The sequence below is a fragment of the Tuber melanosporum genome (assembly GCF_000151645.1).
Source record: "Tuber melanosporum whole genome shotgun sequence assembly, scaffold_10, strain Mel28".
In the NCBI taxonomy this organism is placed as follows: Eukaryota; Fungi; Ascomycota; class Pezizomycetes; order Pezizales; family Tuberaceae; genus Tuber; species Tuber melanosporum.
The window spans coordinates 1,000,973-1,073,061 of record NW_003299150.1 but is presented as its reverse complement, the minus strand read 5'-3'; the positions used below and the strand labels follow the sequence as shown (position 1 = coordinate 1,073,061).

General features: G+C 46.4%; 1 protein-coding gene; it reads left to right on the top strand.

Moving 5' to 3' along the window:
- Positions 1–39,318: 39,318 nt before the first annotated feature.
- GSTUM_00004136001 (uncharacterized protein) lies at positions 39,319–40,338 on the top strand. XM_002842473.2 has 2 exons: positions 39,319–39,825; positions 39,881–40,338. The coding sequence occupies exons 1-2, from the start codon at positions 39,443–39,445 to the stop codon at positions 40,245–40,247; spliced, it is 750 nt and encodes a 249-aa protein (XP_002842519.1). The 5' UTR covers positions 39,319–39,442; the 3' UTR covers positions 40,248–40,338.
- The last annotated feature ends 31,751 nt before the right edge of the window (positions 40,339–72,089 follow it).

The following is a 72,089-nucleotide window of genomic DNA, read 5'->3' as shown; positions in this document are numbered from 1 at the left end:
GATAACGTGATTAGCACCTTACGAACACGTTACATCTTTTTAACCTCAGCAAGTGGTTAAGAACCTGTCCCCGGATTTAGGCCTGATCAACCTATCGATATCCACCTCAGAATGCTAGCGGAGAGAAGCGGCAGAATCACAGTACATTCGGCTTCATCTCAAATCCAAGATAGAGTCTTTGACGACCAGGAGTGGGAAGCAAATCCCACAACAAGACCTTACAAGAAAGAAACAACTCCGGCGCTCTGCTAAAGAGCCGGGCGATCCTGTAAACACTGAAGATACACAACCTCCAGGAGAATTCCCTTCTACTCCAGCAAAGAAGCCTTCCTTTGAACCTCCAAACGACTCTGAATCCAGTAGTGAAGCAGATATGGCTAGCACAGGAGGAGGGCCTTCTGGAGGAGGAAAATCTCGGGCAAGGCCTGAAGAAGAGGAGGTACCCGCAGTATTTGAACCTCCTAAGTTTAAACTCCACCTCCCAGCGAGGTTCACAGGAGAAGGAAAAGACCTCAAACCTGAAGCCTTTGAGCGATGGGCAACAGAACTCTCACACTTCCTACTCTTACCAGGAAAAGATGTGGAAGACCCTACAACTGGACTTATCATTGGATCATTCTGCGAAGGAAAGGCAACCGATGCATACCACCAATGCTATAAGGATTTCGGCGGGAATGTACGATTAAGAGGATCTACAGTTCTCGACTACCTGAAAGGAGGATTCCAATCCTCTATAACCGACGACCTCCTATACAACAAATTCAACCAGCTCCAGCAAGTTAATGTAACGCATGTCAAGCGAATTACCGATGTGGCTACGGACCTAATGATGTATAAGGACCGAATGGTGAGAGGAAGTATCTCCAAATACATCCTGAAGCGACGATTCTACGACACTATGCACCCTACCCTCCGGCGAGAAGTAGAACCACGCGAGGAAGACAGCGATGATATTGCAGTAATAATTGCAAGAGCAGAACGAAAGGACGCCATTCTCCATGAGACCAAGGCCTACAAAACACAGACATCCTCTAGTAGGAACAGCCAGCCACAACACAAAGCCTCCAGCAACTCTGAAGACGATACCATACCGGTTTTCAAGAAAAAAGCAAAATCCTCTAAACAATCGAGACGGCAAAAGGAAGAATGCTATGAATGTGGAAAAACAGGACACATGGCAAAGAACTGTCCTACGAAGAAAGGAAAAGGAAAGGCAATCAAGCGAGAGGCGTCAGCCAACAATGTTGAAAGCGATAATGCCTAATCCAATGAATATGAAGAAATCCATATCGGATATATCGATGTAGAATGCAACAGTGTTCGGCCACCGGCTACATTCAAAGCACATACCGCTCTGGAAGGTACTATCCTGATCAATGACACAAGGGCTCCAGTCCTCTTCGACACTGACGCAATCGGAAGAGATATGATCAGTAACACGTTTGTCTCTGTCCATGGACTCCCCACTCGAGACCTTAACCAACCCATACCAGTCAATATGGCAGTAAAAGGATCACGATCCACAAGCCATAAAACCTGCAGTGCGATCATACGACTTGGCTCTGCAGTCCTACCCCCCCAGGAAATGCTGGTTGGAAATTTAGCCAAATACGATGCCCTAATAGGCATGCCATTCCTGAATCGCCATAAAGCTATAATCAAGTGTGGGGAGTCAACCATCGTTTTCCCAGATCAGAAGGTCAGAGTCTCATGTAAGCCAACAAGCGGAGAGTACCGAGCCGCAGTCTGTGAAGCAACTACACTACGACTATTGGATCAGTACTCTGATGTTTTCCCTGATCAAATACCCGAAGAACTACCACCTATGAGAGAGGTGAACCACCACATCCGCCTCCGAGACCCCTCCAATCTCAAGAACCAACTCTCCTACTCTATTCCTGATGCATACAAAAGCCCACTTTGCTATTGGATCAACCAACAACAAAGAAGAGGAGTCATCTACCGAGCAGAAGCCCCAGGTGCCGCTCCTATATTTGTTCAACCCAAAGCAGATGGCAAAAGAATTCGCCCCTTGGTTGATCTCAAGCTACGGAACGAAAACACGGTTATGGACAGCTCCGCTATCCCAAATCAAACCCAGATCCTAAATGCAGTTGGACGGGCTAGATTCCGAAGTAAGATTGACCTAAGCGATGCCTACCTCCAAACAAGGTTAGATCCAGAAAGCGAACGCTACAACAGTTTCAAAACACCCTTCGGAAGTTTCATTAGCCGAGCCATATTACAAGTTGATATGAATGCGCCCGCCACCTTTATGCGAATTATGGAAAACCTCCTAAGCGAATACCTCCACCATGTTGTTTGGGTCTACATTGATGATATTCTCATCTTCTCGAACACCGAAATAGAACACGCCTACCATATAGGTTTGGTTTGTACCAAACTTAGGGAAGCTAAATTCTACGCGAGCAGAAACAAATCAATTCTGTTTGCCGATAAACTCGATATCCTAGGACATGTTATAGATAATCAAGGAATACATTCAGCCCCAGGAAAAATAGCCTGTTTAACGGAATGGTCAACACCTCGGAATCAAAAGGAACTCATGCGATTCCTAGGACTAGTCAACTATATTGCCCAGTTCCTCCCACACCACGCCACTGTGACAGCACCGCTCACAGACCTTACCGGCAATGCAGAATTTGTCTGGACCAACACCCATGACCAAGCATTTACCAACATCAAGGAATTGATTAAAAACGCCAACGTTATTCAACCTATCAACTATAGTAAACCAGAACCGATATGGCTGATTACTGATGCATCGGATGTTGGAGTTGGAGCATGGGTTGGACAAGGGGCCTCCCATGAAACGGCAAGGCCGGCAGCATTACATAGCAGGAAGTTCACTAACTGACAGATAAACTATGGAACAACAGACAAGGAAGCCCTTGCTGTGATTGATGCTCTTGCCGCTTTCAACCACATCCTGGTGGGCAATACCTTCACTATTGTCACCGACCACCAACCCCTCACTAATCTTAAGACAGAAAGAATACCTGGAAGAAGAAGAACAAGATGGATAGGCGAGATCAGCAAATACGATGCAAAAATCATCTATACCCCTGGAAGAACGAACTATTTAACTGATGCTCTCTCCCGCCTATATGAGAATCAAGACATCGCAGACCCCCCTCTCGTTCATGACCACACAAGATAAAGCGAGGACAGCCCTGACGACACCTCCTATGAACAAGAATCATCAATGGCTACCGCCAGCTCTTCTGCTCCCTCCAATCCTTTCTCTTACACCATGTACGGTGCTGCCGGAACAGAACGAGGAAAGAGCATTGATGAAGAATGGAAAGACAATTGCACGCTCCGCAGCACACCTCCTCACGAACTTGAACAAAGCAGACTCCACTGGTCCCACTGTTACCACAACACCTGCCCTTTTCACCAGACTGAAATCAAGTTCGGCAACAGATACCAGCGACCGTACTATATGCCAGCTGACGATTCCAAAGACACCAGCTTCGACACGATAGAAGGAGCAGAAGAGATGATCAATGAAGTTGAAGCGACCCAACCTCCTCATGCCCTTAATCCTGTTCCAACACGATACCAAGGTCTTGAAGAACTCGAACTAGCAGCCACCTACGTGGATGCAATATCCTATTTTCACCCCCCCACAGTCAGCCCCGCCATCCTCTCCTCCTATAATCGATTCACGACCACTATATGGTGGACCCTTACCAGTATACAACAATGAAACCATTGTCTCGGTCATACCCCCTACTATCCCCGAGTATCGGCGTCAACTCTACAAAACCTTTGAGGAAGAGGAAGCCCCTATCAAACCAACAAGAGGATCCCTAATCGAGGATAAACGAGATGTTAGATCGACCACAGAAGAATTAACCTCCTCTTTCCGAAGCCAAATGATAGCAGGATATCGCCATGACCCGATTTACTTCAAAGCCATGGATAACTCCAGGCATGGAGACATCGCCCCCTACAACATATCCAACGGAATGGTCTTTACCAGCACCCGTTACGGTGAACATTGCCTATACATACCAAAAGGCCATATGTTCAATGGAATGACTATTAGAGAATATGTCATATCCAAGATACACAACAAAGGACACCACAGTGCGGACCGCAACATTCAATATGCCTCAGAATATGTTCACTGGCCTGAATTGCGAAAGGACTTCCGCGATTTTGTCAAACAATGTGAACTCTGCCAGGCAAATAATGAGCGAATACACCTACCTGAAGGGAAAGCACAGACCCTCCAACTACCATGTGAAATATTGGAATCATATGCCATTGATTTCGCAGGACCATTCAACAAATCCGCTGGATTTAACACCATCTTGGTAACTGTCGATCGATTCTCTGGATACACCTAGTTAATACCAATGAAGATCACCGACTCCTCCAAAGACACCTGGAATAACCTCTAACAAGACTTGTTTACCCCCCACGGGTACCCTTTATCTATTGTCAGGGATGCTGATCCCCGCTTTACCGCTAGATTCTGGAAGCAAACCTTAACCTCTCTCGGAATAAACCACATTATGGCTGCCCCTAGACACCACACGACTAATGGCCAAGCAGAAAGAAAAATCCGCGAGGTTAAGACCGGAATTAGGAATATGATCAAGGAACGACAAACCAACTGGGAACCAGCCCTTGTTGAGCTCGCTGCATACATCAACGCCGGGTTTTCAGATACCCTGAGAATGTCAACATATAAGGCAGTCTTTGGCCGCCAATACCCACTCCTACCTACAACACTATTTAAGAACTTCACAGTCCCCGCTTCCGATGACCATTTAAACCGCCACCAAGCCATTCGGAACGATGCCTTCCAAGCTGTTATGGCTGCCCGATTCCGTAGTACCACTACTGCCCAGAAACGACGACGCAAACATGTCCCCATCTCACCAGGAAACATGCTCATGGTACACGGTAACATGTTCATTACCAATGTCGGAAGCAGTAAGAAACTGCAACCACGATGGCGCGGACCCTTCCAAGTCATATCCTTTGACGAGCATACAGAGAACTACTCTGTCCAGATGGATGGATGCATGTACCGCCGCAATACTGCAGTCTTCCATGCCTCTACTGTCAAATGATTCCACCCAAATGACGACTCCAAATTCCCTGGAAGAACCCACTCTCGACCCGCACCTATCATCATTGAAAAGAAAGATGAATGGGAAGTTGAAGAAATCCGAGACCAGCGTCTTTGGCATGGAAATGATCAGTTCCTAGTCAAATGGAAATGATATCCGACGAGCGAGAACAGGTGGGAACCACTAGAATGACTAGAGCACGCTATGGATATGGTGAACGAATGGTTGAAAGACAATATGCCAAACGAATCCCTCCCCCCAACGATCAACTATATCACCATGTGCTGGACACGCTACAATGCCAGAAACTGAGCGATGGCACACAGAACTCGAAGCTAGAGATGGATTTTGGGCACCATACTTTGAGTCAGAGTTCGAAAGCAGCGATGAGGAGAATCAAGCTATGGAGCAGGCTCTTGACATTGATCTAGTCACCAATTACCATCCAAATACCATAACGATGTCAAACTATATGGAGCTCAATGTGAGGCTGCGTCAACAGATTGTTGGACTGTTGTTGAACCGCGATGCTATCCAACTTGAAGACTATTTCGAAATCCTCTGGATAGATTACTGTCCTGATTGCGATCACGCTTGGGTGGATGTACAACGCGAATCTGGTATTCGTGACTACTGTGATTTACATTTCTTTGAGTCTAAGTGTTTCCTTAGGGTTTCTTCTTGCCCCTGGTTTGATACTTATAATGAAGAATTTCTTGCGGAAACTGAAGCCATGAGTTTCTCGGAATCCGCTTTTGATGATTATTAGGTTTTGTTTGTTTAAACAGTTGTTTTGTTTTAGGGAATATAACCGGTACAGGTACTTGGTTATTGGTTTTGTTTTATGTTTTGGTTTAAGTATCGCTTTGATACTTGGTTTGTTTTAAGTATCGTTTGATACTTGGTTTTGTTTTATGTTTTGTTTTAAGTATCGCTTTGATACTTGGTTTGTTTTAAGTATCGTTTGATACTTGGTTTTCTTTTATGTTTTGTTTTAAGTATCGCTTTGATACTTGGTTTGTTTTAATTATCGCTTTGATACTTGGTTTTGTTTTATGTTTTGTTTTAAGTATTGCTTTGATACTTAAAGAGTTTTACCAAAGAGTATCAATTGATACCTTTGTTTAGTTTCGTTCATGCTAGACATGAACAGATTTGTGTATTTAAAGACAGCCTGTTTCTACGATAGAAAAGGCAGACTTCGACAGACAGTATTTCAATATACTTGGTTGAACGGTTACTTCTTTGTTCCGCAGTACACCCTCGAAGCCTCCTTTAGTTCTCAGCTCTCGCCTCCTCTCTGGAAGAGCAGGCCACCTGCCAACTATCGTATCTTTACCGATAACGTGATTAGCACCTCGGGAACACGTTAGACAATCCAGTGAATATGAAGAAATCCATATCGGATATATCGATGTGGAATGCAATAGTGTTCGACCTCCGGCTACATTCAAAGCACACATGGCTCTGGAAGGTACTATCCTGATCAATGGCAAAAGGGCTCGAGTCCTATTCGACACTCGCGCAATCGGAAGAGATATGATCAGTAATGCCTTTGTCTCTGTCCATGGACTCCCCACTCGAGACCTTAACCAACCCATACCAGTCAATATGGCAGTCAAAGGATCACGATCCACAAGCCATAAAACCTGTAGTGCGACCATTCAACTTGGTTCTGCAGTCCTACCCCCCCAGTAAATGCTGGTTGGAAACTTAGCCCAATACAATGCCCTAATAGGCATGCCATTCCTGAACCGCCACAAAGCTATAATCAGGTGTGGGGAATCAACCATCGATTTCCCAGATCAGAAGGTCAGAGTCTCATGCAAGCCAACAAGCGAAGAATGCCGAGCCGCAGTCTGTGAAGCAACTACCCAAAAACTATTGGATGAATACTCTGATATTTTCCCTGATCAAATACCTGAAGAACTACCACCTATGAGAGAGGTGAATCACCACATCCGCATCCAAGACCCCTCCAATCTCAAGAACCAACCCACCTACTCTATTCCTGACGCATACAAAAGTCCACTTTGTGATTGGATCAACCAACAACAAAGAAGAGGAGTCATCTATCGGGCAGAAGCCCCAGGTACCGCTCCTATGTTTGTTCAACCCAAAGCAGATGGCAAAAGAATCCGCTCCTTGGTTGATCTCAAGCTACGGAATGAAAACACGGTTATGGCGAGCTCCGCTATCCCTAACCAAACCCAGATCCTTAATGCAGTTGGACGGGCTAGATTCCGAAGTAAGATTGACCTAAGCGATGCCTACTTCCAAACAAGGTTAGATCAAGAAAGCGAACGTTACAACAGTTTCAAAACACCCTTCGGAAGTTGTATTAGCCGAGTTATGTTACAAGGTGATATGAATGCGCCCGCCACCTTCATGCGAATTATGGAAAACCACCTGAGCGAATACCTCCACCATTTTGTTTGGGTTTATATTGATGATATTCTCATTTTCTCGAACACCGAAATAGAACATGCCTACCATATAGGATTGGTTTGTACCAAACTAAGGGAAGCTAAATTCTACGCTAGCAGAAATAAATCAATTCTGTTTGCTGATAAACTTGATATCCTAGGACATGTTATAGATGATGAAGGAATACACGCAGCCCCTGGAAAAATAGCCTGTTTAATGGAATGGTCAACACCCCAGAATCAAAAGGAACTCATGCGATTCCTAGGACTAGTCAACTATATTTCCCCGTTCCTTCCACACCACACGACTGTGACAGCACCGCTCACAGACCTTACAGGCAATGCAGAATTTGTCTGGACCAACACCCATGACCAAGCCTTTACCAACATCAAGGAATTAATTAAAAACGCCAATGTTATTCAACCTATCGACTATCGTAAACCAGAACCGATATGGCTAATTACTGATGCATCAGAGGTTGGAGTGGGAGCATGGGTTGGGCAAGGGGCCTCCCATGAAATGGCAAGAGCGGTGGCATTACACAGCAAGAAGTTCACTAACTCACAAATGAACTATGGAACAACAGACAAGGAAGCCATTGCTGTGGTTGATGCTCTCACCGCTTTCAACCACAGCCTGATGGGCAATACCTTCACTATTGTTACCGACCACCAACCCCTCACCAATCTTAAAACAGAAAAGATACCCGGAAGGAGAAGAACAAGATGGATAGGTGAAATCAGCAAATACGATGCAAAAATCATCTATACCCCTGGAAGAACGAACTATTTAGCTGATGCTCTCTCCCGGCTATATGAGAATCAAGACATCGCAGACCCCCCTCTCGTTCACGACCATACAAGACAAAGCGAGCACTGCCCTGACGACACCTCCTATGAACAACTATCGATGGCTACCGCCAGCTCGGCCGCTCCCTCCAATCCTTTCTCTTACACCATGTACAGTGCTGCCGGAACAGTACGAGGAAAGGACATTGATGAAGAATGGAAAGACAATTGCACGCTCCGCAGCACACCTCCTCACGAACTTGAACAAAGCAGACTCAACTGGTCCCACTGTTATCACAACACCTGCCCTTTTCACCAGACTGAAATCAAGTTCGGCCACAGATACCAGCGACCATACTATATGCCTGCTGACGATTCCAAAGACACCAGCTTCGACACCATAGAAGGAGCAGAAGAGATGATCAATGAAGATGAATCGACCCAACCTCCTCATACCCATAATCCTGTTCCAACACGATAGCAAGGTCTTGAAGAACTCGAACAGGCAGCCGCCTACGTGGATGCAATATCCTATTTACACCCCCCACAGTCAGCCCAGCCATCCTCTCCTCCCATAATCGATTCACGACTACTATATGGTGGACCCTTACGAGTATACCACAATGAAACCATTGTCTCGGTCATACCCCCTACTATTCCCGAGCATCAGCGTCAACTCAACGAAACCTTTAAGGAAGAGGAAGCCCCTATCAAACCAACAAGAGGATCCCTAATCGAGGATGAACGAGATGTTAGATCGACCACAGAAGAATTAACCTCCTCATTCCGAAGCCAAATGATAGCGGGATATCGCCATGACCCGATTTACTTCAAAGCCATGGATAACTCCAGGCATGGAGACATCGCCCCCTACAACATATCCAACGGAATGGTCTTTACCAGCACCCGTTACGGTGAACATTGCCTATACATACCAAAAGGCCATATGTTCAATGGAATGACTATTAGAGAATATGTCATATCCAAGATACACAACAAAGGACACCACAGTGCGGACCGCAACATTCAATATGCCTCAGAATATGTTCACTGGCCTGAATTGCGAAAGGACTTCCGCGATTTTGTCAAACAATGTGAACTCTGCCAGGCAAATAATGAGCGAATACACCTACCTGAAGGGAAAGCACAGACCCTCCAACTACCATGTGAAATATTGGAATCATATGCCATTGATTTCGCAGGACCATTCAACAAATCCGCTGGATTTAACACCATCTTGGTAGCTGTGGACCGATTTTCTGGATACACATGGCTCATACCAATGAAGGTTACCGATTCCTCCAAAGACACCTGGAATAACCTCCAACGATACCTGTTTACCCCCCATGGGTACCCCTTATCCATTGTCAGTGATGCTGATCCCCGCTTTACCGCCAGATTCTGGAAGCAAACCTTAACCTCCCTCGGAATAAACCACATTATGTCTGCCCCTGGACACCATGAGACTCATGGCCAGGCAGAACGAAAAATCCGTGAAGTTAAGACTGGAATTACGAACATGATCACTGAACGACAAACCAACTGGGAACCAGTCCTTGTTGAGCTCGCTGCATATATCAATGCCGGATTTTCAGATACCTTGGAAATGTCACCATACAAGGCAGTCTTTGGCCGTCAATACCCCCTCCTACCTACAACACTATTTAAGAACTCCTCAGTCCCTGCCTCTGATGACCATCTAAACCGCCATCAAGCAATTCGGAACGATGCCTTCCAAGCTGTGAAGGCTGCCCAATTCCGAAGCACCTCTACTGTCCAGAAATGACGACGCAAACATATCCCCATCTCACCAGGAGACATGCTCATGGTACACGGTAACATGTTCATTACCAATGTTGGACGCAGCAAGAAACTGCAACCTCGATGGCGTGGACCTTTCAAAGTCATATCCTTTGACGAGCATACAGAGAACTACACTGTCCAGATGGATGGACGCATGTACCCCTGCAATACTGCTGTCTTTCACGCCTCTGCTGTCAAACGGTTCCACCCAAATGATAACTCCAAGTTCCCTGGAAGAGCCCACTCTCGACCCGCACCTATCATCATTGAAAAGAAAGATGAATGGGAAGTTGAAGAAATCCGAGACCACCATCTTTGGCATGGAAATGATCAGTTCCTAGTCAAGTGGAAAGGATATCCGACGAGCGAAAACAGTTCGGAACCACTAGAGGCACTAGAGCACGCTATGGATATGGTGAACGAATGTTGGAAAGACAACATGCCAAACGAATCCCTCGCCCCAACAATCAATTATATCACCATGTGCTGGACACCTATCAATGCCAGAAACTGAGCGATGGCACGCAGAACTCGAAGCTAGAGATGGATTTTGGGCACCACACTTTAAGTCGGAGTTTGATAGCAGCGATGAGGAGAATCAAGCTATGGAGCAGGCCCTCGACAACTTTATCTAGTCACCAATCACTATCCGAATACCATAACGATGTCAAACTATGTGGAGCTCAATGTGAGGCTGCGACAACAGATTGTTGGACTGTTGTTGAACCGCCATGCTATCCAACTTGAAGACTATTTCGAAATCCTCTGGATAGATTACTGTCCTGATTGCGATCACGCTTGGGTTGATGTATAGCGCGAATCTGGTATTCGTGACTACTGTGATTTAGATTTCTTCGCGTCTAAGTGTTTCCTTAGAGTTTCCTGTTGTCCCTGGTGTGATACTTACCATGAAGAGTTTTTAGCGGAAACTGAAGCCATGAGTTTCTCAGAATCCGGTTTTGATGATTATTAAGTTTTTGTTTGTTTAAACAGTTGTTTTGTTTTGGGGAATGTAACCGGTATGGGTACTCGGTTATTGGTTTGGTTTTATGTTTTGTTTTAAGTATCGCTTTGATACTTGGTTTGTTTTAAGTATCGCTTGATACTTGGTTTTGTTTTATATTTTGTTTCAAGTATCGCTTTGATACTTGGTTTGTTTTAAGTATCGCTTTGGTACTTAAGAAGTTTTACCAAAGTGTATCACTTGATACCTTTAATTAGTTTAGTTCATGCTAGACATGAACAGATTTGTGTATTTAAAGACCGCCTGTTTCTACGATAGAAAAGGCAGACTTCGACTGACGGTATTTCAATATACTTGGTTGAACCGTTACTTCTTTGTTCCCCAGTACACCCTCGAAGCCTCCTTTAGTTCTCAGCTCTCGCCTCCTCTCTGGAAGAGCAGGCCACCTGCCAACTATCGTATCTGTTACCATTAACGTGATTAGCACCTTGCGAACACATTACATTTTTTTAACCTCAGCAAGTGGTTAAGAACCTGTCCCGGGATTTAGGCCAGATCAACCTATCGATATCCACCATGAGAACGCAAGCGGAGAGAAGCGGCAGAATCACAGCACATTCGGCTTCATCTCAAACCCAAGATAGAGTCTTTGACGACCAGGAGTGGCAAGCAAATCCCACGGCAAGACCATACAAGAAAGAAACAACACCCGCGCTCTGCTACAGAGCCGGGCAATCCTGCAAACACGGAAGATACACAACCTCCAGGAGAATTCCCTTCTACTCCAGCAAAGCAGCCTTCCTTTGAACCTCCAAACGACCCCGAATCTAGTAGCGAATCGGATATGGCTAGCACAGGAGGAGGGCCTTCTGGAGGAGGGAAATCTCGGGCAAGGCCTGAAGAAGAGGAGGTACCCGCAGCATTTGAACCCCCTAAGTTTAAACTCCAACTCCCAGCAAAGTTCACAGGAGAAGGAAAAGACCTCAAACCTGAAGCCTTTGAATGATAGGCAACAGAACTTTCACACTTCCTACTCTTACAAGGAAAAGATGTGGAAGATCCTACAATCGGACTTATTATTGGATCATTCTGTGAGGGAAAGGCAACCGACGCATACCACCAATGTTATAAGGATTTCAGCGGGAATGTAAGATTAAGAGAATCTCCAGTTCTCGATTACCTGAAAGGACAATTCCAATCCTCGATTACCAACGACCTCCTATACAACAAATTCAACCAGCTCCAGCAAGTTAATGGAACGCATGTCAAGCGAATCACTGATGTGGCTACGGACCTAATAATGTATAAGGACCGAATGGAGAGAGGAAGTATTTCCAAATACATCCTGAAGCGACGATTCTATGACACCATGCACCCAACCCTCCGACGAGAAGTAGAACCACTCGAGGAAGATGGCGATGATATTGCAGTAATAATTGCAAGAGAAGAAAGAAAGGACGCCATTCTCCATGAAACCAAGGCCTACAAAACACAAACATCCTCTAGTAGGAACAGCCAGCCACGAGACAAAGCCTCCAGCAACTCTGAAGACGATACCTCACGGGTTTTCAAGAAGAAAACAAAATCCTCCAAAGAATCGAGACGGCAAAAGGGAGAATGTTTTGAATGTGGAAAAACAGGACACATGGCAAAGAACTGTCCTACGAAGAAAGGAAAAGGCAAAGTAATTAAGCAAGAGGCGACGGCCAACAATGTTGAAAGCAATAACGCCCAATCCAGTGAATATGAAGAAATCCATATCGGATATATCGACGTGGAATGCAACAGTGTTCGACCTCCGGCTACATTCAAAGCACACACCGCTCTAGAACGTACTATCCTGATCAATGGCAAAAGGGCTCAAGGCCTATTCGACACTGGTGCAATCGGAAGAGATATGATCAGTAATGCCTTTGTCTCTGTCAATGGACTCCCAACCCGAGACCTTAACCAACCCATACCGGTCAATATGGCAGTGAAAGGATCACGATCCACAAGGCATAAAACCTGTAGTGGGACCATTTAACTTGGTTCTGCTGTAACGTGTTCGCAAGGTGCTAATCACGTTATCGATAATAGATACGATAGTTGGCAGGTGGCCTGCTCTTCCAGAGAGGAGGCGAGAGCTGAGAACTAAAGGAGGCTTCGAGGGCGTACTGGGGAACAAAGAAGTAACCGTTCAACCAAGTATATTGAAATACTGTCTGTCGAAGTCTGCCTTTTCTATCGTAGAAACAGGCGGTCTTTAAATACACAAATCTGTTCATGTCTAGCATGAACGAAACTAATCAAGGGTATCAATTGATACTCTTTAGTAAAACTCTTTAAGTATCAAAGCGATACTTAAAACAAAACATAAAACAAAACCAAGTATCAAATGATACTTAAAACAAAACATAAAACAAAACCAAGTATCAAACGATACTTAAAACAAACCAAGTATCAAAGCGATACTTAAAACAAACCAAGTATCAAAGCGATACTTAAAACAAAACATAAAACAAAACCAATAACCAAGTACCTGTACTGGTTACATTCCCCAAAACAAAACAACTGTTTAAACAAACAAAACCTAATAATCATCAAAGGCGGATTCCGAGAAACTCATGGCTTCAGTTTCCGCCAAAAACTCTTCATCATAGGTATCGCACCAGGGACAAGAGGAAACTCTAAGGAAACACTTAGACTCAAAGAAATCTAAATCACAGTAGTCACGAATACCAGATTCGTGCTGTACATCGACCCAAGCATGATCACAATCCGGACAGTAGTCAATCCAGAGGATTTCGAAGTAGTCCTCAAGTTGGATAACATCGCGGTTCAACAACAGTCCAACAACCTGTTGTCGCTGCCTCACATTGAGCTCCACATAGTTTGACATCATTATGGTATTCGGATGGTGATTGGTGACTAGATAAAGTTGTCAAGAGCCTGCTCCATAGCTTGGTTCTCCTCATCGCTACTTTCGAACTCTGACTTAAAGTGTGGTGCCCAAAATCCATCTCTAGTTTCGAGTTCTGTGTGCCATCGCTCAGTTTCTGGCATTGTAGGTGTCCAGCACATGGTGATGTAATTGATTGTTGGGGGGAGGGATTCGTTTGGCATGTTGTCTTTCCACCATCCGTTCACCATATCCATAGCGTGCTCAAGTTCTTCCAGTGGTTCCCAACTGTTTTCGCTTGTCGGATATCCTTTCCATTTGACTAGGAATTGATCATTTCCATGCCAAAGGCGGTGGTCTCTGATTTCTTCAACTTCCCATTCATCCTTCTTCTCGATGATGATAGGTGCAGGCCGAGAGTGGGTCCTTCCAGGAAACTTGGAGTCATCATGGGGATGGAATCGTTTGACAGCAGAGGCATGGAAGATTGCAGTATTGCGGCGGTACATGCGTCCATCCATCTGGACAGTGTTATTCTCTGCATGCTCGTCAAAGGATATGACTTTGAAGGGTCCTCGCCATCGGGGTTGTAGTTTCTTGCTGCGTCCGACCTTGGTAATAAACATGTTACCGTGTACCATGAGCATGTCTCCTGATGAGATGGGAAGAATGTTTGCGACGTCGTTTCTGGGCAGTAGTGGTACTTCGGAATCGGGCAGCCTTAACAGCTTGAAAGGCATCGTTCCGAATTGCTTGGTGGCGGTTTAGATGGTCATCGGAGGCAGGGACTGAGGAGTTCTTGAATAGTGTTGTAGGTAGGAGAGGGTATTGGCGGCCAAAGACTGCCTTATATGGTGACATTCCCAAGGTATCTGAAAATCCGGCATTGATATATGCGGCTAGTTCAACTAGGGCTGGTTCCCAGTTGGTTTGTTGTTCATTGATCATGTTCCTAATCCCGGTCTTGACCTCGCGGATTTTTCGTTCTGCTTGGCCATTAGTCTCATGGTGTCCTGGGGCAGCCATAATGTGGTTTATTCCAAGAGAGGTTAAGGTTTGCTTCCAGAATCTGGCAGTAAAGTGGGGATCAGCATCACTGACAATAGATAAGGGGAACCCGTGGGGGGTAAATAAGTGTCGTTGTAGGTTATTCCAGGTGTCTTTGGAGGAGTCGGTAACCTTCATTGGTATTAACCAGGTGTATCCAGAGAATCGATCCACAGCTACCAATATGGTGTCATATCCGGCGGACTTGTTGAATGGTCCTACGAAATCGATGGCATAGGATTCAAATATTTCACATGGTAGTTGGAGGGTCTGAGCTTTCCCTTCAGGAAGTTGTGTTCGCTCCTTATTTGCCTGGCAGAGTTCGCATTGCCTGACAAAATTGCGGAAGTCCTTTCGCATTTCAGGCCAGTAGACATATTCTGAGGCATATTGGAGGTTGCGATCTGCACTATGGTGTCCTTTGTTGTGAATCTCGGATATGACATATTCTCTAATTGTCATTCCGTTGAACATATCGCCTTTTGGTACGTATAGGCAATGTTCTCCATAACAGGTGCTGGTAAAGACCATTCCATTGGATATGTTGCAGGGGGCGAGGTCTCCATGCCTGGAGGCATCCATGGCTTTGAAGTAAATCGGGTCATGGCGGTATCCCGCTATCATTTGGCTTCGGAAAGAGGAGGTTAATTCTTCTGTGGTTGATCTAACATCTCGTTCATCCTCAATTAGGGATCCTCTTGTTGGTTCGATAGGGGCTTCCTGTTCCTCAAAGGTTTCGTAGAGTTGACGCCGATGCTCGGGAATAGTAGGGGGTATGACAGAGACAATGGTTTCATTGTTATATACTCGTAAGGGTCCACCATATAGTGGTCGTGAATCGATTATGGGAGGAGAGGATGGCGGGGCTGACTGTGGGGGGTGTAAATAGGATATTGCATCCACGTAGGCTGCTGCTTGTTCGAGTTCTTCAAGACCTTGGTATCGTGTTGGAACAGGATTAAGGGTATAAGGAGGTTGGGTTGATTCATCTTCCTTGATCACTTCTTCTCCTTCTTCCACGGTGTCGAAGCTGGTGTTTTTGGAATCATCAGCAGGCATATAGTACGGTCGTTGGTATCTGTTGCCGAACTTGATCTCAGTCTGGTGAAAAGGGCAGGTGTCGTGATAGCAATGGGACCAGTGGAGTCTACTTTGTTCAAGTTCGTGAGGAGGTGTGCTGCGGAGCGTGCAATTGTCTTTCCATTCTTCATCAACGTCCTTTCCTCGTTCTGTTCCAGCAGCACTGTACATGGTGTAAGAGAAAGGATTGGAGGGAGTAGTAGAGCTGGCCGCAACCATCGATGTTTCTTGTTCATAGGAGGTGTCGTCAGGGCTGTCCTCGCTTTGTCTTGTGTGGTCGTGAACAAGGGGAGGGTTTGCGAGGTCTTGATTCTCATATAGGCGGGAAAGAGCATCAGCTAAATAGTTCGTTCTTCCAGGGGTGTAGATAATTTTTGCATCGTATTTGCTGATTTCGCCTATCCATCTTGTTCTTCTTCTTCCTGGTATCCTTTCTGTTTTAAGATTAGTGAGAGGTTGGTGGTCGGTAACAATGGTGAAGGTATTGCCCATCAGGATGTGGTTGAAAGCGGCGAGAGCATCAATCACAGCAAGGGCTTCCTTGTCTGTTGTTCCATAGTTCATCTGTGAGTTGGTGAACTTCCTGCTGTGTAATGCCGCCGGCCTTGCCGTTTCATGGGAGGCCCCTTGCCCAACCCATGCTCCAACTCCAACATCCGATGCGTCAGTAATCAACCATATCGGTTCTGGTTTACTATAGTCGATAGGTTGGATAACATTGGCGTTTTTAATCAATTCCTTGATGTTGGTAAAGGCTTGGTCATGAGTGTGGGTCCAGACAAATTCTGCATTACCGGTAAGGTCCGTGAGCGGCGCTGTTACAGTGGCATGGTGTGGAAGGAACTGGGAAATATAGTTGACTAGTCCTAGGAATCGCATGAGTTCCTTTTGATTCCGGGGTGTTGACCATTCCGTTAAACAGGCTATTTTTCCTCGGGCTGCATGTATTCCTTCATCATCTATAACATGTCCTAGAATATCGAGTTTGTCGGCAAACAGGATTGATTTGTTTCTGCTAGCGTAGAATTTAGCTTCCCTAAGTTTGGTACAAACCAAACCTATATGGTAGGCGTGTTCTGTTGCGGTGTTCGAGAAGATGAGAATATCATCAATGTAGACCCAAACAAAATGGTGGAGGTATTCGCTTAGGAGGTTTTCCATAATTCGCATAAAGGTGGCGGGCGCATTCATATCACCTTGTAACATAACTCGGCTAATGAAACTTCCGAAGGGTGTTTTGAAACTGTTGTAGCGTTCGCTTTCTGGGTCTAACCTTGTTTGGAAATAGGCATCGCTTAGGTCAATCTTACTTCGGAATCTAGCCCGTCCAACTGCATTTAGGATCTGTGTTTGGTTTGGGATAGCGGAGCTGTCCATAACCGTGTTTTCATTCCGTAGTTTGAGATCAACCAAGGGACGGATCCTCTTGCCATCTGCTTTGGGTTGAACAAACATAGGAGCGGCACCTGTGGCTTCTGCCCGGTAGATGACTCCTCTTCTTTGTTGTTGGTTGATCCAATCGCAAAGTGGGCTTTTGTATGCGTCAGGAATAGAGTAGCTGGGTTGGTTCTTGAGATTGGAAGGGTCTCGGAGGTGGATGTAGTGATTCACTTCTCTCATAGGTGGTAGTTCTTCGGGTATTTGGTCAGGGAAAACATCAGAATACTCATCCAATAGTCGTAGCGCAGTTGTTTCACAGACTGCAGCTCGGTATTCTCCGCTTGTTGGCTTGCATGAGACTCTGACCTTCTGATCTGGGAAATCGATAGTTGATTCCCCACACCTGATTATAGCTTTGTGACGATTCAGGAAAGGCATGCCTATTAGGGCATCGTATTTGGCTAAATTTCCAACCCGCATTTCCTGGGGGGGTAGGACTGCAGAACCAAGTCGAATGGTCGCACTACAGGTTTTATGGCTTGTGGATCGTGATCCTTTTACTGCCATATTGACTGGTATGGGTTGGTTAAGGTCTCGGGTAGGGAGTCCATGGACAGAGACAAAGGCATTACTGATCATATCTCTTCCGATTGCACCAGTGTCAAATAGGACTCGAGCCTTTTTGCCATTGATCAGGATAGTGCCTTCTAGAGCAGTGTGTGTTTTGAATGTAGCTGGAGGTCGAACACTGTTGCATTCCACATCGATGGATCCAATGTGGATCTCTTCATATTCACTGGATGGAGCGTAATCGCTTTCAATATTGTTGGCCGACGCCACTTTTTTTATCGCCTTTCCTTTTCCTTTCTTCGTAGGACAGTTCTTTGCCATGTGTCCTGTTTTTCCACATTCAAAGCATTCTCCCTTTTGCCGTATCGATTCTTTGGAGGATTTTTTCTTCTTGAAAACTCGTGGGGTATCGTCTTCAGAGTTGCTGGAGGCTTTGTGTCGTGGCTGGCTGTTCCTATTAGAGGAAGTCTGTGTTTTATAGGCCTTGGTCTCATGGAGAATGGCGTCCTTTCGTTCTGCTCTAGCAATTATTACTGCAATATCATCGCCGTCTTCCTCGAGTGGTTCTAACTCACGCCGGAGGGTAGGGTGCATAGTGTCGTAAAATCGTCGCTTCAGGATGTATTTGGAGATGCTTCCTCTCTCCATTCGGTCCTTATACATTATCAAGTCCGTAGCCACATTGGTGATTCACTTGACATGCGTTCCGTTAACTTGCTGGAACTGGTTGAATTTGTTGTATAGGAGGTCGTTGGTTATAGAGGATTGGAATCGTCCTTTCAGGTAATCGAGAACTGTAGATCCTCTTAATCTTACATTCCCGCTGAAGTCCTTATAGCATTGGTGGTATGCGTCGGTTGCCTTTCCTTCACAGAATGATCCAATGATAAGTCCGGTTGTAGGGTCTTCTACATCTTTTCCTTGTAAGAGTAGGAAGTGTGAGAGTTCTGTGGCCCATCGTTCAAAGGCTTCAGGTTTGAGGTCTTTCCCTTCGCCTGTGAACTTCGCTGGGAGGTGAAGTTTAAACTTAGGGGGTTCAAATGCTGCGGGTACCTCCTCTTCTTCAGGCCTTGCCCGAGATTTCCCTCCTCCAGAAGGCCCTCCTCCTGTGCTAGCCATATCTGATTTGCTACTAGATTCTGGGTCGTTTGGAGGTTCAAAGGAAGGCTTCTTTGCTGGAGTAGAAGGGAATTCTCCTGGGGGTTGTGTGTCTTCCGTGTTTGCAGGATCGCCCGGCTCTTTGGCAGAGCTCCGGGGTTGTTTCTTTCTTGTAAGATCTTGCCGTAGGATTTGCTTCCCGCTCCTGGTCGTTAGAGACTCTATCTTGGGTTTGAGATGAAGCCGAATGTGCTGTGATTCTGCCGCTTCTCTCCGCTAGCGTTATGAGGTGGATATCGTTAGGTTGATCAGGCCTAAATCCGGGGACAGGTTCTTAACTACTTGCTGAGGTTAAAAAAATGTAACGTGTTCGCAAGGTGCTAATCACGTTATCGATAATAGATACGATAGTTGGCAGGTGGCCTGCTCTTCCAGAGAGGAGGCGAGAGCTGAGAACTAAAGGAGGCTTCGAGGGTGTACTGAGGAACAAAGAAGTAACCGTTCAACCAAGTATATTGAAATACTGTCTGTCGAAGTCTGCCTTTTCTATCGTAGAAACAGGCGGTCTTTAAATACACAAATCTGTTCATGTCTAACATGAACGAAACTAATCAAGGGTATCAATTGATACTCTTTAGTAAAACTCTTTAAGTATCAAAGCGATACTTAAAATAAAACATAAAACAAAACCAAGTATCAAACGATACTTAAAACAAAACATCAAACAAAACCAAGTATCAAACGATACTTAAAACAAACCAAGTATCAAAGCGATACTTAAAACAAACCAAGTATCAAAGCGATACTTAAAACAAAACATAAAACAAAACCAAGTATCAAACGATACTTAAAACAAACCAAGTATCAAAGCGATACTTAAAACAAAACATAAAACAAAACCAATAACCAAGTACCCGTACCGGTTACATCTGCAGTCCTACCCCCCCAGGAAATGCTGGTTGGAAACTTAGCCAAATACGATGCCCTAATAGGCATGCCATTCCTGAACCGCCACAAAGCTATAATCAGGTGTGGGGAATCAACCATCGATTTCCCAGATCAGAAGGTCAGAGTCTCATGCAAGCCAACAAGCGGAGAGTACCGAGCCGCAGTCTGTGAAGCAACTACCCAAAAACTATTGGATCAATACTCTGATGTCTTCCCTGATCAAATACCCGATGAACTACCACCTATGAGAGAGGTAAACTACCACATCCGCCTCCGAGACCCCTCCAATCTTAAGAACCAACCCACCTACTCTATTCCTGACGCATACAAAAGCCCACTTTGCGATTGGATCAACCAACAACAAACAAGAGGAGTCATCTACCGGGCAGAAGCCCCAGGTGCCGCTCCTATGTTTGTTCAACCCAAAGTAGATGGTAAGAGAATCCACTCCTTGGTTGATCTCAAACTACGGAATGAAAACACGGTAATGGACAGCTCCGCTATCCCAAACCAAACCCAGATCCTAAATTCAGTTGGACGGGCTAGATTCCGAAGTAAGATTGACCTAAGCGATGCCTACTTTCAAACAAGGTTAGACCCAGAAAGCGAACGCTACAACAGTTTCAAAACATGCTTTGGAAGTTTCATTAGCCGAGTTATTTTACAAGGTGATATGAATGCGCCCGCCACCTTTATGCGAATTATGGAAAACCTCCTGAGCGAATACCTCCACCATTGTGTTTGGATCTACATTGATGATATTCTCATCTTCACCAACACTGCAACAGAACACGCCTACCATATAGGGTTGGTTTGTACCAAACTTAGGAAAGCTAAATTCTACGCTAGCAGAAACAAATCAATCCTGTGTGCCGATAAACTCGATATCCTAGGACATGTTATAGATAATGAAGGAATACATGTAGCCCCAGGAAAAATAGTCTGTTTAATGGAATAGTCGACACCCCGAAATCAAAAGGAACTCATGCGATTCCTAAGACTAGTCAACTATATTGCCCAGTTCCTACCACACCAAGCCACTGTGACAGCGCTGCTCACGGACCTTACCGGCAATGCAGAATTTGTCTGGACCCACACTCATGACCAAGCCTTTACCAACATCAAGGAATTGATAAAAAGCGCCAATCTTATACAACCTATTGACTACAGCAAACCAGAACCAATATGGCTGATTACTGATGCATCGGATGTTGGAGTTGGAGCATGGGTTGGGCAAGGGGCCTCCCATGAAACGGCAAGACCGGCGGCATTACACAGCAGGAAGTTCACTAACTCACAAATGAACTATGGAACAACAGACAAGGAAGCCCTTGCTGTGATTAATGCTCTCGCAGCTTGCAATTACATTCTGATGGGCAATACCTTCACTATTGTCACCGACAACCAACCCCTCACCAATCTTAAAACAGAAAAGATACCCGGAAGGAGAAGAACAAGATGGATAGGTGAAATCAGCAAATACGATGCAAAAATCATCTATACCCCTGGAAGAACGAACTATTTAGCTGATGCTCTCTCCCGCCTATATGAGAATCAAGACATCGCAGACCCCCCTCTCGTTCACGACCACACCAGACAAAGCGAGGACAGCCCTGACGACACCACCTATGAACAAGAACCATCGATGGCTACCGCCAGCTATGCCTCTCCCTCCAATCCTTTCTCTTACACCATGTACCGTGTTGCCGGAACGGAACGAGGAAAGGACATTGATGAAGAATGGAAAGACAATTGCACGCTCCGCAGCACACCTCCTCATGAACTTGAACAAAGCAGACTCCACTGGTCCTACTGTTACCACGACACCTGCCCTTTTCACCAGACTGAGATCAAGTTCGGCAACAGATACCAGCGACCGTACTATATGCCTGCTGACGATTCCAAAGACTCCAGCTTCGACACCATGGAAGGAACAGAAGAGATGACCAATGAAGATGAATCGACTCAACCTCCTCATACCCTTAATCCTGTTCCCACACGATACCAAGGTCTTGAAGAACTCGAACAAGCAGCAGCCTACTTGGATGCAATATCCTATTTACACCCCCCACAGTCAGCCCCGCCATCCTCCCCTCCCATAATTGATTTACGACCACTATATGGTGGACCCTTAGGAATATATAACAATGAAACTATTGTCTCGGTCATACCCCCTACTATTCCCGAGCATCGGCGTCAACTCTATGAAACCTTTGAGGAAGAGGAAGCGCCTATCGAACCAACTAGAGGATCCCTAATCGAGGATGAGCGAGATGTTAGATCGACCACAGAAGAATTAACCTCCTCCTTCCGAAGCCAAATGATAGCAGGATACCGCCATGACCCGATCTATTTCAAAGCCATGGATAGCTCCAGGCATGGAGACCTCGCCCCCTACAACATATCAAACGGAATGGTCTATACCAGCACCCGTTATGGTGAACATTGCCTATACGTACCAAAGGGCCATATGTTCAATGGAATGACTATTAGAGAATATGTCATATCCGAGATTCACAACAAAGGACACCAGAGTGCAGACCGCAACATTCAATATGCTTCAGAATATGTTTACTGGCCTGAAATGCGAAAGGATTTCCGCGATTTCGTCAAACAGTGCGAACTCTGCCAGGCAAACAAGCAGCGAACACAACTACCAGAGGGAAAGGCACAGACCCTGCAACTACCATGTGAAATATTCGAATCATATGCCATTGATTTCGCAGGACCATTCAACAAGTCCGCCGGATATGACACCATCTTGGTAGCTGTGGATCGATTCTCTGGATACACCTGGTTAATACCAATGAAGGTTACCGACTCTTCCAAAGACACCTGGAATAACCTCCAACGATACTTGTTTACCCCCCACGGGTACCCCTTATCTATTGTCAGTGATGCTGATCCCCGATTTACTGCCAGATTCTGGAAGCAAACCTTGACCTCTCTCGCAATAAACAATATTATGGCTGCCCCAGGACACCATGAGACTAATGGTCAGGCAGAACGAAAAATCCGCGAGGTTAAGACCGGAATTAGGAACATAATCAATGAAAGACAAACCAACTGGGAACCAGCCCTAGTTGAACTGGCCGCATATATCAATGCCGGATTTTCAGATACCCTGGGAATGTCACCATATAAGGCAGTCTTTGGCCGCCAATACCCCCTCCTACCTACAACACTATTCAAGAACTCCTCAGTCCCCGCCTCAGATGAACACCTTAACCACCATCAAGGGATCCGCAATGATGCCTTCCAAGCTGTTAAAGCTGCCAGATTCCGAAGTACCACCACGGCTCAGAAGCGACGACGCAAACACGTCCCTATTCCACCAGGTGAGATGCTCATGGTACTTGGAAACATGTTCATCACCAATGTTGGACGCAGCAAGAAACTGCAACCCCGATGGTGAGGACGTTTCAAGGTCTTAGCCTTTGACGAACATACAGAGAACTATACTGTCCAGAGGGATGGACGCATGTACCGCCGCAATACTGCAGTATTCCACGCCTCTGCTGTCAAACGATTCCACCAAAATGACGATTCTAAGTTCCCTGGAAGAACCCACTCTCGACCCGAACCTATCATCATTGAGAGGAAAGATGAATGGGAAGTTGAAGAAATCCGAGACCACCGCCTTTGGTATGGAAATGATCAATTCTTAGTCAAATGGAAAGGATATCCAACGAGCGAAAATAGTTGGGAACCACTGGAAGGACTAGAACACGCTATGGATATGGTGAATGAATGGTGGAAAGACAATATGCCGTATGGATCCCTTCCCCCGACAATCAACTACATCACTATGTGCTGGACATCCACGATGCCAGAAACTGAGCGATGGCATGCAGAACTGCAAACTAGAGATGGACTTTGGGCACCATACGTTGAATCGGAATTTGAGAGTAGCGATGAGGAGAATCAAGCTATGGAGCAGGCCCTCGACAACCTTATCTAGTCACCAATCACCATCCGAATACTATAACGATGTCAAACTATGTGGAGCTTAATGTGAGGCAGCGACAACAGGTTGTTGGACTGTTGTTGAACCGCGATGCTATCCAACCTGAAGACTATTTCGAAATCCTCTGGATTGACTACTGTCCTGATTGCGATGATACGTGGGTTGATGTACAGTACGAATCTGGTATTCGTGACTACTGTGATTTAGATTTCTTCGAGTCTAAGTGTTTCCTTAGAGTTTCCTCTTATCCCTAGTATGACACTTATGATGAACAAGAGATGGTGGAGTTTGAAGCCTTTGATTCTTTAGCCGACACTTTTGATGATTATTAGGTTTTGTTTTAAACAGTGGTTTTGTTTTGGGGAATGTAACCGGTACGGGTACTCGGTTATTGGTTTTGTTTTATGTTTTGTTTTAAGTATCGCTATGATACTTGGTTTGTTTTAAGTATCGTTTGATACTTGGTTTTGTTTTATGTTTTGTTTGAAGTATCGCTTTGATACTTGGTTTGTTTTAAGTATCGTTTGATACTTGGTTTTGTTTTATGTTTTGTTTTAAGTATCGCTTTGATATTTGGTTTGTTTTAAGTATCGTTTGATAGTTGGTTTTGTTTTATGTTTTGTTTTAAGTATCGCTTTGATACTTGTTTTGTTTTAAGTATCGTTTGACACTTGGTTTTGTTTGATGTTTTGTTTTAAGTATCGCTTGGATACTTGGTTTGTTTTAAGTATCGTTTGATACTTGGTTTTGTTTTATGTTTTGTTTTAAGTATCGCTTTGATACTTGGTTTGTTTTAAGTATCGTTTGATACTTGGTTTTGTTTTATGTTTTGTTTTAAGTATCGCTTTGATACTTGATTTGATTTAAGTATCGTTTGATACTTGGTTTTGTTTTATGTTTTGTTTTAAGTATCGCTTTGATACTTGATTTGTTTTAAGTATCGTTTGATACTTGGTTTTGTTTTATGTTTTGTTTTAAGTATTGCTTGATACTTAAGGAGTTTTACCAAAGTGTATCGATTGATACCTTTGATTAATTTCGTTCATACTAGGCATGAACAGATTTGTGTATTTAAAGACCGCCTGTTTCTACGATAGAAAAGGCAGACTTCGACAGACAGTATTTTAATATACTTGGTTGAACGGTTACTTCTTTGTTCCCCAGTACACCCTTGAAGCCTCCTTTAGTTCTCAGCTCTCGCCTCCTCTCTGGAAGAGCAGGCTACCTGCCAACTATCGTATCTGTTACTGATAATGTGATTAGCACCTTGCGAACACGTTGCAGTAGGTAGGTTGGTTTTTGAGATCAGAGAGGTCTCGGAAGCAAATGTGGTGGTTCACCTCTCTCATAGGCGGTAGTTCTTCGGGTATTTGATCAGGGAAAACATCAGAGTATTCATCCAATAGTAGTTGGGCAGTTGCTTCACAGACTGCGGCTCGGTACTCTCTGCTTGTTGGCTTGCATGAGACTCTGACCTTCTGATCTGGGAAATCGATGGTTGATTCCCCACACCTGATTATAGCTTTGTGGCGGTTCAGGAATGGCATTCCTATTAGGGCATCGTATTTGGCTAAATTTCCAACCAGCATTTCCTGGGGGGGTAGGACTGCAGAACCAAGTTGAATAGTCGCACTACAGATTTTATGGCTTGTGGATCGTGATCCCTTTACTGCCATATTTACTGGTATGGGTTGGTTAAGGTCTCGAGTTGGGAGTCCATGGACCGAGACAAAGGCATTACTGATTATATCTCTTCCGATTGTGCCAGTGTCGAATAGGACTCCAGCCTTTTTGCCATTGATCAGGATAGTACCTTCCAGGGTGGTGTGTGCTTTGAATGTAGCCAGAGGTCGAATACTATTGCATTCCACATCGATATATCCGATATGGATCTCTTCATATTCACTGGATTGGGTATTATCGCTTTTAACATTGTTGGCTAATGCCTCTTGCTTAATTGCCTTTCCTTTCCCTTTCTTCGTAGGATAGTTCTTTGCCATTTGTCCTCTTTTTCCACATTCAAAACATTCTCCCTTCTGCCGTCTTGATTCTTGCGAGTATTTTGTTTTCTTCTTAAAAACCCGTGGGGTATCGTCTTCAGAGTTGCTGGAGGCTTTGTGCCGTGGCTGGCTGTTCCTACTAGAGGATGTCTGTGTTTTGTACGCCTTGGTCTCATGGAGAATGGCGTCCTTTCGTTCTGCTCTTGCAATTATTACTGTAATATCATCGCCGTCTTCCTCGCGTGGTTCTACTTCTCGCTGGAGGGCGCGGTGCATAGTGTCGTAGAATCATCACTTCAGGATGTATTTGGAGATACTTCCTCTCTCCATTCGGTCCTTATACATCTTCAGGTCCGTAGCCACATTGGTGGTTCGCTTGACATGCGTTCCGTTAACTTGCTGGAGCTGGTTGAATTTGTTATATAGGAGGTCATTGGTTATAGAGGATTGGAATTGTCCTTTCAGGTAATCGAGAACTGTAGTTCCTCTTAATCTTACATTTCCGCCGTATTCCTTATAGCATTGGTGGTATGCGTCAGTTGCCTTTCCTTCGCAAAATGATTCAATGATATGTCCGGTTATAGTGTCTTCCACATCTTTTCCTTGTAAGAGTAGGAAGTGTGAGAGTTCCGTCGCCTATCTGTCAAAAGCTTCAGGTTTGAGGTCTTTTCCTTCTCCTGTGAACTTCGCTGGAAGGTGGAGTTTAAACTTAGAGGGTTCAAATGCTGCGGGTACCTCCTCTTCTTTAGGCCTAGCCCAAGATTATCCTCCTCCAGAAGGCCCTCCTCCTGTGCTAGCCATATCTGATTCGCTACTAGATTCAGGTTCAATTGGAGGTTCAAAGGAAGGCTTTTTTGCTGGAGTAGAAGGGAATTCTCCTGGAGGTTGTGTATCTTCCACGTTTGCAGGATCGCCCGGCTCTTTAGCAGAGCGCTGGGGTTGTTTCTTTCTTGTTAGGGCTTGCCGTGGGATTTGCTTCCCACTCCTGGTCGTCAAAGACTCTATCTTGGGTTTGAGATGAAGCCAAATGTGCCGTGATTCTGCCGCTTCTCTCTGCTAGCATTCTGAGGGCTATATCGATAGGTTGATCAGGCCTAAATCTGGGGACAGGTTCTTAACCACTTGCTGAGGTTAAAAAAATATAACCTGTTCACAAGGTGCTAGTCACATTATCGGTAATAGTTACGATAGTTGGTAGGTGGCCTGCTCTTCCGGAGAGGTGGCGAGAGCTGAGAACTAAAGGAGGCTTCCAGGGTGTACTGAGGAACAAAGAAGTAACCGTTCAACCAAGTATTTTGAAATACTGTCTGTCGAAGTCTGCCTTTTCTATTGTAGAAACAGGCGGTCTTTAAATACACAAATCTGTTCATATCTAGCATGAACGAAACTAATCAAAGGTATCAATCGATACACTTTGGTAAAACTCCTTAAGTATCCAAGTGACACTTAAAACAAAACATAAAACAAAACCAAGTATCCAACAATACTTAAAACAAACTAAGTATCAAAGCGATACTTAAAACAAAACATAAAACAAAACCAAGTATCAAACGATACTTAAAACAAACTAAGTATCAAAGCGATACTTAAAACAAAACATAAAACAAAACCAATAACCGAGTACCCATACCGGTTACAAGGCCCCAAATACTTATTTGAGATAGGAATTTGATCTATATTCTGCAAGTAGTAGTACCTAATTCATGACTCTAGAATATGGTTTCCTGAGTCCCCATTGATAGTATTCTGTGCATAAAGTTAGGAGTTATGGAAATTAAATTTCAACCAAATAAGTATTGCTTCTTTAAGGTCTTTAGGTAATTTACTAGCTGTATTTATTATATATTGAAGACTGATTTGGTGCTATTGTATAAAACAATATAACTACAAAACTGTAATGTGTTTGCAAGGTGCTAATCACATTATCGGTAATGGATATAATAGTTGGCAGGTGGCTTGCTCTTCCAGAGAGGAGGCGAGAGCTGAGAACTAAAGGAGGCTTCAAGGGTGTGCTGAGTAACAAAGAAGTAACCGTTCAACCAAGTATATTGAAATACTGTCTGTCAAAGTCTGCCTTTTCCATCGTGGAATCAGGCGTTCTTTAAATACACAAATCTGTTCATGTCTAGCATGAACGAAACTTATCAAAGGTATCAATCGATACACTTTAGTAAAACTAATTAAGTATCAAGCAATACTTAAAATAAAAGATAAAACAAAACCAAGTATTAAATGATACTTAAAATAAAACATAAAACAAATCTAATAACCCGGTACCCGTACCGGTTACATGTTTATTATGGTATAATTAGTTTATGAGTTTTCATACATGACCTTGCTACAAGGTCATGGAATTTGAACATGTAACGTGTTCGCAAGGTGCTAATCACGTTATCGGTAATTGACACGATAGTTGGCAGGTGGCCTGCTCTTCCAGAGAGGAGGCGAGAGCTGAGAACCAAAGGAGGCTTCGAGAGTGTACTGAGGAACAAAGAAGTAACCGTTCAACCAAGTATATTGAAATACTGTCTGTCGAAGTCTGCCTTTTCTATCATAGAAACAGGTGGTCTTTAAATACACAAATAGGTTCATGTCAAGCATGAACGAAACTAGTCAAAGGTATCAATTGATACTCTTTGGTAAAACTCCTTAAGTATCAAAACGATACTTAAAACAAAACATAAACAAAACCAAGTATCAAAGCAATACTTAAAACAAAACATAAAACAAAACCAAGTATCAAACGATACTTAAAACTAACCAAGTATCAAAGTGATACTTAAAACAAAACATAAAACAAAATCAAGTATCAAACGATACTTAAAACTAACCAAGTATCAAAGTGATACTTAAAACAAAACATAAAACAAAATCAAGTATCAAACGATACTTAAAACTAACCCAGTATCAAAGCGATACTTAAAACAAAACATAAAACGAAACCGATAACCGAGTACCCGTACCGGTTACTGAACATGTGACCACTTTGGTAATATGATTAGTTTGTTATGATTTGGTTGCACACATGTGACCACTTTGGGTCATGTGACTATGGGCGGGAAGAACACTATATAAGGAGGCCGGTATTGTAACCAGTACGGGTACTTGGTTATTGGTTTTGTTTTATGTTTTGTTTTAAGTATCGCTTTGATACTTGGTTTGTTTTAAGTATCGTTTGATACTTGGTTTTGTTTTATGTTTCGTTTTAAGTATCGCTTTGATACTTAAAGAGTTTTACCAAAGAGTATCAATTGATACCCTTGATTAGTTTCGTTCATGCTAGACATGAACAGATTTGTGTATTTAAAGACCGCCTGTTTCTACGATAGAAAAGGCAGACTTCGACAGACAGTATTTCAATATACTTGGTTAAACGGTTACTTCTTTGTTCCTCAGTACGCCCTCGAAGCCTCCTTTAGTTCTCAGCTCTCGCCTCCTCTCTGGAAGAGCAGGCCACCTGCCAACTATCGTATCTATTATCGATAACGTGATTAGCACCTTGCGAACACGTTACAGGTATGGCTGAGGAGAATAGGTTCTTCACACTGTGTTCTAAGTACTTTTCCTATTTATTGCTATAATGAATATAAAAACACCTTTACGTTTTTTATCATTATCACGACCTTTATTATTGTTACACTAAAGATAACTCTTCACGAATAGAGAGTTAGAGAAAGCTTATGTTAGGCATTTCCAGTAGAAGATAAAGGTCTTGTACTATCAGTAACATAGGCATAGGCCTAGAGCTATCGTAAGACTAAAGCAGAGAAGAAAGAGAAGTATCATTCCCCATCTCCAAGAACAAAATATCTGAAGGGGGATTGTTACAAGTTGCCTGGCTCAACTGGAGCAGGATTTGGAAAATTGTTCATAGCTGGGGTTGATGAATGCAAAAAATAGTAACTTCTCAATTAAAGCGGCAAACTGGTCATCTAGCTAATATAATCGAATTCCGTTTTTCCTAATACAGCGATGATACACTCTTGTGGTACTTTGACATAAACCCTTACTCGTAAGCTACTGCTAATATTTACTGTTGTCATTTTCACACAAATTGACTTACTAATAAAACCCCACGGGCCTCGTGGGCCAACACCAAGCCCATGGGCTTTTGTGCGTCACGGCCCAGCCTGGCCCATGGCAAGCGTTGGATAGGGACGATCTTCGGGTATCCTCTCTAAACCCTTTATTGAAGCTACCTTGGCCTAGCGAACCGTGCCCCGGACCTGCTAAATCACCCTAGTTAACCTACAGTAGGTCGCCAGTCCGTCCGACTTTGGTTACGACCGGACTGACGCAGGCTATTTTAGGGATAGTCTGGCCGGGCTACGGGAAAGCGGCTTTGCAAAATCGAAACCCGGCCTGGCCTAAGCATTTGGCGGCTTGACCTACCCTAGGTTACTGCGAGACCCGACCGGGCGGTTACGGGTAATTTCGACCGGACTCAGTCGACCTGTGCTTTTCGATGCTATGGCCGGGCTCACCGCTTGGGACCGCTGCAGGAACCATATGTGGGCTAGCACTTGGATCTTGGATGCATTATCGGTTGTAATTTATCTGGTTTCGAGAACAGATGGGACTTTAGTTGACGGAATTGCTTACACTCAATTCAACTGTCCTGTAGGCGCTAAAGTTAAAACTCCAGCGCACTGTACAGTAAATGCTGTACTGTACAATGGCACTGACTACTGTACAGTACTCAGATACGTGGTGATACTTTGTCCATGGTGTATATCGATAGTGCTATGTATTGTTGGGAACCTCTCCGGTAAGATACTCAATTGAGAAGAGCCTACTTGTTGATATAAGGAAGGGCTATGGATAACAGGCTGCTTGGTATACGCGTTCAACGCACATTGTGCTGTATAGCACAGGCCCCATAAGTAGCCTAGGTACTTTGGTCTTAATCCATGTCGTGGCTACTTACGTGGCTAATGTCTATATTTACGGCAGTATGAGCTGGTATTTCGGGGTATTCTGGGGAGGAGTGCCTGGGCTAACTTGGCGGGAACGGTTGAATGCGTGGGAAACCTCTTATAAATGAACTGGATCGAGGACCGTTGCATGCTAAATTGGAGGGATTTCGCGCGAGGAATTTGCTTCTCGATGTGGAGAAATTTTGGCTAACTTGGAAATATGGTGCCAGGCACTTGAAATCAGCCCTCATGGGTAATTCATTTTGCTTACATAATACACAAATAAGCGGGCTTGGCAAAAATAATTCAAAAACCATCATACATGGGTAATTCGAAAGTTTACTATCTCCATTAATACTGCCCTGATTAAAAATTGAAAACTTAGAATTAGACAGGAGTGTCTTCTGAGCACTTCTATGAAGCCATATCTTCTTAAAGATGTGGTTGTGGTTGAAAATTTTGGAAAATTATTCTTGTGTTGGTTTTTGGTTGATTTCAAGTGCCCGGCACCATACCGTAATTGCTAGTTATGAGATCCTGCTCAACCTGATTTTCATTCTCTCAAACATGATAAACCAATTAGGACCATTGATACAGTGTGGAGCGTGGTGGGATATTCTCTGCTCATCCCCAAGATTTTTGGGTGCGTGTACAGTACATTACCGTACTCGAGTACTTCACAGTACCGTGCTGTACAGCAATACTCCTGCCCACAAGATGTCTACAGTATTCAATGTCACGGGTCCTATGGGTAAAGGCTTGGCACTCACCAATCTCATAGATTCCCTGAAACCATGACCCTGTTAGCACGGTCTTTGAATCTTTGTTGATATTGAGTGGAAGGTATGCTGATCTGCGTATACTGTACGTACAGTACAACAGGGGATAGCGTAATAGCGGTTTTACTTTTAGAATCTAATCCAGGGTTTTATACTTATTCGGCTTCCTATAGCATACAGCGTTCCAATATCGCCAATATACAAAACATAGCAACCGACTTTTTGCTCTAGCACCCGGAGCCATGAAAAGAGGGTTTGGGATACTCTCCGTTCAGCAATCAGTATGCGACTTGTAGCTTGGTATACGATTTGCGAGTGATACAGGGTTCAGCAGAATCGCGGAGCCCTGCTCGGAGTGGTAAAACAGCCAGCACGTGGGTGGCGGTTTCACAGCTTCCTGGTTAATTATGGGTACGAGTAGTTGGGTTGTCATTTGGTAGCTACAGGGCTGAGCAACAAACCCCGCTTTTCCCGAACCTAACAGAGAGCTGTATCAATCAATCCAACACTCTTCAACGATCTTTTCTTGCCGTATTCTACCAGGCTGCGAAAACGCGAAGGATGTATCGGGCTTTCACCGATAACACTAATTCTTTCAACAATGTGTTGAATAACTGTACCATTATTGCTGCTGCTGATGAGTCCAAGATCCTGGCCTGGCTGTCACCCCTAGAGCCCCATGTACGACATCAGGATATTCGCAATGAGCGAGTGGATAGTGTAGGGGACCGGCTGCTGGAAACAAAGGAGTTCAGAAGCTGGTATAGAGGTGGTGCGGAGGGCGAATCTGGTCATGCGGTCTTGTTCTGTTATGGCGATCCGGGTGTTGGTAAGAGCCACATCAGGTATGAGAGACCACCGGGGGGGGACAGACAAAGGGAATTATTGCTGACAAGCCACCATGGTAGTTCCGTGGTGGTAGACTATTTGTGCGACCAGGCCATAGAAGAAGATATCGGAGTCGTTTGTTTTTACTATGACTTCGCTTCGCGGGAGGAACAGTCTCCGACAAATATGCTCGGTTCCCTACTCAATCAATTTCTTAGTCGGCTAGGAGCAATTCCAGCGGAAATCACGCGGAAATATCGAGACCAGAAGAAGGTCATTAGTGGTCGAGGGCTACAACTCCTTGATATTGTGAACATGTTTGCGAATACCTCATCTTTACAGCCCACATTTATATGTGTTGACACGATTGACGAATGTGCTCCAAAACATCGACTCGAAGTTTTCGATGCATTGCGGCAAATCCTCCTGAGGTCACCAAAAACTCGAATTTTCATGACCGAAAGGCCACATATCCTGGGAGTGGTGGAGAGGGAACTGGGTGGGAGAGCAATTGGTGTGCTGATAAAGCCCAGGGACAGCGATATTGTCACATATCTGCGCGCGAGATTAAGGAAGGACACAACCCCTGAGGTGATGGATAGTGTGTTGGAGAATGATATTATGAAGAGCATTCCCCAAAAGACCTCGGAATCGTACGTAGTGGCGGGGGTGTAGGAAATCTTTGTCGGTCATGCGCTAATAGATGAAAATTTAGATTCCTATTAGTTTCGCTTAAGATCGAGGCAATCCTGAGAGAAACAACAATCCATAGCAGGAGAAAGAGGCTCAATGCGATGAAGGATGGGCTAGGGTTGGGAAATGCATACGAGGCAACGCTGGACCGGATAGGGGCTCAGGACAGGGAGAAAGCGAAACTTGCGATGGCCACCTTGATGTGGATATGTCATTCGGAACGGCGATTAGAGGTAGATGAACTGTGCCATGCGCTTGCTGTAGAGATTGGGTCTACAGATTTCAATAGCGACAACATTCCTTCGACAGAGACATTGCTTGTCTGCTGTCAAGGGCTGATCACTGTGGATAAAGAAACCTCAACCGTGAGGTTAATCCACCACACACTCCGAGAGTACCTTTCCGCTGGTCGCAACCTTTTCCTCCGAGCTCACTCGGTAATGGCGGAAACCTGCTTGACTTATCTAAATTCAGTCCAGGTTAGGTCCCTTTCCGTTAAGCCCCAGTCTGGTCTCGCAAGCATGCCCTTCCTTAAATATTGTTCGAGATATTGGGGCACCCACGCAAAAAGAGAGCTTTCGGACCACGCTAGATCGCTTGCAATGGAGCTCTTGGACCAGCATGAGAGCCACGTAGCCGCTAAATCTCTTTTTGAGCAAATATTGGGACCCTGTGATTCTGCTGAAGCCAACGCTCCTCCATTGTTCAGTGGACTACACTGTGCATCATCTTTCGGGATTGTTGACATTATGACTGCTTTGCTAGGAGTACGTGGCTGTGATACCAACCAAAGAGATTCCGCGGGTATAACGCCACCCATATGGGCGGTGAGGGGCGGATATGAGGATGCGGTGAAGCTACTACTGGGGCAGGGTTCCGTTGACCCCGACAAGCCAGACAACGATGGCGACACACCACTTTCGTGGGCTGCGGCGGAGGGGCACGGATCAGTAATCAAGCAACTTTTGGACCGGGGAGATGTCAACCCTGACCAGCCAAACGACCGCGGCATGACGCCACTTTTGTGGGCTGCAATGGAAGGGCAAGAATCAATAGTTAAGCAACTTTTGGATCTGAAAGATGTCGACCCCAACATGCCGGATAACAAAGGCAACACACCACTCTCCTGGGCTGCGATCGCAGGACACGAGTCAGTGGTTAAGCAACTTTTGGACCGGGAAGACGCCAACCCTAACAAGCTAGACAACAAGGGTCTTACACCCCTCCATTGGGCTGCGATCAAGGGGCACGAGTCCGTGGTTAAGCAACTCTTGGGCCTGAAAGATGTCAACCCCGACATGCCAGACAATGAGGGACATACACCCCTCTCCCGTGCTGCACTTTGTGGGCATAGGTCAGTTGTTCAGCATCTTTTGGACCGGGAAGACGTCAGCCCCAACAAGCTAGACAACAAGGGTCTTATACCCCTCCACTGGGCTGCGGTTAGGGACACGAGTCGGTGGTTAAGCAACTTTTGGACCTGGAAGACATCAACCCCGACATTCCGGATATGATAACAAAGGCAAGACACCACTCTGCTGGGCTGCGGTGAAAGGACATGAGTCAGTAGTCGAGCAACTTTTGGGCCGGAAGGATGTCAACCCGAACAAGCTAGACAACAAGGGTCTTACACCCCTCCACTGGGCTGCGGTCAGGGGACACGAGTCAGTGGTTAAGCAATTTTTGGACCTGGAGGACATCAACCCCGACATTCCGGATAACAAAGGCAAGACACCACTCTGCTGGGCTGCGATCAAAGGGCATGATTCAGTGGTTAAGCAACTTTTGGACCGGAAAGGCGTCAACCCCGACATGCCAGACAATGAGGGCCATACTCCCTCTCCCGTCCTGCCTTTAAAGGGCACGTGTCAGTGGTTAAGCAACTCTTGGACCGGGAAGACGTCAAACCCGACGTGCTAGACAACGAGGACAAGACTCCTCTTCACTAGGCTGCACTTTGTGAGCATAAATCTGTGGTTAAGCAGCTTTTCGACCGCAAAAAAACATCAATCCCGACATGCCAGACAAAAGTGGCCACACCCCGCTCACTTCTTACGCATGGACACAAAGGAGTGGTGAACCTACTCCAAACCTGGAAACCCCCAATCCCAGCTTGGCTTGATGTCCATGAGTTACAGGCTTCTTCACTCACCTCAAGCCTTTGACGGTAGCTATCCCCTATTCCCGTATTGCGCCCACAGCTGTGCTCCATACTATGGCTTTCAGACCCCCCCCCCTACGTCTTTCCCGGACCACTGCAGCATACTATACAGTCTTACCGCCCGCCCTCCCCCACTTACGCCTTCCTTTCCTTCCAGGTTAGTCATTGTCAATGAGCTCGCGAATTATAGCGGTTTGTCCGGCACGGCGGAGTACCAGGTACGCCGAGGGGACCAGAAAATACTTATCGCAAACACTAGCGATGTTTTGTAGCTTTACTTGACTTCGACTCTGCTGAAAATTTTTCCATAAATGGACTGCGTATTTCTGAGCTACGGGGAGGGGGTAGCTGAGTTTTCCACTAGGCCTAGGTTTAGCAAGTCGCCATTATACCCAGCTGTGAGGTAATGTTTAGGAGAGTGATCATCTGTGATAATTACCTGAGACCGCCAAGCGAAGGTTTGCAGGATCATGTGACAGCATAAATTTTGGTATGATAGCTTGAATTTACAAGTTGGATGCATGATGTACAAACCAGACGTCAGCTCCGCTGTGCCCATCCCAACTCGGCTCAAAGTGAAAGAAGAGCCCGGATGGGCGCAGTGCGAGGATTAGTATTGGGGCATAGTTAACTTATTTCCAATAAAATTGTAAACAATTGGGTCTGGGTTAGGATATCATACCGCGCGTACGGAGAGCCGGGTCATTAAGCCTGCCCACTCGAATTTTTCACTTCGTATAGTTCTTGGACGGAAGCCATCGTCGGCGCATCAAAGTATCATACCGGCAGCGAGGGAAACACACCAAAATGGTCCAAAAATCTGAAATCCGTGGTTACGGAAATCGCGATCCGCACCCACCACACCTCTCAATCAATCAATCAAAACGGAAAATAGATAGTTGAGGACCTAGAAGTTCCGAAATTCATATTTCCATAGCAAATTCGTTTGTTCCGTCGCCAGCTCCGGTCAATCTGCCCGAACCATCCCGAAACTGACTCTAGTGGTATCATAAGAATTCGTACGGGTATGATACTCAGGGGAAAAGATAGCTGTTCTGAAAATCGCAACAGGTCGGCCAATATTGCACCATACCCTTCAAAATTCAAACCTCACAAGCGGAATATCCGACATCACTATTCTACAAAGAATTGACTTATGTTCACAGCAGGTGGTAGAGTTCCTGCGGTGCGAAAAGCAGCATTTTTGTTTGCAAAAGTGGAAATTAACGATAACTTTGTCACCTCATTTGTAATATTGGCTGTGAACTTGCAGTACTCTACCGGTATCGTACCGTAATGATCGAAGTTTGTACTATGTCGTCGGGGTTGCCTTCTCTGGTAAGGTTGTGTTTTTTCTTTTACTTTTTAATACTTTTCAGGGGGACTGAGAAGGTCTCGCTTTGAAAAGTGTTTTTTACCCCTTTTCCAAAGTACAGTAGCGAATTCTGGACTTCATAGCACATGTTTTGATTATTCCAAAAGTTGCCCACCGCGGCACTAGGGCCTGCAGGAGGGAGGTTCCGAGAACTGCTGGTATGATGCCGGTACATACCGGCATCGGAGGGGTACGATAGTCCAGTCTTGGCATTGTTTGGGCCCGAAAGGGTATGAGTTGCGTACGGTGTGTGTGTGCCATGTCGTTTGAGTTGTCCCCTCTGATGAGTGAAGTCTGGTCTAATATTTTCTCGTTTTTCGAGGGAATCAACGCATCTTGCTGTATTTTTTTCTCCCCACTTCCAAAGGAGGCCAATTATTTTAACATTCCGCGCTTTTCGTGGTTGGATATGCGGGAACGCGCGGGGATGTCGTGAACCATAGCGAGGCAAGAAGTATCGCGCACGCGGAGGTGTCCTGGGCCATTGCATAGCAGGGCTATAGTGGAGTGTTCTCTGTTCAGGGACTATAAAGAGGGGGCTTTCTCCGCCCGTTTTGTATGGTTGGAGCGAGAATTGCTGCTATTCATGGTTCCCGTCTCGCCAACCCCACTATTACTACCTCTTACCCCAACTATAATCATCCTACCGTACCTACTCTTCCTTTCTGTCCCCCAATTTTATATTGAGATCACCTTGCTGAGCCAAATTTCTATCATTATTTCTACCGAGAAGGTTGTGCTGCTTTTCACTTGCCCATAGCCGACAGGGCGCGACCGCCTACTTGCGAGTACTTCGAGTGCATGTACTAGTACTGTACCGGTACCGTACCGATACTTATACGCGCCTTGGGATGCGGCTGAATAGAGGCATTCGACCGGAGGAAGCGATTCTGGAGCGAGTGATAATTTGCTGTCCGAGCCGCAAAGTTGGAGAAAGTAATGTTTACAAGGAGAAAGTGACCGGTCTGGTATCAATGAGGGGGTCGGCGAAATGGGGCTTTAATTAGAGGTTTAGCCACCGGCGCTGCACCGAGGTACGGTTCCCCTGTCATTTACGTAAAGAATACCACTCCAATTCATAGTGGACCGATTGTAGGCGAAATGGAGGTAGATTTAGGATCCTTCGAGAAGGAGTGCTTGCTCGCTGTTCTCTGATCGTGCCTTTCCTGGATTGCCTACAGGGCATGCGGTTGAGAGAATGCGGCTACGGAGCTTGGGAACATGAGGTGTGCAATAGTTAGGCACACAGTAGTGGAATATTGTTTTCACATCCTGCACTGGTAGACATGGGGTGTGAGTGTTGGTTCCGTTCCATAGCTACGATAATACATCTGGCATCAGGGGGTTGTTTTGTTCCACGGTACGGGTATACCACGCGGCATCGGGCATTGGCATGTTAGGGTTGGTCGTGGGGCTTGCGGGGTGGTGGTGGATTGTTTGTTTGGCTTCTTGGTTTTTTCCATAGAGTTTCTGCCATTTCCGAAAGTGTTCCGTTCATTCACTTTCGTTCCCTGAGCTTCTTTTGGCCTCAGGGCCGTTAACCGCCCAGGGAGATACGAATATATATCGCGTGCGCGTGCTCTGTCCTTAGCCGGCATCCCCATCGATGGGCTACAGTAGTTCATACACTCACGCTCAGCTACCGTGTGCTTGGCCCGCAACGATTTCACTCGCATTGCTTCACCTTTTAGTGCCTTCTGTAGCCTTCCCCACCCCTCTTTGCCCCTTTCCTCTAGCCCCGTGGGGATCGGAGACTCCATCGGACAGCTGGACCTTTGAGTCTGGCAGAGGCTGGTACGGTACTGCGGCAAAGGTGAGACGGGTACTGAGACTGTGAATGGGAGATGTTTGGGGGGTACCATGCCGGAATGATACCAGTATTAATTCTCGCGGGTAAAATTGTGCTCAGCATCGCAGGGCTTGCCGGAATTAAGGTAAGTTTAACCTACTGATGAATACTCTGGAAGGGGAAGCGGCTTGGCGCCGCCTGGTAACTCCCGTCATGCTCCAGACAGAGCGCGTTGCACAACCGCTGGGATCGCCATACCGGCACTGTACGAGTACTCGAGTGCCGGTACCGTACTCGAGTACTCTTGCAAGAGTGGCTATCTGCTACCAAGATGCTCAGACTCTGGCTGCTACGCTATCATACAAGTACAGTACCAATACCAGTAGGATATGGTAACCCTCTCCAACACTTCTGGTAGCAGAACTCAACCCTTCAACCCCTTACCGCCGAGAGTGGCACAAACTCTACATCCGCCTAAGCGAGACACAGATCCAATCGGTCTGCTCCCATGTGATTCCATGCATACGTATTGTACGGTAGGAGTAGACCCATTGGTGTCATCCCCCATTGTGCCTGCCAAGCCTCGAAAACCCAGTTAGCCTACCCCGTAACACAGAGCCAACCGATAAGGGGGTTCGAACCGATCCTTCAGTCGCCAAATTCTGCTTCCATCCTTCCTTGTCCACACCTCATCTATCCCTCATCACCGCCCACGCACAATGGCGAATTCGCCCAACCAAGGACAATCTCGCCATTAACGCCATCCGAAACCTCCCCACTCCCTTCACTTAGGGCCTCGCAGCGATAACCCGTTATTGATCTATCAATCCAAGCGTCATGTCCTTCCTACTTCCTTGGAAGCGTCGCTGTCTGGAGCGCGCACCTCACGATGATTCTCTTCCGCCGTTCCCCGACCGCGTTTTAAACGAGAGTTCGGAACCACCTGTCTTTCAGGTTCCCCGCCGTCCAGTCGCGGCTGTTCTAGCGAAGGAGCCGACGCCTGGTTCCAAGAGCGCTGAGAACGTAGAGAAGGAGTTGCCCGCACCACCTGCGCCGTCGAAGTTCTATGGGGTTGTGCTGCCGGGATGGATAGGGCTGCGAAAGGAGCGGTACTTTGGATTCCCGCGGCGTACAGTAATATTGGCTATGGCGGTATTACTACTGCTATTGGCACTGATACTCGGTTTGAGTATCGGGCTGACTCGCGGGAGAAAGAAAGCGTATGCTTCTCTTCTCGTATCTCGTTTATACGGTCAGTTTGTTAACTTTTTGCAGGAACAAAGACTCGATCACACCTCCAACCTCCGGCGCCCTCCAAAATGGCGACGGAACGTATTACGAGCCCGGCCTTGGAGCCTGTGGCATATCCTCTACCTCGTCCGATAGCATAGTGGCCGTCTCGCACATAATCTTCGACTCGGTCCAGGTGGGTGCAAACCCGAACACCAACCCACTTTGCGGCCGCAAAATCTGGGTTACACGCGAAGCCACACCCGGGAAAAATGTCAGTCTGGAGGTAGAGGTTGTGGATCGTTGCACCGGCTGCAAAGCTTCCGACCTGGACTTTTCATTGAGCGTCTTTGAAAAACTGGCCGATGAATGGCAAGGGAGGGTTCTCATTAGTTGGGCTTGGGTCGTTTGACTTTTTCTTTTCTCTTTCGACATGGCGTTTGGTGCCGGTAGCAATGTGGGGTGTGTGATCCGTGAGAGCCGGTCACAGGGGGGGCTATTCCTAAGTTTTCTTCGCTGGTTTATTTTATTCACTCTATCGTTGTGTTTTTGGTGAGAATTGGTCTTGAAACGATCTTTATATATACCCTTTTGTTTATTTTTTTATCGTCACAATTTCTTGTTTATGAAATTATCTCTTGACAAGAGCTTTGTTTATATTGCCTTTTCACCCCTTTTCACTATTTGGGTGGCCATCCCGATATATGGTCGTTACTGTACCACGGTTCTTAACCATTCTCTGGTGGCGGAGAAACCTGTACTGCCACTTAGGGGTATATTGAAACTGCTGTCAGGTACAGAGCCTAGAGACTTGGGTATTATCATCACATATACTCGGAATGCAAATATATCCTTGAGATCAGGGTGGTGTTGTCGTCTTCCTCGTTCGTTGTTTGCTCAAGACAAGTTCTCTCGCGAAGAATGGGAGGTGGTGTAACGTAGTGGAACGACTCAATCCGTGGGTGAAAATGCGAAGAATCAAGTACCAGTAGCTAACATACCGGCACCCCGTGTCCGTTCCCCGGGGGTTTACCATGGCGGGGTGGTTGGTCACGATACCACGTCAGCCACCATCATAGTGTCGGACTGGCGGAATGGCTGGGACAAGGTCTTTCGGCGCGCATATGAACTCCTGCGCCCGTATAATAGCAGATACGAGGCCAATCGCCCCGGTAGACCATAATACTCCACAAGCCGCGGCTTCCGTCACGATAACGATGACCAGCGCAGGCCCTCGAGATCTTCAAGGCTGAGTAGGAAATGGTTTTTCCGCTTTTATAGCGGTAGCCCTTATAAAACCCACTTTCGGATGATGGTGTGGAGATAACCCGCAGGAAACCTTTTTTGTATTATTATCGTCTTCCACAGTGGGAGATAGTTGTTTGTGATTCCGTCATTTGCTCAGCCTTTTCCTCTCGCTTTTTCCTTTCCCCTCCCGGATTGCTGGGATACTGTACAGTACCCCGCCGTTGCTGCTTAAGCGAGGGATCTGATTGGGTGGGTTGTTGGATTTATTAGATGGGGGTTTTGATATAGTTATACTTTTACTCGGTACGGCAGATTATTAGACCGGGGTGGCCGGCCGCCCCGCTTAAATTTCCTTAGAAAAAGCAAGAAAGTCCGGATCCAAGTTACCGGGGGGGGGGGTTATCGTAGCTGTAAGGTAAGTGTATCGTATATTGGATTGGACGATCAAGAGCAAGTCACTGCGCAAGTGGGATGCGAACGGGAGGGACCTGAACGCCGTGGACAAATGTCTACGCATCCGGTTGCATTGCATTCTATGGTTCAATATAATTTATTTATCCTTGTATCGCCGACCCGGCATCAACATTCTATGGGAACTGTCAACAATCCCGCGCGGGTGCTCGTCCAAGCGATCGAAGCCTTCATAGCTCTTCCACAATCTCTGGCTCTTAGGAATTAGGGATGATTTAGACCACAGCAGACAGCACTCCGGGAGACCTAACGTCATCTTAGCGGTGTATGTACACACCTCTCCGCTCATCCAACTCCGCCGAAAATGCTTGACGAGCTCTGACATACCGCCGGCACCCGGCACTGGTAGTAAGTCCTGGAACAAAATCATTGCATCTCCAAGATCCCCCAAATCCTCTGTTTAGAGTGAGGGATTCATCCTGTCCTTGACACTGCCCGCCCATCATCATTACGCAGCCATCCACCTGTCACATCGCCCAATATCAGCGCTGTCGGTACGATCCCGAGCTCAATCGGATCGGACAAGAAAGACGTTTCTCCCTCCGTGTTCCCCCGTTACCTATGGTGAACAGGATACCTACGAATAAACTACAGGGGGGGCAGGAAGGAAGCAATAGTGGCAACTATCGCGTAGTTAGGTACCAACTCTAGAAGATTTCACGTAGGAACTTTCTGCTGGCCAAATGGGATGGTTCGTGGGCGGTTTTGTCTATTAAGATGGGTTAATGTGGGGAAGGTGGATAGCGCAGCGGCCGGCGGTTGGGTACAAGGGGTTGTTTGGAACTTGTTACTCTGCAGAAATGATGGGGGAGGTATGATATTGTCAACAGCTTCGTTTTCTGCTTCTCCCACACTTCTCTCTAGATGCGATAGTGGTAGAGGTGGGTATATAATTAGAGAGTCCTGGCCCTGCTATTGGTCACCACACCTATCTACGCATGTCTCTGTTCTGCTGAACACTCGTGGTGGCGGGGAAGATAATATGCCTGGGGAATCTTGTCCGTAAGCGACTAAAGCTCTAAAACAACCAATCACACTATGAATGATCCACCGGACTCCCGGAACCTTCAGAATCAGCCATGATCTTCCACGGTCGATTCACGTCCTCTAACACTGTCCTCAGATACTACCCGAGAACTCACTGGTTGAGGGAGAATCCCAAACATCGATAAGTCCTTCCCCGGGCTCTTACGGTAGCCCATCTGGGCTCAGTCTCGCCGGTTTGAAACTTCTGAATCCATCGAGGAGGTGTCGCCTGCACTCAATAGCGCTGTATTTGCTGGTGCAATTGCAAGCTCTGGAAAATGTTTCTCGGTCAAACTTATCTGTGATCGCCCATAGGAAGCCACGGTTATGTCTTGTTATGGACGATGTACGGGAAAGTTTTCTGTAGGGGGAACTGAGGCTTTAGTGACTGGCAATCTCTCTACCACGAGAAGGGAAAAGGTGGCGCTACTTGTATAAGTTCCTGACATCACAAATAACGAACGGCATCCGGAATGGGAGACAGATTTTTACCATTTTCAGATTGCCCGTCCCCGAATCTCCATTCATCCCTGGCCTTGACCACTCCTCTTCCCTTCTGATCTTCCTCTTCTACCTTCCATTCCCCTCCATTCCCCACCCCAACCACATCTCAGATCTGTTATTTCTCAGCAAAAGGGGCAGGGAAAACGAATTGGAAAACAAACGACTGATGAATCGAGTATAGATGGCTGAGTATATGGGAGGGTAGGACCCGACCATGGGTGAAAATCAACCAACAAAGGAAAATAGGCTCCCCTTATGCTTCCCGGATCATACAGATCTTTCCCGCATACCCTCAGTATATGCCAGACCCTCCATCGCATTACACCATTTGGGGGCTGTCATTGCGGTGTCTTTGCCTCTGATTTCCTGCCGTGGGTGGGAGTATGTGACTGATGGTATCATATGGTTTGGCAGAATACGCATCTTGGTAGTAGGGTTGTTGTGGCCCTCTGGAAAGGAGCGGATATGCCGTGAGCAACCAGGATCCCCGTCCAACATACTCTACACACGCCTACTTCACTGCATCAGATTCTTTGGTTAGCTCAATAGCCCGGGAACAAATGAGAGTAGGCCCGCCCTACTCATCCCTTCTCTCGGTCGAGGAATATCTGGCTAATAGCAGACATCTTCGGTGTCTATGTCCTGAACCGTACTGCACCGCTAGCCGGGTCCGCGCTTTTTCGTAGGTGTCGACTAAATGTGGCCTTTTTTGCTCATTCCAGTGCTTTGAGTGAGGATTTACCTTTCTTGCTTCTAGGGTAGTTGAATTTTTGGAGGGCGGCAGGGGTCCGCTGGGAGTAGAACGGAAGAAGGAAAGAAGCGCAGTATTGGGTCGTCAATATAATACAGGGAGCTTATTAGGCGATCCTGGCCCATTTGTGGTTCCTTCAATGACATTACTGTTTTGACATACAGGAGTCACGATCCTTACCTGGGGGTAAAAGTTCCCACTTAGCGAATTGATGTGGTTGAGAACACAGGGTCCAATAGACACAGGTATTACCGAAAGCCAGAGCGGGGGAAGGGCAATTTTCCACCCCCGGCGGAGCAAGATATTCTCTAGGGGATACCAGAACGTTGCGTCTTGTGGAAGTAACTGCGGACAAGCAAAGGAAATCGTAAGCGATTTCTCGGTGGTAGCATTGGTAAGTACGTATGATACAGTACCGACCGTTAGATCAACTCTTCAACAAGTACGATCTTGGCAAAACTGGCACCGACCGGGGGAGGCCCGTGTCGTGCGGGTACAGTACACCAACACCGGTAGCAACCGCAACCACATAGAACAAAACAGGGTAGATGGTAACTGAGAGATAGTGGAGTTTAATTTACATGCCCCCCACCTAGTTTGTATCCCAATGTGCTCTCTCTGTTCCGTGGCTCTCCCTAGCATGCTAGCTGTATGTGATTCTAGTCTGAGAGCTGTAGACTGCTCTTTTCCTTAATTGCTTCTTTAGGTCAATCATCTTTAGTAGAACCAACCAGCGATCACTGCCTCTCACTCGTTCCATTTTCCTACCCACGCTTGCGTTCAGTGACCCAGTGTTTCGAGGAGACCAGGACCCTGTGGAGGCAGCAGGGGAATCGTCGAGAGAATTAGACTGGATGGGGTGGCTGAGTGTCATCCTCTGTAGGCCAAGTTTCCTGGTGTACTGCACAGTTTCGCCATGACTACGGGGTGTACTGTACTTGCGGAGTCTTGACAGCACCGGGTACTATGGGAGATTGTGGTTCAATAAGATATATTCAGCTAAAATAGGGCACTACTGAGCCGGTATGCGTCCTAAACGGTGTTGCAGCAAAGAAAGCCGATCAAACCACCCCACATATCCCGGAATACTCTTGAAGTACCACCCAGACACCCCCTCACAAAAAGACAAACATTACAGCTTTGTGCTGGATCCAACCTCACAGTTGATGAGAGACCTCAGCGGGGGCGAGTAGGGAGGCCGTAGGGGGGGGGGGGAGAAAGCCCATAAGCGGTGATACTGGACTATGGAGTTCGTGTAGAGCCGTCGGGGGGCGGCAGACAATCGGATGAGTGATATAGTGTGATTAGCCTTATGTGTTGGACTGTCGGATTAGCGGATTGATTGAGATTAGGGAGGGAGGTACAGGGAGGTCGGACACGCCACGGAGGATCTGGTGTACTACGTATTCTATGTCCCTACCCGATCACGTTCTTTCTATGCTCAGGGGATATGGAGTAGAAGAAATCAAACTGTGAAAATGTCTCATGAGGCGGAAGGCCATAGGGAAAGAGAATGCCGGAGATGAAGAAGTCATGGCGATGGAGTTGAGGGGGTAAGGAGGAGGACATGACAAAGAATCACAAGGAAACTTGTGAGGAAAATACCTTAACAGTTGAAGAGATGTGACCGCGTGGCCGGTCGCCACACACCCCAGCTCATAACCCAGCACCTATCACACCACGCAGCGCCTATAGAGCGATTGGTATTTTCCATCTTCGCTCTAGAGCGTCCTTTTGTATGGTATCATAAGTCAAAAGTAGGGTCACGGCTGGCAGTACAGTACATCTGAGTCTGTCCCGAAGGCGGACGGACCGAGCTATTCGGAACACTGAATTTTCATACGGCTAGCAACTATATGCCGAGCGAGACACAACGAACTCTAAATAAATGCACTACATTAAAACATTGTGATCCTTCGTGATCCTAGAAAATCCAGAGTTATCGCGATTCCTAAAAACGATAGTCTATACCGGCTGTCATAAACGGCAACACACACCAGACAAACTAACCTATCCTTTGTGAACTATCATAGGATTTGAAAGAAAACCGCTTGCAACCCTCTGCAAACCTGCATAGAGCGCGAAGGACAAACAAACCCAGATACCCGACACCTGATACCTAACAGCAACGGTCATTGAGGAAACGAGCTCAACACTGAGATCCTACACTTATCAGATTATAATAGCAGCGTAGGAATTCAAAACGAGAACAATCGGTTGGCATGTGTCTAGCCGCCACAGACCTGACAGCCAAATTGCTTATACGCGTTCCAACATGAGGTAGCGGGTCAGAGCACATTGGCTCACGATAAAAACGCGCGAAGAAAAAAAAAAGGTGTTGGAATTTACTAGCAAAGGCATTCCGATAAGGTGTTTAGCTATCGCGTATCTTGTAATATTTTCTTGGCCATTGTGCTGGTAAAGACCCTATCTCAGTGTTGAATGCTTCTTTGTCCCCTAGTGCGGGAAATTGGACTGCGGAAATCAGACCTAAGAAAACACATGGAATTGTTTAGAAGGCACTGGCCGGTTGGTTGCGCACAGCGTGCCTCTAGTGGAACTTAGTAGAAATGCGACCATGAGATGTGGCGGGGAAGTACATTGAGATTTAGGGTCGGGCTTGATGACTGGAGTAGGATTGCCTACAAATAAAAGAGCATTCCGCGTCTTGGTTGAGAAGCACACTGGCTCGCACCACCACCCTTGACTCAATAACCGGCAATTAAACAAGACCATCTACGAGTGAGACCACGAAAGCAAGATAGGATGGCAGGACCTTACGAGCAACAGACAAATACCGCCCGGCAGCCCGACTCCAACCAATCCGTCCCCAATGCAGGTGTGGATACTGATCAGGCTTCCGATGTTCCCAATCCTCCATCGGCCGAGCTAGGTGATCAGGTTATCTCCATCCTTCAAGGCATTCAACAGGATGTCCAGCAGGGAGGTAAAAAGCTCTCTCAATTGGATCGAGATATAAAGCGGGTGGAGCGGACTGTCCGGCGGGGAGGTAAAAAGCTCTCTCAGTTGGATCGAGATATAAAGCGAGTGGAACAGAATGGCCAGCGAAATTACCAGAATTTGGCACAAAAGGTCGATGGATTGGAAGAAAAGGTCGATCGATTGGAAGAAAAGGTCGGTCGATTGGAAGGAAAGGTTGATCGATTGGAAGAAAAGGTCGATCGATTGGAAGGAAAGGTCGATCGATTGGAAGGAAAGGTCGATCGATTGGAAGGAAAGGTCGAGCAGGTTGAAAAAGATATCAAGAAATTGGAAAGAAAGGTTGAGCAAGTTGAAGGAAAGGTTAAGCAAGCGGACCTAAATAGCCAGCGGAACCGCCACGGATTGGCAGAATATGTCAGGGACCGCCTCCAGCAATTCTCGGGAAATATCGAGCAAAATCTCCAGCGATTAGAACATCGAGTTGAAGTAAAGATTGAGCAAGTTCGGGGAGAGGTGGTGGAAGTGAGACAAAATATCCACTTCATCCATCAGGAGTATGTAGACCTTCTGCTTTTCAGTTTGGATAAGATTTCTTCTGACGCCTAAATAAATTCTAGTTTGAACTACATGCCAATTAGAATTCACAATAGCATGGAAGGCGAACATGTAGAATTGAGATACCCACGCCATGTAACGCCAGCCTATCCTCCATTACCACATTCCAGGTACGAACTCATGCGTATGACAGGTTTATTTCCCAATCCAAGTACTGCTATGCAATGCTAACAGATTAGAAGATGCCCAGCGCCGGGGCGCTGCCGCCTATTTGAGACTCCCCGCGCTCCCAGAAGATGCGACAGATGCAGATAGGACGACTCAACTAGTACGTTACTTGGGAATGCCTTTGACCTTTGTGTCCCCAAGTATCTAGATGTTTTCTGGCCACGGGACGTACACTCAGATGCCGTTTCGTTGTGTTAGGTGAATCGCTGAGGTTGTGTATTCCGCCGAGTGGATGTTTTCATTGCTCGATGGATGTCTGGTTTGATTTATTCTGTCGTGAAACAAGCATACAGTATTTTTTCACTGTTAGCTCTGCTCCAATTTTTCGGGTTAGTTAGGCAGCAGCTCGACGGTGCGAATTGTATCTTTTTTCACTCTTTTATTTTATCAATAGAGATATTTAGCCTAGTTGTCTAAACTACCATTTGTCCCTCGAAAACCCCCATCTTAATACAAACTTTTCAGCCTCAGAATTTTATCTAGAGGGTAGTGATGGCATATTAACAAAGAAATCTCGGACCGCAGAGTTAGGAATCGCCAACTCAGTGACAACGGTATTCAGTGTTGTACAAAATCTTTTTGACAGATCGGGGTTTCCAACAAAAGGCGTGATTTAGCCTGTGGCCAAATGGCTCGTTTGGTTGGAAAAGTTCGGCAGCACGGGCGCGGGGAGAGCAACCGCCGGGAGGAGCATGGGTGTTTGTTCTGCGTGCAAAATGGGATATCGTACTTATCTCCGACGCAGGACAACAAATAATACCCATCATCATGCCAGTTTTCATTGTGACCCCTTCTTGAGGACTGCGCTGAAGGGTTCTAAGTCGGGCGGACAGTGACTCCCCCTCCCCCCTCCGGGAATAACCAGAAGAGTTGGACCACTGCGGCAGGGGACTTTCTATGAAGGATCTCTCCGATTTGAGAGACAGGGTTAGAATAAATATCCGCTGCGGGAATATTTGTTTAATACAACAACGCATTCCAATGAAGACCTACATGATTCGGGCATCGAGTTTGAAAAAAGGTTGGCTCTCAAATGGAACTAACGAAGACTTGGGTGGGTTTTACAGAACATCTATATCGAATTTTGTGTTCTGATATATTGAACATACTGTACAATAGAAGTTCAAACGGTCGGTCCGAGCGGAATGTTATTGGAATTGCCTCTTATGGTAGCGTTTGCCCTTTATGTTGGACGCGAAATCTCTTTCGGCTATCATATGATACTCACTGCACATCCCTCCTGATACACAACGACAACCCTAACCCTAACTCGGAGAATGTCATTTCCACTTGTTTTGCCTAAAAAGCAACATGGGCATTGGGTCAACTATACGACAACCATGTACGATATCAGACCAATCGACTAAGAGGTGGTAGTACATATGATATCAACACCACCCTGTGACGCTATATCCCCCAAAGGAAATACCCCTATCATCCCACGGACAATCATACCTTCGGTCATACTCTGTTACCCTCGGCACGAGACTGGAGCAAAAGGGCTGAAGAATTTGGAGATATCGGCAATGATTCGGCGCATGCGGGCTTAACGCGGCCGAATGTGATAAAAATTTTGGCATACTCTGGAAGTATGTTTTAGAGATCTGTATAATCCATGAAGAATAAAAGGCAGCATGTTTTTTGTTTATTAGTTGTTTTTAGCCATAGTCTGCTCTCTCTCTCTCTCTAATGTCACCTGTACTTGGTTTATCAGTCACGAGTTTTTCTATCTGCTTTTTCACTTCCTAGTTTCGCTTGCAGGGCTATTTCTACTTCTTTTCTTTATTGCCGTATCATTGAGCGAGGTGTCCAGACCGATGTCTGGACGCCTTGTTGTTGAAAGTTGAACGTCGTGAAGCGTTGAGAGGCCTTTGCTGTGCTTTTAGACCCTCCTCCAGAATAGAGAATTCTCAACCCATATCTCGGGGTCCACCTATTCGGGTTACTACGGTGTTCCTGTGAAAAAAGGGTTTTGTTGCCTGAGCCGCCTGGCCTATTCCCTTCCGTTCTCGTACGGTATCATGCCACCGGGACGCGACAGCTATGTGCTGTTTCGTGTGACGGAATACGCATTACCCGGTCTTGGTTTTAATTTGGATGCAAATTTCTGAAGCGGTGGAGCTATAGTAGCTACAGCACTTTCCATCCCCTGCTTGAAAGACTTCGGAACCCACCTCTCCCGGCGGGATGGTGCGCTGCATTGCTTGGAGATTCCCGGTGCCGAGTTTCACAATCGAGGTCTATCCGCTGCGTTATTACCCGTCTCAATAGGATTGATCATGGCCCTGACCGAGAACGTGACTAGAGCGCTTCCTGTAGGGGTTTGGAAATGTCTAGAGTTTGGAACATTAAGTCCGTATTCACAATATCTCACTCGTTCGCTTTTGCCACATTTCTATGCTCCCAGCGACGCCAATACTTTCATTGCCGCCCTTGGGGACCATGCCCGCCGGGTCGGGAGATTTTATGCGCCGGGGGTGGAGTGCATTGGGCATCGATCGCTCCTAATTTCTCTCTGTTCCTGCATCGGATAAACACGGGCAAAAGGTTCAGTATTTTAGACATTTGGCTACTTCGCAAAGCTTCCTTAAGCTTATTATGGCGAAATACATGGAACAATGGTGACCCAAAAATGCCCCCGTATACTGTGGGCCACGTACATCCAGAGCATTGTGGGTGATAGACTAGACGATCGATGGACAGACAGGGTGGTGTAAGTTGCCACAGCGTTCTGAAGCCTCTAGGTATCCTATGTGGATAGAAATGGGATTACCGGTAGTGCTGAACTGGACGGGGCGGTGGAGGGTCGTCCTTAGTAGGCTAAGTTGTGTGGTACTTCGGGGTTTCGCCATGACTGCCTGGCGTGCTCATGGAGCCTTGGCAGCACCGGGTGCTTTGAGGAATCGTGGTTGGATAAAATTTACGGTATTAGGCTAAACTAAGGCACTGCCGAACCGGGATGCGTTCTAGACGGTATTGCAACAAAGTGAGCCAACTCAACTACCTCGTCTGTCCTGCCGGTGTATGTATCCTATGCCACTATCCGATCGTATTCCTTCTATGCTCTGGAACCATTGAGCATAAGCAATCAAACTGTGGGAATATCTCGTGAGGGGGAAGGTTATGGGAAAAAAGAAAATGCTGGAGTTGAAGAAGGTATGACGAGGGAGTTGAGGGAATGAGGGGGAGGACATGAGAAAGAAGCACAGGGAAACTTGTGATGGAAATGCCTTTAGAGTTGATAAGATATGACTGTATGGCAGGTCACCACCAAACCCAACATATAACCGAGCACCTACCACACCCCACGGGGCCTCTATAGCGTTTGGTCTTTCTCATGTTTGCCCTAGAGCGTCCTTGTGTATGGTACAGTATGATATGGTATCATAAGTGGAAAACTAGATTACCACTAGCAGTCTGTCCGATCCCGTCGCAAAGGCGGGCGGACAGGGCCATTCGGAACAGCGCATCTCCATACAGCTACTAATCCAACTCCCAGAATCAAACAAAACCCAACTAACTCTCAAGAACTACACCATGTTAAAACATTGTGATATTTAGTAATTCTAGAAAATCCAGAACCATCATGGTTCCTAAAACACATATCCTATTCCAACTAGCATAGACGGCCAAACACCAGACAAACTAACCTATGATATCCCGAAAGGAATGGAAGGCGAAGAAAACAACACCCGCGACCCTTTACCAACCTGCATAGAGCGCGAAGAGCAAACAAACCCGGGTACCTGACACCCAATCCCCAATGGCAATGTGCATTATTGAGTAACTAAGCTCAATATCATACTACGGCATTCCGGTACACCGCTACTTGGCCTGTTCGCCGCTTCGAAAAGTTCTTTGAGATGGCAGCAGTGTTTGGCACATCATCATTCACAAGACGCGTTTTGGGAGGATTTCTGGGAAGCATAAATGTTAAAGGCATATTAAAGGATAAAGCAACATAAAGTAATTTGTTTAAACCCAGGCAGATGACTAATTGCGAAAACCATTCCCTGGGCTCTGGTAAACTCGTTTTGGTGAACAATCTCTATGATGACCAGCATCTCCAATGATGGGATGCCAAACGGCTTGTAGGACCCTTCACATACTAGCTTAGGAAGTTAAAAGGAAATATTTCGCCATGTGTCTGACCATTGCACACTTGACACCCACATGGATTATACGTTATCCGACATGCACTGTACTCGAGCAGTAGGGGGTAGGGGTAGGGGGCCAAACACCAGCTCACGATAAAAATCATATGCAGAGAAAAAAAAAAAGTGCTGAGACTTATCATACTATCATAATATTATTATCATAGCAATTGAAACCCCAAAACTCCAACAAAAGGCCCAATTGGTACGGGCCTTGGGGTATTTCCTGACTTATGCACGAGAGGGACCCTGACCCAATATTTCATGCTTTCCTGTCGCCTATCGCGGGGGCGCAGCGCTGGCGGTAGATCGGTGGTAAATTGGATTAATTTGGGCAGATACGCGAAATTGTGTAGGGGGAGCTCGCCAGTGGGTAACGCACAACGCGCCGCTAGCGGAGCTTGGTCACGGGGCGGCCATGAGATGTGACGTGGAGCATAACAAGAGTTAGGGTAGGGCTTGGTAAATAGAATAGGATTGCCTATAAGTAGGAGAGCATCCCACACCTTGGTTGGGAAGCACGCGAGCTCCCTCCACTCTTGACTAAATAACTGGGAATTTAACAAGAACCTTTACGAGTGCAGCCACGAACAGAAGACGGAATGGCTGAACCTCACGAGCAACCGACAAATACCGCCCAACAGCCCGACCCCAACCAACCCCCCCCATACATTAATAGGGATATGGGTTGTCAAACCTCGGGTATTACCGATCTGCTATCAGCTGAGCATGGAGATACGATTATTTTCCTGCTTCAATGCATTCAACAAACTGTCCAGCAAGTTAAAGAAAAGGTCGACCAAGTTGAAGAAAGGGTTGAACTAGCTGAAAAAAATATCAAAAAATTGGAAAAAAACGCTGAGCAAGCTGAAGGAAAGGTCACAAAAGTTGAATTAAATAGCGAGCGAAATCGCCTGGGATTGGCAGAATATGTCAAGAACAGTCTCCAGCGGTTTGCAGGGGTTTTTGAGCAAAATATCCTGCAATTAAAACAAAGGGTTGGGCGAGTTGAGGAAATGGTCAGCCAAGCGGGGCAAGATCTGCAGCAGTTGGGACAAATGATGGAGCGAGTGGAGGTAGAGGTCGGGCAAACGAGACAAGAAATCCCCCACTCCAATGCGATGTAAGTAGGCCCTTTGCTTTTTAGTTTGGGTGATGTTTCTTCTAACAGCTAAATAATTTTTCAACCTCAGGCCAATTAGGATTCGCAACAGCACTACCCATGAGGGTGAGGAATCGAGATACCCACATTGTCTCACACCCGCCAATCCCCCATGGCCACACCCCCGGCGCCGACAAGCACATATGAGAGGTATATTCCCCAGCCCACCTACTGTGATACAATGCTAACAGATGGGAAGGTGCTCAGGGCCATGACTCTGCTACATATTTGGGAGTGCCAGCACTCCAAGAAGGTGCGGCAGGTGGGCAGGGACGTGCAGGAGTCGCACGGTACTTGTGACCATCTTTGTCCAAAGAGCCTGCGGCTACCGAGGTGTTTGCTAGGTGTATGATGTACAGTTGGATGTTGTTTGACTACGAAGTGTGGATCAGAGGTCGTGTATTGTTCCGGGGGGATGTTTTTCCATTTTTGTCGATGGGTGTAGAGTTTGATCTATTTTGTGACGGGGTATCATATATATTGCCTTTTTACCATCAATCTTGGTTTAATTTCTCAGACCAGTTAGGTAGCGACTCAGCGGCGCCCTTGAATCATAGGATGAGATAACATATTTTCCAACAATTCGTCCGGCGGTTTTCATCGTGACCCCTTTGAGGACTGTATTAGACGTTTCTAGAACCCCAATCTGGTTATCGAGAGGAGGGTTCTAAGTTGGCCCGGACAAAGAAGCCGCCACCTACGGGCATACCGAGAGGAGTTTGGCTGCCGTAGACGGCTTTCTACGTAGGATCTCCGCGATATTAGAGAGGGGGTTAAGATAACATAACTATCCGCCGCAGGAGTATATGTTTAATATCCCATCCTATACATAGAGATGGCCAGTGCGAAGCTATAGAAAGGGGGTGAAGAAAGAAGCTCAGAACGGACAAAGGGACAAGGTCGATTGGAGAGTTCAATAATTTATTATTTTACTGGCGCCACCGAACCGGTATACGGAGAGCTAACCCGTGCATCGAGTTTGGGAAAAAAATTGGCTCGGGAAAGGAACTAAAGGAGATTTGGACAGGATTTATAGGACATTTCTATAGAATCTCATACTAGCACACTAAACAATAGAGTCCAAGTCTCGGGCGTGGGGCCCATATTCACTACATCAACCATTACGGTGGTGTTCAATAACGTAATCAAACATACCGTACCATAGAAACTCAAACAACTAGCCCGGGTCCGGTGTCATCGGAGCTGCCTCTTATGGTAGCGTTTGCTATTTATTTTGGAGGGGAAATTTCTCTCGACTACTCGCAGAACATCCATCCTCTACGAGAGGCCCAAAAACAACCCTGACCCTAACACGTAGAAATGACATTTCTACGTGTTTTTCTGACTAAGCAACGGACGCGCCACCATAGCCGCTGATAGTCATATTCGCAAAGGGTCATACTTAGGTTTTGATTTTCTTCGCTTATTAACAACAACTCCTCCTCACGGTGTCGCCTGAGAGACAGACGCATGCAATATATGGGGGCAGGAACAAGAAGTTTAACATTACTAACCAAGTCCGGAATGTCCACGGACAGGAACCAACTCGAATCTGGTGAGGGTGTCTGTGGTGGAGGCTACTGGGAGTAAGCGAGATGGTTGGGAGGGTGACGAAGAGAATGAAGAATATTCGAATTATTTGGTCATACGAATAGCTGCGGCATTAAGAATTAGGATAATATAAGGCGATAAATAGGGATAACCGGGGTGTATTTTTCTATGTGTCTCTGACGTCTCGAAAACAGTCTGAACCGGGTCGCGTCGAGCGAAATTCGGGGCAACAATGTGCGATTTCACAATATAAACAATCGAATTACATATTCCTGCTGGACTCCTCGCATTATAAGCGACACGCGCCAGAGTTTTATCAGGTATATTCGGTTTGCGTAACCATGCCAACGGATTACTAGTATTTATTATCCATCTTGACACCTTTATTCACAAAGCAAACGGTCGGGCGAACCCGCTGTTCTATGGGAACTGGCTTCACCCTGAAAGGCTCTTTGGTTAGGCCTATGGCCCGGAAACAAATGAGAGCAAGTTCTCTTCGTCTACCCTCTGTGTCCAATACTGTACTGATACAATCTCCGGTGAGGAGCAGCCAGCATCTGAAAACTCCTATTTCTAAACTACAGTACTGTGCCGCTAGGGCACAAGTTCGCGTCGGCGGAGTGCGCTAGTGTTGAAATATTTTTCCTTATATAAATCTCCTTCCTTCCCGTCTCGTTCTTTTCTTTTCCTCTCTTTAACCAACACCAGGTAAATCAGGCGAACATCTGCTCTCAATCCAATCCCTTTATTCCCTCCGGGAACCTCTTCCCTTGAAAGTATAAAACCGCCAATTCGATCATTATCTCCATTTACAACACGACCAGCCACGCCATTTTTCAACATATCATACCACCCACCGTCCCCCGCTGTCCTGCATCGTCACTGGCCGCCCCACTCGCGCCTACGGTCTTCCGCCTACCGTTGCACACTGCTGCCGCACCTTGGGGGTCTCGCCGTCCTAGAAAATCCAATTAAAGTGCTTCTCTCACGCTGGCATACTACTTTATTCACTATTCGGAATCACCATTCTGTTTGTGAACAGACTTAGCTTCTGTTCAGTTACCACGTATCCCCACCGGCAATAAATACTTTGCAATCCTACAGAGCTCGGGATGTGGTTACTCCACCTGCAATGCTTCTTCTGTATTACAGATCGATCTCAAAGTTGCTGTTACTCGAGACTGCAAATAAAAATCCAAAAAGCTCCTTCGCAAACAGGTGTATTCACCATTTTAGACTTTGAGATCCCTGTCCGGGTCCGTTCGTTCGGCCTATTTGCCTAAGTTTTGGGATAGGTAGTTATGGGACTGTAATTACAATATATCACTCATTGGTTCCCCTCCTTTCCCCCTTCTTCTCCCCTCTATCCCGGATCTCCCCCTCCTGTCCCCCACCATGACCCGTTAGGCTGCCGTCCTAGCCAGAGATGGCCATGCTAGAATATTACTATTCTGAGCGGAATAGCAGAGGTAGTCCAGTTACAAAGCCCATACCCTAGGTTCTCCACAAATTTGCTGGGTTCTCGGGAGCGCTGCCCGAAACCCCCCACTGTATTTTCACTCAAGTCCGAGATATTTCTCTATCATAATTCCGCTCTCCTTCTCCCCCTTGTGTTCTTCCGCGCTTCGTATAGTTGTGCCTGGCATGCTAGGGTTGCATCGTTCTTCGCCTGCGGCCGAGTGAAAGGGAAGCAGGAAGAAGCCTGAATCAACCTTCTATCTGGTGCCCGGATCGCTATCTGTCCCCGTCTTTTTTTCATCGTTTGCTCTCCCTTATTACCGTAAGGCGTGTTCTAGACTTCTTTATTGCTGCCCGGTGACCTTCGTGTGCCCTTAATGCGGCTTCAACGCGGCCCAGAAGGCTTAAGGCCCTTGTCGACACGCCAAATATCGTAATATTTCCACTTTGATGGCATTTTTTTTGTGGTAAATATATATCTAATCAGGGTCCTGTTCGGCATGCAAAGAGTATTGTGATGTCTTTTTAAAGTGCAGCATTTTTTGAGAAAGTCATTTTAGGTATAGGGTTAATAAGGGGGAAGTCTTTAGTATGGTATGTTACTGTTATGATAGATGAACTTTTATCATATGTTTTGTTAACTTAAGTCCTAGTCCTTTTTTATAATTGCCCTTGTTAATACGATGTATGACATTCGAGAAAAAATATCGTGGAGAAAATATGGCACTGCCGAGCGTAAATATTTCTAGAAAAATAGCATTTTTCCAGTTTGGAATAAATTCTATTTTGGGGAAATATTACAATACATTTATATTGGTATCATACAAGCCGAACAGGGCCTTAAGTTAATGGTCAACTCAAAGACAACTTTTCACAACAAATGCCGAGGGGTTTGTGTGGTGATGACCCAGGATAAATCCACCAGCGAGCTGCGGGCGGACTTTATTTAGACCTCCGCTTCTGTAGATAGAACCAAGGCAAGCTCCGGGCGGGGTGAAAATTATGGACACAAAATGGAAAGAGTGGTTATGAATCCCATTACTGGTAAATATCTTCCCTCGGGTTTTGGTAGATGACCACGTTCTATTATATCCACTACCGAATACACGATACTATTATCCTACGATACCTCTCATTCATCAAATCTCGGTTGCCCTCTGCCCTACCTGAAAAAGAAAAACTTACACAGTAGCTCTCGGTATTGAGGAGGTGTGGAGGGGGCGGGGTAACCATACTACATGGCCGCAGGAAAGAGACATGACATGAAGAGCAAGACAGCCTCAAATCTTGTATAGATAAGCTACAAACCTGAACCCGAAAGAAAGAAAAAAATGTGGGAATCGTATGATACTTTTGGCCAAGAACCTAAAATCGCGAGAAAATCATGAGGGGCGAAACGCGGCATGGCAAAGGAATCCCTCGGATATCCTGAGAGAGGCTGCGGTCTTATCTACGGAACTACCAAGCAAACCTGACCCGCTGAGATCTCGTAGAAGCTTTTATAACGATACGGAGCACCCTGGCCCAATCTCAACGACTAACAAACAATATAGTATAGCCCACACTCCACCGGGGCGGCACTAGAGAGATCTAACGGCGTGATGGCGTAATCGTTTATGTAGTCAAAGAGTTCTTTCTATTGACAGGGGAATGCCGCTCGGTCAAACATATTTGCCATGACCGAGGGGGAACCACGGCTATGTCTCTCCGAGTTGACCGGGTGGGTGCTGGATAGGTGGGAAGTGAAATTTCTTTTACCTGCAAATCTCGGTCGCACGGACAGGGAAGGGGTGAGGCTGCTTATAGACGTTCCCGGATATACGACTAACTCGGCAAATAATATCTTGGTGAAACCAATTAAGCGGCTTCCACAATCCCCCCCTCCCACTGTCCATCCGCGCTTGCCCATTAATGCCACGTTTGTACGTAGGTGTTCTGTTGTGAACTTTGAGTTCCACCTTTTCTTCCCCCCCCTGGGCTCCCATCGCCAGCCAAGTCGGCCCCCTGCTGCCCGCACAATTATTTAAAGTCTCCAATAGAATGATCAGGAACCGGGTGATCGTTGGTAACTTCTCAAATTACGTTCTGCGGTCATACACTTAGCTTACCAACTTGTTCTGTTGATGATAGTGATCTACTTAATTGTATGCTTTATAGACCAGGCTCCGGTCACTACGTGGTGGCGGTTAAGAGTTATACGTTGGGAAGAGATCAATTCCTTAAGATGCCGGTACAAGAGTAACAGAAACACCACAAACTACCCACACACGACCCCCATAAATTCGTTCATCCAAATGCCGGCATCGTATCCCCCACAGAAGCAAAAATTTATGATAGAGAGTAGGTGTACGGTATGTGAGACCATTGTGACCTGATCAATAAACCTATCGAACTAATGACGAGACTCCAACCAATAACCCACTATAGATATTTAATTAATAATATAATTAGCAAGGTGTTTAGGCTTTCATTGAAAATAAAAAAAAAAGGAGGGGAGATACTACCAACAGGTCACTAGACCCCAGCTTCAGAAACCGCACTCTCGGTGGGCGAGGTGTGCACATCTGGCACGTCCTGGATGCAAAACTGCCGCGGGGTCAATAATCACAGACAACGCGGGTGAAGATAGTAAACCGGAAAAAACTTACCTCTACAAGAAAAGTTAACGGATATCCTGTGCGGACATGGTTAGTAGTACTAAAATCAAATTACTCACCTCCTGTGTTTCCGAAATCGTTATGAGGGGCGCTGTGAATTAGTGGGCGGAGCGGGAGGGGAGATCAAGAGATTTACTAACGAGCTAAAACGAAAAATAAGGTAAGTATCTGTTGTAAACCGTAGGAGAGGGGGATAGGTTCGCATACAAACTAAGACGGACAAGCAGGGATCTGTTAGTCCCCGGGAGAGCTTCGGTGCCGGGATTCGTAATACCTACCGGCTACAGAGGTAGGAAAATGTGAGGTTAATCCGGAATGACCCGCTTTAATGAAGGCGTTAAGAGGTGCAAATTACATACAATCTGTAACGCGGAAGAAACATGAGCCAAGTAGGGAGAATAAACTGAGAGAGCGCAAACCAGCTTACCAACTGAAAAAACGAGGAAGCCGGATGTTAACAATTCGTTTACAACGGAGCGCTAGCTGGTCATATTCACTTACTCGCTGCAGCATTCAGTGAGGTAGATATCAGCAATTTCCTTGTCGCAGGACCTTGGTTAGCCTAGCTCACTTACATACTACGACACCCAGAGAGCCAGAGGTCAGCGGTTGCCTGTCCTGGAGCCATGGTTGATTCTGTTCGCTTACATACTACGACGCCCAGCGATCCACATATCAGAAGTGGCCTCGCGCCAGAGATGTGGTTAGCCTTGCAACCTACGACCTACAACACTCAGGGAGCCAGAGATCAGCAATTACCTCGTAGCAGAGCCGTGGTTAGTCTAGTTCACTTACTCCCTACAACAACACTCGGCGAGCCAGAGATCAGCGATTTCGTCGACCCGGGATTGGTGCCAGCGTTGCTGACTCACATAATACAACACTCAGCGAGCCAGGGATTAGCAATTAGCTGGTCCCTGAACAGCGGTTGATACTGTTCACTAACCTGCTACAAATACTCAGCGAGTCAGAGGTCAGCAATTGGCGTCCCAGAACCTTGGCTAACCTTGCTCACTTACTTCCTATAACACCAAAAAAGCCAGAAATCAGTAATGACCTCGTGCCCGAACTGTTTTTAGTCTTGTTCACTTACCAACTGCGACATCCCACAAGCCTGATATTAGCAATTTCCGCGCCCCAGAACAGCGATCGGCCCGTTCGCTTACTTTCTACAACCCCTAGCGAGCCAGAAATCAGCAATCGCAGTGTCCTAGAGTGGCTGTTGATCCTGTTTACTTACCTCCCACAATACTCAGCGAGCCAGAGGTCATCAATTGCCCCACGCCAGAGACGTTCTTGATCCTGTTCACGCACCTCCTGTAATACCCAGCAAGCCAGAGGTCAGCAATTTCCTCGTCCTAGAATTGAGTTTGATCCTATTCGCATACAAGCTACAACACTCAGCAAGCTGGTGGTCAGAAATTGCCTCGTCACAAAACTGGGGTTAGTCTTTCTAATTTATCCCCCACAACATTCAGCGTGTCAGAGGTCAGCAATTGCGTTGTCGTAGAACCGTGGTTGATCCGTTTACTAACTCGCTACAACACTCAGCGAGCCAGTAGTCAGCAACTACCTGGTAGCAGAACCATGGTTAGCCTTGCTCACTTACCTCCTACAAACCTCAGCAAGCCAGAGGTTAGAAATTTCCTCGTCGCAAAACCGTGGTGGCCTCGTTTAGATACCTCCTATAAACCACAGACAGCCCGAGATTAGCAATTGACCCATCCCAGAGCCACTGTTAATCATGTTCACTTACAACCTATAACAAGCAGCGAGCCAGTGGTCAACAACTGCTTCGTGGCAGAACTGTGGTAAGTCTTGCTCACTTACCTCCTACAACATTCAGTGAGCTAAAAGTCAGTAATTGTCTCGTCGCTGAACCATGGAGGCCCTGTTCACACACCCCCTACAAAACTCAGAGAGCCCGAGATCAGTAATTGCCTCATCACAGAGCCACTATTGATCCTGTTCGCTTACTTTCTACAACACTCAGCGAGCCAGTGGTTAGCAACTCCCTCGTCGCAGAACAGTGGTGGCCTCGCTTAGATACCTTCTATAAAACTCATAGAGCCCGAGATTAGTAATTGACTCATCACAGAGCCACTGTTAATCCTGTTCACTTACAAGCTAGAAAATTCAGCGAGCCAGAGGTCAGCAATTATCTCGTCCTAAAATTGTGGTTGATCCTGTTCACTTACTTCCTACAACACTCAGCGAGCCAGTGGTCAACAATCACCTCGTCCCAGATCCGTGGCTGATCCCTTTCGCTTACTCGCTACAACACCCGGCGACCCAGAGGTTAGTAATTGCCTCGTCTTAAAACCGTGGTTGGTCCTGTTCACTTACAAGCTATAAAACCCAGCGAACCAGATATCAGCAATTCCCTCGGCTCATCCACGATCGGTCTTGTTCACTTACAAACTTCAACATTTAGTAAGTGAGGGGTCAGAAATTTCCTCGTCCTAGAATCGTGGTTGATCCTGTTCGCTTACTTCCTAAAACGCTCAGCGAGCCAGTAGTCGGCAACTGCCTATTCCAAGAACCGTGGTTAGTCTTACCCACTTACCTCCTACAACACTCAGCGAACCAGGGGTCAGCAATTGACTCGTACCCGAGAGGTGGTTGGTCCTGTTCACTTACAAGCTACAATGCTCAGCGAGCCAGTAGTCAGCAATTGCCGCGTCCTGGAATCGTGGCTGGTCCCATTCACTTACAATCTACAATGCTCAGCGAGCCAGTGGTCAACACTTTTCTCGTCCCAGAGCCGTGGCTAGTCTTGTGACTCTTGTTCACGTACCTCCTAGAAGGCAGCGAGCTAGAGATCAGCAATTACCTTGTCCTAGAGCTGTGGCTAGTATTGTTCACGTACCTCCTGCAAGACAGCGAGCCAGAGATCAGCAATTGCCTTGTCCCAAAGTCGCGGTCGGTCTTATTTACTTACAAGCTACCGTACTCAATGAGCCAGAGGTCAGTAATTGCTTCGTCCCAGAATTGTGGCCAATCCTGTTCACCTACTTCCTATAACACTCAGTGAGCGGGAGGTCAAAAATTACCCGTCTCAGGACCATTGTTAATTCTGTTTACTTACTCTCTGCATCGCTCAGTGAGCCAGGAGTCAGAAATTGACTTGTCCCACAACCGTGACCAATGCTGTTCTCTTACACCCTAAAACATTCAGCGAACCACAGTTCAGCAACCGCCTCTAACTAAAGCCGTAGTTGGTCCTGTTGACTTACAAGCTACAGGGCTCATCGAGCCGAAGGTCAACAATTACCTCACTCGAGAACCATGGTTGATTCTGTTCACTCACCACCTTGAACATCCAACGAGCAAGAGATCAGTAATCGTCCCGTCCCAGAACCGTGGTTTCATCTGCTTACTTACTCGCTACAACACCCAGTGACCCAGAGGTCAGCTATCGCGTGCTTCCATTTTCTCGATTCAGTCACTCACCAGCTACAGTACCCGGCGGCAGTGCGATTAGGTTCCACCTATGATACCCAGGCCCCCTATGGAGTTCCTTACCTCCTATATCTCCCAGCAAATCTGTAAACCTTATCCTACTACCCAGTATTATCCACAGTGATGACCTACACTCTATCGTCATGTGCCAACCCAGAGTTAGTCATGAGGGCAGTCCAATATCCCTAACGCAGTTAACCTACTTTCTATATCTCCCAAGCCTCTACCATCAGCACTATGGCGGTGTGACCAGTGTTCCCAACCGTCCCGTCCGGACGCCAGGGCCCTGGCGTCATATAGTCCCGTCCGTCCCGTCCGGGTGGGTAAGGACGGCCGGGCAAGGCGTCCGTCTTTATTAAACACGGCCGTCCTGTAGGTTGACGGGCGGGCCTGCAGTCTTTTTTGGAAATGGTAACTTCCGGTAGGGCACGGTTGTCATGAGTAAAGACGGGCGTCTACCTACCGTCCTGAGTAAGGACTGGTGTCTACCTACCGTTACCTGTAGGTACCTACAGTCCTGAGTGAGGACGAGCGTTACCTGTAGGTACCAGCCGTCATTTGTAGATACCTACCGTCCTGAGGGAGGAAAAGCGCTACTTGTTAGCTCTTGCTACTATCCACATGCCCCGGACACTCCTTTCTGAGCTCTGTCGTCATCCATATGGCCTAACCCATCACCCATAGGCTCCGTGATCACTTGACACCTCAGCCTGAGTGAATAAACTATGTATAAATACAGAACTAAGATACGAGGATTAACCATTTTGAGAAGTTCCACCGATAAAGCAGAGTCTGCCTCTCCCTTACCTTTCAGTATAATGTCTGAAGCGCTATCACATTCCTCTCATGGAAGTCAAGGATCGCTTGGTTCAGTGTGCTCGGAACTAGGATTAGATATCACTGGAAGCATTAGTAGATTTATAGCCAAATTTGATATATGATAGTCAAGCCTGATCTTCTCTACATTAGAATAACAATACTTCGCTTCTTCATAACACAAACCTAATTCTCATGAGATTCAAGTATGAAACATAAACTAAGACACCTATAGGCCCGGCCGTCCGTCCCGGGCATAGATCAGGACGGACTGCCAATCGGCGTCCGTCCCGGGCAAGGGTCTCCAACTTTGCGTCCGTCCCGTCCTAGGCCAAAGACGGACGGACTGGACGCTTGGGAACACTGGGTGTGACACTGTAAATCTGACTACATAATGTGCTTTATCTACTTGCCTTCTATAGCGTAAAATGTTCTGGATCAGCCCTTGCCATCTCTGATGACTGTAAATTCACAAACCGTCTGTGAATCAATGTGGATTTATTGTGAGTTATGCACTGGGTACCTCAAAAAGTAGGCGTCTTCACTTGCAAGATATTATACCCCTTCCCAAGTATAATGGCTTTAACGTTCTTCTCCAGCAGCATTCTGGTTATATCCTTGTATCCCCGGAGGGCTGCGATATTCAATGCGCTGCCACACCATTTTGATTCACCATCGACAACACCTTCATCTCCCAATAGCCGCTCAACTACCGCCCCCTGCCCAAGCCACGATGCCGCCATCAAATGTGTGAAGTTCTGAGGGAACACATACCATTTGTGGGAATTGAACCAATATACCTGAAGCCATGTCAGCAAACGATTAGATCCAGCACTGCAAATCAGTCGCGTAAACTCGAATAACTCCATCTGTCGGATCCGTGAATCCCTGAAGTAGTCTGCCCAGTGCCTAGCTGCGTAACCAAGAAATGCATATTTCTGGACACAATCCTCAACCCCCTTCCTTGAGAAGCGCCCTTCATGATCCACCGCTGGTGGGTCGTTTCAAACTCCTCGAGCGAAAGATAGGAGATACAAATGTCCGCCAATATGAAGTTAGAATCCACGTGGCACAGGGTGTACTGCCAGTTTCCCTGGCCCGGTAAAGATCCCTTAATGAGGAACTCTCTTGCGGTTTGGTGAACAAGATAGATCTTGGAATCGATAATCCGCACGAAATGCCCGCACAGATTCTTTAGAGTTCTTCCGAATCCCACGGGAGGGTCCTGGAGGTCTTTGATTGTCTTGCGATCCCGACTGATTTTGAATGCAACGTTCATTTCCCGAAGTGTGAGAGGTCTTGCAGCTGCTACCACAATATTCAGGATTCACCGGGCTTTATCGGGTTGTGTGCTTCTATCAAGAATCTTGGTGTACAATTCTACTAGGTCGCGCGGTGCAGTAGACACTGTCCGTAAACACCTCCGGCGAGTCATCGTCACTTTCCCTCAGAATGTCAAGGACAAGAGAAACCCAAATGAATGTCCGATCGGCGGAAGATTCGAGGAGAGCCCACACATACCCAAGCCCACCGGGTTGTCCCCAGTATGACTCTAGGTCCTTGATACCCCAATCGATGACTCGGGTAACGTCAGCAGCAATAGAGTTCACCTCGTCCTCTCCTTTGAGCCGAATCGTTGTTGCATGCGAGCAGAGCCCTCTCTCTATCCTGTGGTATGGACGACTTGTAACAACTAATTTCAAAGGTACATCGGAATGCTGTGAGGTAGGGAGGCCGGCAACGAGACGGATGAGCTGAGCTTGAGGTCGACTACGAAAGTTTACTGACATCGCCCCCACTGCACCCCGCGATCTAGTGGAATGCTACACCAAGATTCTCAATGGGGTACCGCCGTAATGGAACCTGACGAACCCTGGATATGGTTGCAGCAGCTTCAGGACTTCCTATCCCTCCTGATCCGGAATGTGAAACTCACCTCTTAGGGGTATGGTGATCAGGGACCTCCGGGATCTTCCTCAGGACTCCGAAAAGATGAGGAATCTGTCTCTCTCTTTTGTGCGCATTGCTCCCCAAAGATCTCCCTCTTTCACCGGACTGCCCCGGAGTTCGTAATTAAAGCGATGTTTCCTGGTCAAGACGCGTGGTAGTATACCCTATGTTCCCTACATCATACCTCTATGCTAGCTAATTTTCATAACTCCTATCTGCTGGTAGAATACTTCGAGAACAGCCCATCCACGGTAGATTCTATCAGAAGTACTAGAAGAGAGGCGGTCTATAATTGTGCGCAGAAATACACCCTCCTCGCTTATACAACTAATCGCTGGTCGGGCAACTCGCGAAAATTGTAGGATAGGAATATGGGATTACTCGAGTTCAAACGACCGATTTGCAAAGGTGGATCTAAAAGATCTCTCGCATGGTTTAAGGTGTGCTGGGGAGACGGCGGCCAGTGCGATAAATTCCCCAGTATCATAGTTCTACGGATTTAATGATATTAACTGTGCTAGGGCAGAGAGCGGTGGTTAGGCCACTGTTGGGGGAAAAAGATACCGACACCCGACCTAAATAACACTGCACGACATTGAACGTAGCAGAACTCTAGGAAAACAAGGATACAACCCGGATGTTACGGGAGGGGGTATTAATGCATATTTACCCGGGGACGAGTTTAACATCTCGCATGTAGATAAGGCTATGAGCAGTGGGTTGGAGGGTTCCAAACTTCCTGGGGTGGAGGAAATGTTAATTGACGGCCGGCTTCTTGAAAATAAGCATAGGAATCACTCTACATAATAATATGGAAACAAGTTTTCCTTTCGCAAGCAACGAAAAACCCTAGCCAAACGAACCTGCACAAACTCCCTGAAACTCCATATCTTTTCCCATTCTCCCCACGGGTCGACGGGTCCTTGTATTCCGGCATTCGCCATCTCAATCCCCAGCTCTTCGACTAACTACTATTATATCCCCCATCGCCTAACATCTATCCCCTATCACCGAACACCTACCACCCATCGCCCTTGCTTCAATACCACATCGCCATTCCGACAGTGCCCACTTCTTGTTGCCAAATGATTAGCGGTGTATTATTTCAGTAAAATTTAATACAATTTAATTTATATATCGCGGGAGTGCTTACTTGGTAATTAACCTGCTAAATGACCAGCAGCTGCGGGAAGAAAAAAACAAAAAAACAAGCCATTAGGAGATCTCTTAGCACGCACTGACAATATTTCCACATTGTTTCAGGTATTAGATGTGAATTCGGTATCACTGCGGGGAGCTAAAGTTTGTTGAGGACATTTTTTGCATTACCGAAGGCAAGTCAGAGTCCTAGATCATGTCTCTCTTGCAGCGTGGTGTTGTCAATACAAGAGGAACTAAGACCGCGAGGACTAGGCAAAATGCAATTGTGGATATTGGGCGACCCCCACAGCTAAACTAACCGGTGGTTGGCCCAGGGAGCGGAAGGTGTAAGATGGTTACGACGGCATGGGTGGATAGCGGGATAAGGTTTTTTTCCGATGCGTCGGGAAGGCGTCGGAGGTGCCGTATGTGAGCGGGTTGATACGTAGCTCTAATTGTGCAGCTCATGTCGGAGTGCCGACAAGTGGGATTTTATAGTGCATATATTAGTAAAATCACGCATATTTTTGAGGGCCTGGCCAGTGTGCCTGATGATCAAGCATGATTGCTCGTTGATGGTCGGGAGGGATCGCATGATATGAGAGGAATACCCGGGAGGGACGGCGCTGAGTGCGTCCATCACGAAGCCCGGCCAGGGTAGACCGTAAGACACTGTAGGTATTTAAAACTTACCTCCCGTCGTGTCTTACGTCCCGGAGAGGGGTCGTATATAGATGAGCAATTCTAGAAAACTGAATACTGGGTCGAGTCACCGCTGGTCACTCGGGTCTAAAACCATTCCTTGTGTTGTAATTCTTGTTTGAAGTTGTACTTCTTGCTTGATTGAAGCTCAACCGGAGGGCTATCGTTTCCTTATTTATGCTAGAGGAAGGTGCGCTACAATCACCCATGACATGCGCTTCGTGCAAGAGAAAAGGAAAATCAATGACAACAATACAACACAATGTAGCGATAAAGTAGTCAATGACACAACTGATGCATATTTGGAAGTCATATTACAACACCTTGTCCCTGGGGAATGCTATGAGAGCGGTGACAGCAAGCGGGCTTGGTCAATAACTCTGATAGGAGGTGTGATAACTGTGACCTCCCGAACATCTTGATCATCACTCCTTCCTTCGCCACATTCACACGGTACCTAGACTGAGAAAAAAAGGATATTGCGCCCAGAGATCTAGAAGAACATCAACCTCAACCCGTCTATCGTATTATGAACTTATCAAAATTCAATGAAATTTTGGTGACCTTCTGTTACAGTTGATTCATCGTTCCAGGCACCGCGGCAATCGCCCCCCCCGGTCTAGTTCCAAATCCTATTCCGTGCGTTCCGCCCACCACTTGGCACACCATACGAGCGGAGGAAATAGCGGGGCAAAACCGGCTACACAGAATCAAGGATTTTTTTTTGTATATTAGTCTCAATCGGGAGTTTGGCATTAGGGTGGGAAACAATTTTCATGTTATCATCGTGGCCTCATTTGCTTCTTTCTCCACATTATATCATCGTTTTTCTTTTCTTTTTTTTTTTTGAATCTAGATGTTATTTCTACCATGCCGGGTTGCCTCAACTAGAATGGCAACTCGTAGAATCGCAACCCCAAAATCTTCTTGTTGCTATGATACAACGAGAGACTCCAGTTAGGGCTGCTGTGATGAGGTAAGTCTTAATCTAGGAGCATTGGATAGGGACCTGTTAGAGGAAAAATTTCTAGAATCTGTCTAGGTAACGCCCAGAGGAAATCAAAACTATCTCCCATAAGAACTTGAATAGTTTAACGGTTCGTTATGTATGGCAGTCCAAAATTTACTTCTCTGGAAAGTGGGCAAAGAACACAACCCCCTTTTCTCTTCCGGGACAGAAAAAACAAAGCAAATATTTCTTGACTTTACCTAGAGGGAATACTGCCTCCCATCCACTGCTTTCTTCACTTATGCTGCACATGTAGTGTTGTCCACGAGCTGGCTCGAGCCGCCAGGAGACTCGGGTGTAGAGTAGCCACGATACTTCTACACACTGTCAGAACAACCAACAATTGTATATAGTAACTTGAAAATAAATACAACTAGTCAAAGGACCTTCCCGCTATCCCCGAGTCCAATGCCTGGTAAAGTTCACCATCTCCTTCTGTGTCTGGATCGTATTTCCCATCTTCACCACGGGTTTCCTCTACCTTTTCCCACATTTCCACCTCCGCAAAGAGACTCGAGTCCACTAGGCTCGAGGCCCCCTCGGGCTCGAAGTGCTCTTTTAGAAATCAACGGGCTAACCGGAGCCAGAACTACACCGAACGAGCGACGGTGAAGGGAAACCGTGATCACTAAATGCGCTGTGAAAACTTTGCACAACCAAAGGCGGGGGGGAAGTTCACCAAGATCGCTCCGCAACTTGCTCTATTCAACGACTCTCTATCTCTCGCTCCACGACTCCGCTGATTCACAACTCTTCTGATCCACGACTCTTCGACTCTAACTAAACTAACAGGGAAAAACTGGAGTATAAATAAACGACAACGATCACCAATCCAATCCTTCCTGTAATCACCGCATACCGGTATCTCCAACATCTCCCACACCAATCTCCCATCTCCTCTGTGCTCTCCTCATGCTAACAAAACAGAGAACAAACAATAGACTCCCCAAGGACTCTCCAATTTGCCTCCCATGCCCCAATTTCCTTCAGTGCTCCCACTGTTTTCCACACTCCCGTGCTAACAAAAGAAGGAACAAAAACTCCCGACAGTCTAGAACTCCCTTGAAGTTCATATCCTTCTCCGCCGGAAGCGCTTCTCCAAAACGCACAACAGGAACGTCCATCTCAACAAAAGTAAATGTACCAACAAACAAGTGGCTGGAAAGGAGCGAACAGTCGGAAACGGACAAATGGCTGGCCCCAGGAATGTACATCGAATATGCGGACAGGCAAAAAAACGGGCGACAAAAGAACCGATGGCGGGTGGACGGGCGGGTAGTGGTGCCGACAGAAGGATATGCCGGGAGACGGATATGCCGGAGGGCGAGAGAACAAAGCCTTGAGCATGCCGAGCAGCATCTATGATTTCCAACATGCACGAGCCCAGGCCCAAGGAGTGGTGAAGGTGGTGAGGAATGGATCCCTATGGTGTCTGAAGGCAGTTGGTGCCTGACTGATGGTATAGGGAGGAGGTTTGTGGAGAGAAAAGAGGTTCAGTATGCCAGGGTTGCGTATATGCGTTGTTGCTGGTAACATTGGAATTTACTGGAGGTTGGTGGTGGATCCCTATCACCGACTTGGAGCTCTCAGTGGCTAGAGATGCTGCAAATGACGGTACAGTAGGATATGATACTACGGACACGGGCGGATGGATAGGTGTTGGTACTCCCTTATAAACATCTGTTGTTTTTTTCCCTCTTCGTTGTTTGGCTGACCATTCTGTAGTAGGGTTGTTTGAAATTATTCCAAAGAAGTGAGAATGGAAATTGAATGTCGAAAGTACTGTTCTAACTGCAAAACACAGATCATTTATAACTCTTATTCCTCATATACAGCTCTATCTGCGAACCTCCATGCCGGCCACCTCCCACCACCCAACTGGCAAGTGGATTCTCGGAGATTTATAACTATGATACCAATTTTTTTTTATAAATTAAGCAATAGCACCCCATAGTAAGGGAGAATAAATAGCAGCAATTACAAGTAGTTTAGAAAGACTCTGTTTTCCATTGACAATACCCTCAGAGGTCTGTTTCACAACCAGATATCAAGCTGACCCAGAAAGCTTCCATGGCCCACACTAAGGTAACTTTTCACAGCACACACCAGGGGGTGTGTGGTGGCGACGTAGGGGAAATCCACTAGTCAGTGTCGATGGGTTTTTTACACCTCTACTTATATGGATAGAAATACAATACCATAAGTGCGGGCGAAAAGGACATTATAGACACAGGTGCAGATTGCCGCAGATCCACTTGCCAATTCCAGCAGTCTCTAGGCATTAGGTGGCCATGGTCTGCTATTACTGCGGCCGAATACACATGCTATTATATTATTCTATCTCTTATTCGCTAGGTCTTAGTTATATTTTGCATCCTGTCCGAAAAAAAAAAAAGAAAGTATCATACATATCATACCAGATCTCCATATTGCGCACGGATGGGTGCAGAATGCATGTCCTATGTGGGAGAACCCCTGCAGAAGGAGAGCTGGGGGTGCAGTATGAAGAACAAAAAAACACTCTCAGAGTTTGCACTAATATCAAATGTTACGAACCTTAATCTGAAAAGACGGGAGAGGTCATGTTTTTTCCTGGGGGGGGGATTGCTCAAAATCGCGAGGGAAGCGAGAAGGATAAAATGGCACGTAGGAAGCAACCGTTTGGTATCTGGGCCTGCAGTCTTGTCCACGGAACCACCCGAAAACCCACACATCGAAATATATTATAGCGGAATGCCAGTATTATCAGTGTTCTCAAAGGGGCTAGGCCGCTCGTGGGCCGCCCTATAGGCTGTCAGCCGGGCCAAGGCAGGTCACTCAGAGGAATGGCCTAATTCCATCAACCTACGGAAGCCTATCAGGCCTGGTATCGTAGGTGCCTATAGGCTGTACCCTTGGCATTGAGTAACTGTTGTCAGGGAAACTTAGGTGTCGGTTCCGGATTTGGAAAAAGTTTCCAAACATTGCTCATTTGGTTCCATTCTTTTCATTTGTGTTTCTGATTGCAGTCGGCTCAGCCCCGGGACATGCGAATTGAAATCAAAAAAGGAATATTCCCACGTTTCCCAGCTCTGAGAGCACTACGGATGCTGAGAGATTTCCTATCACTCGAGCTCTTCCCAAAGCGTGCGTATATTACACATGAGCAAATATTACTCGGTTATGATTTCGTGCTATTTTCCCTACCACATCAGTATCAGTACAACTATAAAATACCTAGTTATTTTCGTTATAGCTGCCCCTCCACTATATCCTTCTCTTAGTACCCTTTGCGTTCATGTTTCCGCATTGAAAACGATTTCTCCTCTTGATTGCGATTTCCATGTTGGATACAACTATTTAGACAGGAATGTGAGTGTATAGTGCATGGAGATCTGCACTAGGTGGCGCACAGAGCGGTCGTTCAACTCCTATGATATATGTAATGGCGGTGAAGATAGAAATATCACATGTGGGCACGGAGGCTGTTGACGCATATGCTCGTTTGCCGCTCAACCGATATCAAGTTATACAAATGCCCCGAAACCCCCCCATAATTATAGCAGCTGCATTGGATGGCTCGGAAGCCTGCAGATATCTTCAGTCCGGCCAGGCTAGGCCAGATGAGACCGGGAAGCCGGACTGTGGCCGACAGTCCGGCCGGGTCGGCTCTCGGAAAAACCCAGGCCGGCCCGGTTATGCTCAAGCCGGGCCGGACTGGCCGCTTGCGAACACTGGTGTTTAAGACAGAAGAAAGAGAAGCATCTGGCTAAGCTAGCTCCAAAAGGCAGGTAGTACAAAGCCTATACAGCCTATAAGCGGGCAGGGCCAGGCCCGGCTTTCATTCGGCCTAGCCTACCTGGCCTGTTGGGAACACTGTGGCTGACCAACACATCCAAACCAAACAAGCAGCCTCTACCATTCCCCTACTGTCCATTTGTACATGTCCGTTAATTCCCGGTCTCATTGACTTTCTTTCTCTTCTAAACTTCGAATTCCATCTTTCATTCCGCTTCTCCTAACTCCCAGCTCCAGACAAGACCTCACCCACCGGCACAAATATTTAAATCTACCTATGGAATAATCTATGATCGAGCAATCGTGGGTGACTTGCCGCATTACGTATTGCCGCCATACACTTGGCTCACCCAGCTGCTTTAAAGATGATAGTAATTCGCCAAATCTTACCCCTTACAAATCAGGGTTCGGTCGCGACGTGATGGCTGTTGAGAGCTATGCCATCAGAAAGAGAACAAGTTCTGAAGTTACCAGCACAAAAGTAACAGAAGCACCACAAACCACCGACAGCCGACTTCCATAAATTCCTTCATCTTAATACAGATACTATCGCCTCCACTGAACGAAATATCTAGAAGAGAGAGTGGGTACATGGTATGCAACGGAGAGCGTGGCCTGAAGCCAATAAACATATAGAACGAATGACGAGCCACCCGCCAGTAAAACACCATAGAGGCTCAACCCACGATA

Excerpts from the sequence above, each read along its gene's own strand:
- GSTUM_00004136001 (XM_002842473.2), top strand. The coding sequence starts at position 39,443 with ATGTCCTTCCTACTTCCTTGGAAGCGTCGCTGTCTGGAGCGCGCACCT. Across the intron at positions 39,826-39,880 it reads ACTCGCGGGAGAAAGAAAGC|GAACAAAGACTCGATCACAC; the intron begins GTATGCTTCTCT and ends AACTTTTTGCAG.